This window comes from Castanea sativa, chromosome 4, assembly GCF_040712315.1.
Source record: "Castanea sativa cultivar Marrone di Chiusa Pesio chromosome 4, ASM4071231v1".
NCBI classification, from domain to species: domain Eukaryota; kingdom Viridiplantae; phylum Streptophyta; class Magnoliopsida; order Fagales; family Fagaceae; genus Castanea; species Castanea sativa.
Window position 1 is genome coordinate 38,365,942 of NC_134016.1, and position 71,595 is coordinate 38,437,536.

At 36.5% G+C, this 71,595-nt stretch overlaps 5 protein-coding genes across 14 annotated transcripts in view; 3 read left to right on the top strand and 2 right to left on the bottom strand.

Annotated features, from left to right (window-relative positions):
• LOC142632242 (uncharacterized) overlaps window positions 1-3,437 on the top strand; it is a 7,017-nt gene extending 3,580 nt beyond the window's left edge. For both annotated transcript variants that reach the window (XM_075806668.1, XM_075806669.1), the window contains one exon: window positions 2,497-3,437. In XM_075806668.1, coding sequence (XP_075662783.1) covers window positions 2,652-3,233 — 582 coding nt within the window. In that variant the 5' untranslated portion in view covers window positions 2,497-2,651 and the 3' untranslated portion in view covers window positions 3,234-3,437. The remainder of the gene's footprint in view (window positions 1-2,496) is intronic.
• Window positions 3,438-4,128: 691 nt separating this feature from the next.
• On the top strand, window positions 4,129-16,710 carry LOC142633158 (NADPH:adrenodoxin oxidoreductase, mitochondrial-like). 8 transcript variants are annotated; one of them, XM_075807426.1, is made up of 15 exons: window positions 4,129-4,478; window positions 7,203-7,318; window positions 7,855-7,989; window positions 8,131-8,235; window positions 8,759-8,872; window positions 8,999-9,052; window positions 9,219-9,335; window positions 9,956-10,065; window positions 10,146-10,219; window positions 10,974-11,035; window positions 11,307-11,505; window positions 11,756-11,816; window positions 12,788-12,855; window positions 15,607-15,752; window positions 15,908-16,710. In XM_075807426.1, the coding sequence occupies exons 3-15, from the start codon at window positions 7,873-7,875 to the stop codon at window positions 16,133-16,135; spliced, it is 1,455 nt and encodes a 484-aa protein (XP_075663541.1). In that variant the 5' UTR covers window positions 4,129-4,478; window positions 7,203-7,318; window positions 7,855-7,872; the 3' UTR covers window positions 16,136-16,710. The 8 variants fall into 8 exon arrangements, with proteins under 8 accessions (XP_075663541.1, XP_075663542.1, XP_075663548.1 ...); XM_075807427.1 differs by lacking the exon at window positions 7,203-7,318 and having other exon boundaries at window positions 4,131-4,293; window positions 4,368-4,478; XM_075807433.1 differs by lacking the exon at window positions 7,203-7,318 and having other exon boundaries at window positions 4,142-4,293; window positions 4,382-4,478.
• A 1,097-nt stretch (window positions 16,711-17,807) lies between these two features.
• Window positions 17,808-21,413, top strand: LOC142630211 (uncharacterized). The gene is made up of 6 exons (XM_075804177.1): window positions 17,808-18,092; window positions 18,195-18,321; window positions 19,225-19,582; window positions 20,273-20,747; window positions 20,841-20,896; window positions 21,114-21,413. The coding sequence occupies exons 1-6, from the start codon at window positions 18,035-18,037 to the stop codon at window positions 21,156-21,158; spliced, it is 1,119 nt and encodes a 372-aa protein (XP_075660292.1). The 5' UTR covers window positions 17,808-18,034; the 3' UTR covers window positions 21,159-21,413.
• Window positions 21,414-26,311: 4,898 nt separating this feature from the next.
• On the bottom strand, window positions 26,312-31,090 carry LOC142630628 (ubiquitin-conjugating enzyme E2 2-like). The gene is made up of 6 exons (XM_075804652.1): window positions 30,808-31,090; window positions 29,950-30,083; window positions 29,787-29,812; window positions 28,628-28,717; window positions 28,450-28,538; window positions 26,312-26,693 (listed from the first exon to the last, which is right to left on the bottom strand). The coding sequence occupies exons 2-6, from the start codon at window positions 30,072-30,074 to the stop codon at window positions 26,565-26,567; spliced, it is 459 nt and encodes a 152-aa protein (XP_075660767.1). The 5' UTR covers window positions 30,075-30,083; window positions 30,808-31,090; the 3' UTR covers window positions 26,312-26,564.
• Window positions 31,091-40,613: 9,523 nt separating this feature from the next.
• Window positions 40,614-45,542, bottom strand: LOC142633171 (WRKY transcription factor 72A-like). Of its 2 annotated transcripts, none has more exons than XM_075807448.1 (5): window positions 45,346-45,542; window positions 43,911-43,979; window positions 42,825-43,331; window positions 42,071-42,184; window positions 40,614-41,804 (listed from the first exon to the last, which is right to left on the bottom strand). In XM_075807448.1, exons 1-5 carry the CDS (start codon window positions 45,457-45,459, stop codon window positions 40,863-40,865), a joined length of 1,746 nt encoding a protein of 581 aa, XP_075663563.1. In that variant the 5' UTR covers window positions 45,460-45,542; the 3' UTR covers window positions 40,614-40,862. The 2 variants fall into 2 exon arrangements, with proteins under 2 accessions (XP_075663563.1, XP_075663564.1); XM_075807449.1 differs by having other exon boundaries at window positions 43,911-43,976; window positions 45,346-45,539.
• Between the last annotated feature and the right edge of the window lie 26,053 nt (window positions 45,543-71,595).

Genomic DNA, 71,595 nt, shown 5'->3' on the forward strand with positions numbered 1-71,595 from the left:
CCTCCAACAATCCATAAACCCACCAATTGCAATTCTGAAATATCCAACCCACCGCCATTGTTTTGCATCCACCACCGTACAAATCACCAAAAATCAAACCCATCCACCATAGCAGATCCACCAACACCTTCAACATCACAGCAAATTCTTTTACATATATATAATGAAAATAAAAATAAAAAGAAACACCAGAAAAAATTACCCCACAAAATCCACAACTCCAAGCCCAAAAAGCACACCTTAACCCAATTAAAACTCAAATCACAACTGAAATCGAAGCCCTCTGCTATCTTTGCCATCATCGAGTGAAGAAAAAGAAGAAAAGAAACCAGAGTGAAGAAAAAAAAGAAAAAAAAAGAGAAGAAGATGAAAGAACCCAGCCGTGAAGAAGAAAAAAAAAAGATTAGAAAAAGAGAAGCAGCTGAAAGAACCCAGCTTGAAGAAGAAAAGAAAGAAAGAAAGAAAAGAGAAAAGAGGAGACGGAGAGAAGAAATATCAGTCCGGTGGAGAGAAAATGTGAAGAAGAAAAAGATGTTTGAGCACATGTGGTCTTGAGTGTTTGACCGTGGGTCCCATAAAGTTACAATATTTACCATGTGGTCTTACTACCATCTTCTTGTTGGCCATAAGGAGCAAATTTTCCCTTGGAAAAGCATTTGGAAGCAGAAGATCCCCTCTAGAGTAGCTTTCCTTGTTTGGACCGCGGCTTTGGGAAAATGTCTGACTGTAGACAATTTAAGAAAAAGAAAGATTTGCATCCTGGATTGGTGTTATATGTGCAAGTGCAATTGTGAAAGTGTTGACCATCTCTTTCTTCACTGCCCGGTTGCCATGGAATTGTGGGACATGGTCTTCGGTTTATTTGGAGTTTACTGGGTTATGCCAAGGTCTGTTGTGGGGCTTTTGGCTTGCTGGCAAGGTCGTTTTGGTCGTCATCGTAATGGAGATATTTGGAAGGCCGTTCCTCATTGCTTGTTGTGGTGTATTTGGAAGGAGAGAAATAGTAGATGTTTTGAAGACATCGAGAGTTCCATGCCTGTTCTTAAGTCTCTTTTTTTCCGAACCTTACTTGATTGGTTCTCCGTGTGGAGAAACCTTCCTTTTCTTTCTATTTTGGATTTCCTTGTTTTTTGTAATGTTCGTCTTTGATTTGTTCTCCCTTGTATACTTCCTGTGTACTTGGGTGACTCTCTTTTTTCAATAAATTTCTTTATTACTTATCAAAAAAAAAAAACTCAGTTTTCAACTTTTGAAAACACCAATTTGGTGTTTTCGGTTTTCATCACTCTCACTCAAATATTTTTGAGTTTGAGTGATGAAAACAACATTAGGAATCAAGCCTAACAAAACTAATTGTCTGGGTCCCACATTTTTTGATAACTCAGTTTTGAGTTTTGGATCATATTACTCAAAACTCCTCTAAACCAAACAAGCCCTTAATATCTCATGTCCCTAAAGTCATGACCGGGTTTGGGGGCATGACACATCACTAAAAGTATATTTGGCTGCTCACTTGAGTCACCATATAGTGAGTTGGAGGAACTTTCCTCTAAATTGGAGGGGAAAAGTTTGTCCATCCATATATAAATATATTTATTTATATTTATATTTTATACATACATATAAATTTATATATACATCTATATATACATCTATGTGTGTTATTATGTTAGTGATCATAAAATTGGGTAATGGGTGGGTTGGGGGGGAGGGGGGGGGGGTGTAATGGGCCTTTATTATTAAATTAAATGGATAAATGTATATCTGACCCATTTATGGCCTAATCCAAAGCCTGCACGATAACTCATTTGCCACCCTTAATAGTCACTGGAATCGTTTGAGGGTTTTTTAGAATGAAATTTTGTGTGCTTATAAAAATATGTTTGTGCTAGTTAGTCATTATAGAAAGATTAACTTACTAGTCATTCTATGAAGGTTAACTGATGTTAATTCTTTAAATCTAGTTATATAGGGTACAAGAGAGCAAGGGAGTCGAGATCATGAACAATAGATTACCTCATTCACTATGGTTTTATTGAATAAATTTTTATCCATATTAAAATTAATAATAATGTTCCTCACTTTCTAGTGTTTGTAAATTGGTGAACTTAATTGTCATTGCCTTTGTAATTTCTTTTTTACTTTGTTGTGTTGATAAATTGGTGGACTTGATTATCACTGTCCTTGTAATTTATTTTACTTTGTTGTGTTTGTAAATTATTCAACTAGTAAATTCTTGTTTGTCATTAAGATATGCAAAATATAGCTTATGCAATGCAGTTGATGTTAGGTGAGCATGATATTCAGGCCTGGTGTTAATGGTTTTCATCGACTATATTATTGCCTAGGAGTCATTCTTTCATATGATGAAACATATTAATAGCCAATGTAGCATCTATCTATTGTTTAATACCCACATATTTTGATTGCCTTTCCAAGAAATGGAAGGACATGCTTTCTCTTTTGCTGTAGTTGATATTATTTTTTCCTTTGCAGCCAAGAGTTCTCAGCAGACTCCATGCAGTTTGAATTGTCATAAAGGAAAGGGTTTCATTTGCATCCAACGCTGCAACTACTTGGTTAAAGTATATAACTTCTTTTTGACCGTATGTATTACATGTGTCGTTGTTTTCACTGAGTATTCAAAAGCCATGAAGCTTATCACGCTTGCTAGATTCACTCGTGTCCGTCCCACTCTCCCTGAAATAACTGGCCCTTTGCAGTTTCGTTGCTTCCAGCCTGATTTTGTTCCTAGAGATCCCAAGGCCAAGCCAAAAAGGTACAAATATCCGCCATTCTATGATCCATATGGTCCGAGATCCCCACCATCTGATAAAATCATTAATCTTGCTGAACGAATTGCGGCACTACCCACTGAAGAACGCAGACAAATTGGTCCTACTCTCGCTGACAGGCTAAGGCATCCAAAGCTGCAGCCAATTTCTGTAGAAGGTATCGATCTGGGTCCACAGGGAGGGGCTGCTGGATCTACAAAGGCTGAGGAGAAGAAGGTAGAGAAAACAGCATTTGATGTGAAATTGGAGAAGTTTGATGCATCTGCGAAAATCAAGGTGATCAAAGAAGTAAGATCTTTTACTAGTTTGGGGTTGAAAGAGGCTAAAGAACTGGTTGAGAAGGTTCCTGTTTTGGTTAAACAAGGGGTCACCAAGGAGGAGGCAAATGAAATAGTAGAGAAAATAAAGGCTGCTGGAGGAGTTGCGATTATGGAATAAAACTCCCAATTTGCTTGATTCTGCTTTAATGGGCTTTACGATTTTGCAGTGTATCCATTGTTCAACAATATGAATTTTGTAATGTGGATGGATAGTCATCACAAGAGATATTGAAGAGCAGTTAGAGTTGAACTTATTATGCTCATGCTTGATTTGAATCGAGTTTACAGTTGATATTGCAAGATTAGTTACTTATGATGACTATTGTTACATGTTTCAAATGTTACTGCTTGATTGAACCATGGGTTGTTTTGTTGGATTTACACACAAAAATGAACCAACACAAAAGGTCTCTTCTACAGCAAGATACCTCAAAAATGCAATCCTTTGATAATCCCAGAATTACATGGGAGTTGTTCTGCATGTATACTATGATATTCAAGGTGTTTCCTTTTTCTTATCTGCAATGTTCTTTTTCTCATGTAAATCAATTAGGGTATGTTTGGCAACTGCTCCCCCCTCTCCACAGTTTAGCAAACTAACTTTTAATCCAGAAAGACATAAATTTGAGTTTTAGGAAGATCAATTGATAAAGTCTTTTTTTGAATTTCTATTGTAAAAATAAAAAAAGGTAAGACATAAATCATATATTGTACTATACTGAGGTTGAGAGAATTTATTGACAATCTCAATGTTTTGTTAATTGTGATAATTTTAATTGATTTTATTAATGCACGCTCTTAAGGCACATGTTAGTAAATTATTCTAAGAAATTCTTTTACGAAAAAATGATTTACCTTTTTGACAACTTTTTCAAAAAATGTATTTTGAAATAAATAATTAAGGGTTTGTTTGGTTTCCCTATCACTAAGTTTCTTAACTCAATCTCGAATCCACTTTCACTGAAAAACTCCAAAAACTCCTGCTTGGTTTAAAAACCCAATCACACGTCTTGTCTTTCTAACTCAACTTCTTGCCAACAGACACTACACAGTGGTGAAACTGTTTCCTACCCGCGTTCTATACTTTTCTTTTTTTTCCTCTCCCTCATTTTCTCCCATCAGAAAACCACTTTCTTCTTCCCTCGCCTCCCACATCAACGCACGCACGCGCACAACAGGTTCTCTTCTTCTGTTTGATCTTCTTTCTTTTTTCAATTCCAGTTTCGTACCCATTTAACACATCTGTTTCTAGAGAACCCATTTTAGTTACACCTCGCCCTCCGCTGACTTGAGATCGTGGTCAGGGGCCAAATCAGTTGAGCTCAAATATTTGTCGCTGACACAATCTGATCCACCGTTGAAGGTAATTTTCTCCGCTGCCTCAATATTGCCATATAGGTATGCTTGTTTGTACAAAAATTCCCGAACGTAGATTTATTGCCATATACCTTATTTGTTGAGTCTCTTTGCAAGTGGGTCATTTTAGGAATTAGCAAGTTTGTCATTTTTAGGAATTGTGTATATGGATTCTCTGGTTTGTCCCGTGGAGGTAATATATGTGTATTAACATTTAGCAAGTTCGATTCTCACAGATAATTAACGATGAAGTATGATATAGATTCCTGCGCAAGAGAACATACTTGTAATACTCCTATACACTTAAGAGGGCACTGGCCATAGCACCAAAATCGTAGTATATGCACATTGATACTTCTAGTATATGCACATTTATACAGTTATGCAGACCCAAATTCCAAAGAGCATTGATTGTAGGCACTTACCAACAGTTTGTCATCACTTTCACGATCCTTTTTTTTTGTCTTTAGACTTGAAGTCAATAATACCCTTACGAAGTTCCTCATATGCGGTAAACTGAATATCACCATGACAATATCGCTACTGTATTTGTTCCTTACTCCTGCTCACTTTTAAGCTGTTATGCAGCCAGCTTGGTATGATTAGAAAAAAATCTCTTTAAGTAATCTTGTTTTGGTGATGTATATAGGGTCAGGTTCCTACCAATGTCGGAATCAAATAATTATTACTCCAGTACTAGTGGGCATTTGTGTGACTTAGACCATTGGGCAATTTGATATAAACAAATGGCAATTTGAGTTCATCAATTAAACTAATGGGTCACATAAATTCAAGACTCAAAAGGTCTGTACTCTACTAATTTCTTACATGCAATTTCATTTGTATCTCAATCACCTGTGTCCCATTTTTTGCCATTGTTCTGATTTTCTGAGTTCTGCTAACAATATTGGGACTAAAGTATTCATTACCCACAAATCACACCACAAGAAAGAAAGAAAGACCCACTTCAATAAAACAGAAATAATAAAAAGAAAGACCCAGGTGCAGATCAATAAAATAGAAATTATAAAAAGAAAGAAAGATCGAAGATGAGTCCTTGGAGAAAAACCCACTTCAACACACTCACCAATACCCATGGGCAAAAATCAATAAAACAGAAATCATACCACAATACCCAAATCATACAATGGTCATAGACAATGGAGTGGGAGATAGAGATATATACTGCACCTAGGAGAAGATCACAGAAATGACTACTTCGGTTTTTGCAACGATGATAGAGCTCTAACTCATTATTCCAATTCCGATTCAGATGCAGAGAAATCTGCTGGGTTTGGTGCTTCGGTTTAGATCAATGGAGGCTGAGATTTGATGCAGTAGATGAAATTTGAGACAAGACGGAGAGAGGGAAGTGAGAAAGAGGGAAAATTTTGGCTGAAATATTTTGAGGGAAGTGAGAAATGTTGAAGCCCAAATTTGCAACGGTAATATCACATGAGTTCTGAACTAATTTGATACCATAGGTTATGGGCCCCACAAACGCCTTATATTTACGTTGTTGCCTCTGAGAATCTATTCTCAGTTTTTGAAAACACCCGATTCCTGTTTTCGGTTTCCATCACTCTAACTCAAATTTTTGAGTTTTGAGTGATGGAAACAAATGTTTAAAACCAAGCCAAACACACATTTTTTTGTGGGACCCACACGTTTTGAAAACCCATTTTTGAAACTGAGTGATATAATCCAAAATCACACTGATCCAAGCAGGCTCTAATATTGCCTTTAGAGTATACATTAATATGTTTTTTTTGCTGAATAGGGTATACATTAATCATCTATTTAATTTTGTTATGGATGATAATATGAGCTCCAATCCAACCTAACCTAAGCTTGAAAAAGGTATAAGATCCAACACCACAAGTCCATTCCGAAATGTAAGATTTAGGACCCGTTTGGTACATGTGTTTAAAAACTGAAAATTGTTGTTTGAAAACATTTGTGGAAATACATGTGGGTGAAAAAGTGTGTAAAAATGCCTAAAATGCTATTTAAAAACTGAAAATGGTTGTTTAAAAACAACCACCAAACACCCCCTTAGTTTACCAATAAAAAAAAGAAATGTAAGATTTATATGGGCTTGAGTGCAAATCCGTACCCATTAACCCAGCCCTTTCAATACAAAAGAGGCTGTAGAGAGAACCCATGTCATATTGATATAGGGGTTGTCTTGTGTGGGCCGCACATTTAGCATACAAATATGGTCCAACCCATTCCATTCACACGACGACGAGACAAAACAAAAACTTAAAAAAGGCACTCACCCTCAGTCGGCATCAGTTAAGTTAAAAGGTACTTTGAACTTTCTTAGTATGTACAAAAATATTTGATATGGATTGCTTAGTTTTGATTTAGGTATGTAGCCAAGACTTGGTTTTGATTAAGGTTTAAAGTTTTTAATTGGCTTGAGAGAGAGAGAGAGAGAGAGAGAGTTAGAAAGATGAGAAAAAGATTGGAGGATGATTCTGAAAAAGGTTGCCTGCCATGTGTTTGATGAAATTTCTCTTAGACAATAGGTGGTACATAAATAATCCTTTGATTCAATTCTTTCTTTTTTTTCCCATATTGATATAAAATAGTTGGCCTTTTGTTGGATTCACAAGGGTTGTCATCGATTTCTTGGCTTGGTTGGTTTTATTGGTTTGTTTGTTGTTCAATTCTAAGATTCCAACATAATCAAACAAAGCAATACGTGGCACTGTTATGAAACTAGGAAATATTGGCACACCTTTGGGGTTTGCAAGTTGGAACACCGCTGCAGAATGCGATTTTGGGTGTAGGTCCATTTCTTGAAGACAGTGCATGGGGTTATCTTAATTCATTGTGAAGGTCAGAACCTTAAGTTCATGAATTGCGCTTCATAATTTGCCAAAAACAAAATTTATTTTTAACATTGCCCTGGAACTCATTCAAGACTGATTATAATTTATAATGCAGTTTCCCTTTATTCTGATGATCCATTATCAATCACATGACCATATATCAATGGCTATGGAACTGGATGAATTGATAATGAATGCGTCTTTCTAATTGTTTTTAGGATAAGATTTTGATACCATTTTTCGATATTTGGCTGTGTTATGATTGGACAAATCGTTCTAATAGCTGGTGCATGTTAACAATTAATTGATGGGCTTTCTACAACATGTGAGAGTTAGTCATGGTATTATTAGAGGGGAAAAAATAAATTTAAAAGTGTGGATTACACATAAAATCAAATAAAATACAATAAATCTGTCTGTCCCACTGCCTCCTGCATCAACTTCTCAGAGTAATAGTCTAATAGTTTTTATCCTGTTTCTTTTATCTTCCTCCATATACGCAACATTTAGAATTGAAAACCTAAACTCAATACCTTCATAAAGCTCAAATTCTCAACGAAAATGGCGATCTTCCAAGCAAGGACCTGGCTTTGCAGAAGTTTTTCAACCCTCTCTTCCCATCCATTGCGCGTTTGTGTTGTTGGAAGTGGACCCGCTGGATTCTACACCGCTGAAAAGGTAAATCTCTCTCTCTCTCTCTCTCTCACAAAAATATATGCTTGTATGTATGTAGGTAGGTTTGGTTGCTAAGAAAGTAAAGGAATGCATAATTAATTACGAGCTTCTTTATTTTTCTGTGTTTGAATTGCATGTGAATAGATGCTGAAGGCACATCAAGAAGCGGAAGTTGATATCATCGATAGATTGCCAACGCCATTTGGACTAGTACGGTCTGGTGTAGCACCTGATCATCCTGAAACAAAGGTGAAAGTATTTCAAGTTTTGCTTCTTCATGATTTTGTAGTGATTATAATTGGATAACATGTCATGTGGATTATTTATTGCATTCTCAATGAATGCACAAGTAAGGTTACATTAATACTCTATTAAATGATATTTTTTTTGAACTTATCATTTTTTTTAATTAATACTTTTCAAAAACTATTGTCAAATTGTGCATAAATATTAAGACAATTTGAAAAGCACACAAGACAACAATCAATTTGTGCCTGCAAACTAATAAATTATTTGACAGGTTTTTTTTTTTTTTTTTGTCTTTTTGAAAATTTTGCATCACAGCTCATAATTGATTATTTATTATTACTCCTTAACTTGTACAAATAGGACACTCGTAACAAGACCCTTCTCGATATAGTCATGTGGGTCACAATCTGTATGTCTTAGAGATGATTCCAAGTTCTATTGAGGTGTTTAATCAAATTATTCTAATGTTTGTTATTAAATACTTTTTTTAATTGAGCTTAGTTTACCAGAAAACTTGCAACAGATTGTCATCAACCAGTTTTCTCGGGTTGCACGCCATGACCGGTGCTCATTTTTTGGAAATGTGACCCTTGGGTCTTCAGTTTCCCTTTTGGAGCTTCGTGAGTTGTACCATGTGGTGAGAATGCTAGCACTACGTTGCTTTACTGTGCAGGAATTTTTTTTTTAATTATTTATCTTTTTTGTGGTAAATATGGTTCTGAATGTTAAATTTGTTTGACTAACAGTTTAACAATTTGATCAGGTTGTTCTTGCCTATGGTGCTGAAAGTGACAGAGAGCTTGGTATTCCAGGAGAAGTATGTTTAATAAGAACTAGAGTATGCTTGGTTGTTGTTTCTTTAGTTTGTCAGTGCTCAGTAGGACAGCTATCCTTGAAAATATCTCATGCAGAATCTTGGGTTTGGATGAAACATGGAAGACTGGAGTTTGCTTACTGTTTTTTATGTAATAAACTTTTTCTAGGATCTGGTTGGCATTCATTCAGCCAGAGAATTTGTTTGGTGGTATAATGGGCACCCAGATTGCAAAAACCTAGATCCCGACTTGAAGAACACTGATACAGCTGTCATTCTTGGCCAGGTAAGTTCATGTTTTATTGATTGTAAGGGAGCAACGTATTTTATAGATCATTGTCCAAATATTCCTTTTTATAACACAATAAATAATCACATTTAGGGACAAGGAGGAATTAGTTAAAGTGTGGTTACAAGTTACAACAACAACAATAGCAACCAAGCTTGAATCCCAAAAAAATTTTGGGACTGGAGTGTGGTTAAGTTGCAATAATGTCATTTTGATCTGTATTCTGTAATTGAACTGAAAGTATTATCCTAGATGAGCTCTAGCTCAATTGGCACCTCCTCTTGTTGAAAGTGCTAGGTGGAGGGTTGAGTTTGTGGATTTTAGATTTATTGGGTGTGTTTAACTTAACAATAAAAAACACCCTAAATGGTGTGAACTTGCTTATTTTGTTTAATATGACCTATACCAAATACTTTGGATTAAAGTCTGTTTAGTTAAGTAGAGTAATGATATGTGAATCTGAAAACAGATACGTAGAAACTGTGCTCTAAGATTGATGTGCGAGAGAGCAATAAAACATAGATGGAAAAGCATATGACATTAACATGAGATTCCAAAAGTATGAGGTTGTAAATTAAAGATATTTGTTGATAAAAAAAATTTCTCTCGACTTTCAGGGTAATGTAGCTCTTGACATAGCACGTATCCTTTTACGACCAGCAACAGAATTGGCAACAACTGATATCGCAAGTCATGCTTTGGCTGCTTTAGAGGAGAGCTCTGTCAGGTCTTTCTTGTCTTGCCATTATGTAGCAGCTTGATAAACTTATGACTTGTGTTGTGCTTTTAAGTTAATAAATAATGCAGGAAGGTGTATTTGGTTGGAAGGCGTGGACCAGTCCAAGCAGCTTGTACTGCCAAAGAGCTACGCGAAGTTCTTGGTAATTCTTGAATTTACTTGTTTTGGCACAATGTTAACCTATATTTATTTCCCTTTTCTATATTACAGTGCATTTATTTTTTGGTGTAACACTAAGATAAATTATCTCATGGAGAGTTTATTCGCGCCAAAAGTTTAAAAGTAAAAGAAAACCATATGCAGTACATCTGAGTTTATTGACAGGCTTTGTCAGCTGCTTTAATTCAGAAGTTTCTTATATACTAGTTTTTTTATCATTCATAGATAGTGACCTGATCAGTTTAAATCAAGTTCCACTGTTCGGTTTTTATCCACTTTTTTTATCATTGTCCTCTAAGTAAGGACTAGAGAATAACGGATTGATTTAAATCTATCTTTTCCTCTCTCTCTCTCTCTCAACCATACCATGCTCATAATCATCTAAAACCATGTGCCCCATTTAATCGGGTATATGTATGTAATATCTTTATTGAAGTTGCCTAGAACCTTGTAACTTAGTGGCATTGCCTAGTCTCCTTTATAAGGATAACTAGGGTTCAAAATCTCCCCTCCCCCACTTGAATAATGATTTGATTAAAGTTTTACCATGTTCAATTCAGTATAACTGTTTGTGCAGTGTGTAAATTTTCGAGTGTTCAGCCTTTTGTTGCATCTAAAAATTATATGACATCATCATGCGATGAGTAACAATTGCTCCTGATTAGTTGCAATTTGATGTTATTGGAAGTGCTCCATTAAAATGTGAAGTTAATAGAATAACTGGCATCTTATTGCAGGTATTAAAGATCTTTGTATTCATTTACAGGAGGCTGATCTTCTTAAAACCCCAAAAGATGAGGTATATCTCTACTTTCAGTTATTTCTTTATGCTATTTTACAAAATTGAGTGGGGTATATTTGTTACAAAAAGAATAAATAAATAATAGCATGACAACAATAGCAATTGTTTGTGATGTTAAGGTCCTTTTTACTACCATTGACAATATTAAATGCCCTTGTTTTAGTGACTCTTATTTATTATTATTATTTATTTATTTTCATTTCATTTTTAATACTTGGTCCTTTCTGTTGTTTTTATATATATCTTGTGGTGCTGCCATTTGGCAAAGGAAGAGATAAAGAACAATCGAATTCAAAGGAGGGTTTATGAGTTGCTCTCTAAGGCAGCCACCACAGGACCTTCCCATCCAAGATCTGGTCAACGTGAACTCCACTTTGTTTTCTTCCGGAAACCTGATAGGTTTCTAGAGTCGGATGAAAAAAGGGGCCATGTTTCTGGCATGCACTTTGAGAAGACAGTTCTTAAAGGTATTTAGCATTCTTGTGTCCTACAACGCATTGTGGCCGCAATAATTGTGTCTATTTAGCACATTGAACAAACTTTTTTAGATTCATCATCATTAAAGCAACTGGTTATGTTCCATTTTTCAGAATTACAAGATGACTTGTGAAAATGTCATGGAAAATAGGATCCTTTCCAAAACTACACAATCATTATGTGTCTATGGTTTGTCCAAGTGTGCATAATTACATGGAATTTATTCAATATTATTTGTAGATGTTGGTGATGGAAAACGTATTGCAGTTGGAACTGGAAAATTTGAAGACCTTGAATGCAGGTAATTTCTGCTAGAAGCTTTGAATCTTCATATAGTTCACATAATATGCTATTAATAATTCTACTAATACTCACTTGAGGTTTAATTGTAAATATTACAACTTTTATAAATAAAAATCTATATAATTCCAGATCATGCTGTGCCATGTCACGGTTAGAAACAGTGTTGTTAAAAGCGCGCTTAAACACAAAGCGCAGAGCCCTTGGGGCTTTTTCCCTCTAAAGCAAAGCGCCCTCACAAAAGTGCACTTTTTTTAGCTTTTTGTAAAATTTTAAAAAAAAAATCCTAATTTGATTTTTAGCCATTAGATCTAAATATGATTGATATAAGCCATTGATTTAATATATAAAAACTAATAGTGTGGTGTGCTACCATACACCTAAGCGGCTAAGCTTATCTCTTTAGAAATTTTTGAACTTTTAACCACAACCACACAAACAAACACTAATCAGACACTCACAAAGATAATATTACTTAATATTCTAGTACTTTTTAGCCTTTGCCTTCTTGGTTCTACATTTCTATTTTGATTCAACTATGTTTTGTAATCATGGCCATCAAATATCATGGTTGCACATATTTTGTAAAGCACAATAGAATTATATAATTGTTATATAAATTATATAAAATGTTTTATTATAATTTATATGATTAATTGATCACTTGATTGTTGAATTGATCATTAATAATTTTTTTTAATTTATCAAATTTTTTTTTTTAAATGTGCGCTTCACATCAATCAGGCGCGCACTTGCGCTTTGCGCTTAAGTGCACTTAACGCTTTTAACAACACTGGTTAGAAAGGCAAACCACTTAAATTACTAGAAGATGAATGAATTCCTTTATTCTTGGTGATGATCAGTGAAATTAACATAAAGAATAAACAAACTAAACTGTGCCTACTATATCTTCTGACCAAGTCATTGAAATAAGGTACTAACTCTATTACAATGTGCCCTCTCTGTATGTAGGATGGTGCTAAAGAGCATTGGTTACAAATCAGTTCCAGTTGATGGTTTACCCTTTGATCATCAGAAAGGTAAAACAAAAGGGTGGATGCACCAAGTTGGTCTTCTCATTCTTCTCTATTCTCATTGCTTGCAATTTGTATTTTCTTTAGGAAAACTATGTAAATTGTTGAGAATTTACATGAATTCCCAGATCTGTGAGATGCAAAAACGGAAAGAAAAATAACACACACACAAAGGCAATCACACAACACAAGAAATTATATGGTTTCACAATTTTCCTACGTTCATGGAGTGTAGTGATTTTACTATTTTTGGGGAAATTATACAAAAAGTGTGGCAATATAGTTTTCTCTCTTAAACAACACGACCATTATCAACACTTATCTAAAACAACGACATTTATATCCCACACAACAAATTCACAATGGGCTATAAAAGCGGCCAAAAAGCCAAAGTGTTCATGGACTGAACCTCAGAAAAACCTCATTAAAAACCGTAATACTTTTATATTAGGTTGGGTCATAATTCGGATCAAACACAAACTAGGCTCCATTCAGTCCAATCATAAATGTCATATGTTAAGTGCAGTGTTTGCCAAACTCGCTCTTAATTTTTTTCCCAAAATATGCTTGATAAAAAATTTAATTAAAACATGTATGTAAAATCTTAGGGGGAGACTATCTTTTATCTCCAAAAAAAAAAAAATCTTAGGGGGAGAGGAAGGTGGGGGATTCAAAACTTGAGTACCTAATAATATTTTTGATAGGTGAGTACCTGATAATTACTTTGGATTTATTCATTAAATTCAATTTTTATTATGCCAAAAAAATTTTCCTACTGAATGTGTGTGGCCAATCCAAACCCTTCCTTGGATCGATAATTTACGAGTTAGTACATATTTTTGTGGAGTTTTTGTTGACTTTTTCACCAGGTTTTTTTTTTTTTTTCCCTGTAAACATATTGAACTTTATGAACCTTAAAAAATATAATATGAATAGAACCTCAATAAGACTAAAATACTTATATTACAAAACAAAAACAAAAAAGTCTTGTAGACTAAGAAGCACGGGCACAAATACAACACGACATGAGTAACGCTGCAAGTCTTGTAAAATTAGGACACAACATGGCGGGGATACGAAAATTAATTAATTAATATATCTTTAGGTCTTGGGTTTGGGTTTTTCACAATGTTTTTCCATTTTTGATTTCTTACAAACTGTTATTTCTCCTTCTTGATTTGTTTGTAATTGTTTCAAGTACAATTTGTTCACTATGGTGAACACAATGTGAACAAATTGTACTTGAAACAGTTACAAACAAATCAAGAAGGAGGAATAACAGTTTTTTGATAGGAAAAAAAAAAGTACAATTTGTTCACTATGGTGAACACAATGTACTTTTTCAATCAAGCTTTTATTACCTATCAATATATATATATGTGTGTGTGTGTGTGTGTGTGTGTATGTATGTATGTATATATCTTTAGGTTTAGGTATATTTTGTATTAGCAGAGGTGGTTGGTGCTCTGGAATTGTTAAAGGACCTTACAGGGTGGATTTGTGAAAAAACATCAGAAATGGTTGGACTAGATTTGCTTCATATACACACTTTGAGGTGGGTGATGGCAAGTGTAAATAGCAATGAAATTTTCAGTTGCAAGTTCCTTGAGTTATTCGGATTTGCTAGAGATACAAGGCCTTGATTTTGGATTATACGGAGTGGGTTAATGGTCAGCAACATTGGAAGCTAGTGTTTATCAGAAAGGCTCAAGATTGGAAGAGAGAATCCTTGGCACATTTCTTTGATGATTAATATGCACTAGGTCACCTCCACAGGAGGTGATAAGTTGGTGTGTGGCTTCCATCACCAACAAAAGGATTCCAGGTTAAAAGGTTTTATAGAGAGAGCTCCAAGTAAGAAATGTAAGTTCCACCGATTTTCCCTAGAAATGTATTTGGAAAACTAGAAACCCACCTCAGGTCACATTCTTTATTTGGACTGTGGCTTTAGGGAAAATGTTTTTTGATAAGTAGATTTAGGGAAAATCTTGACAACAGATAATTTACGAAAGAGGGGCATTCTCATAATTCTTTCTAATTATGGACTGGTGTTGTATGTGTAAGGCTAATGGAGAATCAATGAACCTTCTCCTTTTACAGTGTTCTATTGCTAGAGATTTGTGGAGATTATTTACTTTGCCTAGTTGGACTCAACTGGGAAATGCCCAATTCTGTTCTTGCTATGCTGGAGATTGGAGGAGTGAGGTGCTGCTCCTATATGTCTCAGGTGGTGCATTTGGAAAGAGAGGAATCATTCGAATTTTTGAAGGAAATGAACTATCATTGCCAAATCTTAAGTTCCTATTTCTAAAGACTCTATGAGTAGTGTCTCACGTCCTTTACTTTCTTTATGAATTCTTTTTTTGGATTTTGTAGATACTTTACTTATTAGCTAACAAGTTTTCGTCCTTTATATATTTCTTTCTATGTTTCTTGACTTCTTTCCTTGTTTTAGTGTTGTATACTTCCTGTATACAAGCTTTGAGTTTTAATAAAATTCTATTGCTTATCAAAATATATATCTTTAAGTATATTTTATTTAAGTTTTAAAATAAATAACAACTATCAAAATCTTTAAACACGTCTAAAGTCAAAGGAATTTACCAAAAAAAAAAAAAAAGAGCTTTCCAACATGCATTCAGAAGTGTCTCTGGACACACCAGAGAAAGTGTATGTGCCTCTTAGCTTGTAGGTCACCTGCTGCACAACTTCACAAATGAATTTATATGCTAATCCATGCAATGACTTTGTATTCAGGTGTGGTTCCCAACATCAGAGGTCGAGTTCTACATGATACTTCAGGAGATCCAACTCTGCTTGAGGAGGGATTGTATGTATGTGGATGGTTGAAAAGAGGACCAACTGGGATAATTGCTACAAACCTCTATTGTGCCGAGGAAACTGTAAGTGATCTATTGTGTTACATAGAATGAAAGTACAACTTTTTATTTACTTATCAAAGAAAAAAAAAAAAAGGTACAGCCTTTTATGAGAATTTAAATTTTGTCTATCATATATCTTTTTAGAGGTCTGCTAATCTGGCCTATTCATATGGTAGGTTGTGAGTATATCTGAAGATCTTAATCTATCGGCATCAAAAGCCAGCTTGCCCAAGCCAGGCAGAGAGGGTCTACTCCATTTATTAGATAACCGGAAAGTCAAATTCGTGCAGTTCAGTGCCTGGGAAAAGATAGACTCTACAGAAACTAGGCTTGGTAGTCTTAAAAACAAACCCAGGGATAAATTAACTACGTGGGAGGAGCTACTCAAAGTTGCCAGGGAATAAATCAACACCCTTATCGTAGGGATTTTTTTTTATAAATTTTATCTTGCTTTAATATTTCCCCCCCCCCCCCCCCCCCTTTCTTTTGTATCACAGAAAATAGAATAAAGAAAAAATTATAGAGAAGAATTCATTATTTTTCCTGTTGGAATGCCCTGTTGAGCATCATGTTTGAGCCATGAATTCTTTTGGGCCAAAAAAATTATAGAGGGATTCATTCTTTTTACCTTCTCATTTTGTTGCTGACTTAGGAAGTTCTGCTGTTGGTTAAACTGACCTATCATTTGCATGTCAACTACCAGCTCATTTCCATTGTATGCACTGAAATGCTGGAGCAGCATAACATACACAATCTAGAGAGTAGTTAGAAACTTAGAATTACATGATATCATGTTGAAATAATAGAGAAAATAAAGGCTGCTGGAGGAGTTGCGATTATGGAATAAAACTCCCAGGTTGCTTGATTCTGCTTTAATGGGCCTTACGATTTTTCTGTGTATCCATTGTTCAAACATATGAATTTTGTAATGTGGATAAATAGTCATCACAAGAGATATTGAAGAGCAGTTAGAGTTGAACTTATTACGGACCGTGCTTGATTTGAATTGAGTTTACAGTTGATATTGCAAGATTAGTTACTTATGTTGACTATTTTTACATGTTTCAAATGTTACTGCCTGATTGAACCATAGCTTGTTTTGTTGGATGTACGCACAAAAATTAACTAACACAAAATAATCCCATAATTAAGGACTTTTTTCTGCATGCATACTATGACATTCAAAGTGTTTCATTATTCTTATCTGCATTATTTTTAACTTCTTATTCAAATCAGTTAGTGTATGTTTGGCAACGGTAAGTTAGCTCAACGGTATGTTTAAATTCACTTAACACAATAAGACATAAATATGGGTTTAAGTTAGCTCAATTGGTAAAATATTTTATTTAAACTTTTAAGATCCAACACAACCATTCCATTTGCATTCAACTTCCAAAATGTAAGATTTTTAATCTGTACCCATTATTAGCCCAGCCCTTCCAAAAACAGAAGAGGCTGTGGAGAGAGAACCCATGTGGGGGTTGTCTTTGTGTGGGTCCAAAGGGCCCACATTTTTAGCAAACAAATTGTCCAACCCATGCACACGGCGAAGACAAAACAAAACTTTCAAAAAGTCTCATGAGAAAAAAGTAAAATCCAACCCAATTCATTGACGAAAGAAACAAAAAGCAATCCTATTCCTATTCTTATTCCTATCATCTCCCAACCGTAAAAGCAGTTTCTAACGGCACCTGATTCGAAATTTGAAATTTCGAAACCAAAGAGAGCGTCTATCCCATGTGGGTCCCATCCCCCCCAGCGCCAGCCAGCGATAGCCGTTCAACTTTCAACCCCCCAAAAAAAAAAATCATCATCATCCCATTCCCACCGCTCTCTTTATTCCCCAAATTCCAAACTCCCACATTTAGCATCACAAGCCTACTCTCTCTTTTTTCCCTCCACGTGTCGCCACTAAGTAAGAAAGAAAGATATCGTATAAAGTGTCAGCCAATGAGAGCGAGTAATATACATATTTCACACTCGCGAGGATTTGTATGAGTTTTTTTTTTATTTTACTTTGAGTTTCCCGCCCAATTGGCAAAGACAATAAAAAAAAACATAAAAAAAAAAACAGCCAATGGCTCTATACTCTGTAGCTATAGGAAGTGGTTTTTTTTAAAGGATATATATATAAAATCCACTCTGTCAGAAGATTTATTCCTTAAAACTTGATTTTGAGTGTAGTGTGTGTAGTTACTCCCAGTTTTCTCCGAAACAATCCCTTGTTTTTTGCTGTGTCACCAAAAATAGAAGAAACAAAGAAAATCTGAAAAAACAGACACACACCCCCAATAGCCATAGCCATGGAAGACCCAGTCAAGGAACAACAGACCCAGACTCAGACTCAGACTCCACTTCCTGGTACATCTCTCTCTCTCTCTCTCTCTCTGCCTTTTGTTTTTGCAGTTTTTTATTTTTTTTTATTATAGTTTTTTTGGGTACTGAGGTTGTGGTTTTGGGAAGACATTGTAGGATCGGGGAAACCGAAGCTTCAGCGTTACCCATTGCGTTCAGGGACTAAACTCAAGGAAGAAAAGCCACCGGCCCCTGAATTATCAAACCCTTCTTCTACTTCTGTTTCTAAGCCACGGTACAATTTACTTACTTACTATTACTCTTTTTCTTCATTTTTTTTTTTTTTTGCTGTTGTTTGTTATTGGGTTTTTTTTATATGACTTATTAGAATATTTGTTAAACTTTGGAACTTTTTGCGAGATAAGATTAATATGGCAATTTTGCTTGTATGGTTGTTAAAGGAGGAAATTTTTCAAGTGGTAGATCACTGAAGTATTTGATAGGGCAAAGTGGAACAGAGACGGCTTAATGTTGAAGAACAATTATTTATACCATGGTTTATAAATATATTCTTTCATAAGTATAAGGTTTAAAATTTCCGAGTTTTATAGATTAGGGTTAGATATAAAGGAGTGAACTTTAATGTATATTAGTGAGGGTTTCATATATCTTTGCAGTAAATAAGTGTAGGGTCAATGAGTAATGAAATCTCATTCTGTCTCTATTGGTTCTGCTTACAGTAAAAAGATGCATATATGATCTAATTGACATTTTATAAAGAAAGCTAAAGTGTCTCTAATGGTTTTTTTGGTATCATAAGGTGTCGGTGGGTAATTGAAAGTAGTTTGTTGTGAGACTTGAGTTAAGGCCCTTAAAATGCTTTTGAATAATTCTAGCATGAAAGTTACTGCGGTAGAGAACCCTGGAAGGAATTGTGCAATTCGTAAAGAAGTATATAATTGTTGGAATTATGGTTAAATGATGAAATTCATTATATTCTAACAATTATAGTTTATGAGACAATCAGTAATTTATTATGGTATCAAAACAGGGATCTTGAATATGCACTATCGATAACCATGATAACTTTTAAATTCAGATTGGTGTTTCATGCAATGTGTTTTACTATGTGATTCTCTCATTCTCAAATAATATCTTGGAGTGGCAACTGGCTGATTTTCTCATTTATTTTTTTTAGGGTGAGACCTACATCAAGTGTAAGTAAAAGTGTAAGTGTTCTTGATCTTTCTGGCAAGGACAAGTCTGCAAAGCCACCCAGGAGGCTGTCTATTCCTGCCAAGTCTATTGTCAGTCCAGCGCCAAAACCGTCTGGCAACATCACTCCAATTTCGGAGGCTAGACAGAGGAGGTCTGTTGCTAGTCAGGGGAAAAATGATACACCTGTTTCCGATGTTTCCAGAACAACAAGCCGAAAGAAATTCAATGTTTTGTCCTCAGCATCATATTGGCTCTCACAGATTAAGCTCTCTGAATCTGCTGCTAAGCACTCAATTTCACTTGGCTTTTTTAAATTAGCGTTTGAGGCAGGATGTGAGGTATTATTACAATTCATGTATTTTTCAAATTCTTCATTGATTCTTCTTACTTCTGCAATTGCACAATCAAATACAGGATTTAGCCGACTCTTTGCAGAAACTTCTTACAAAAACTAGTCTTCTATTTTGTGTTGAAACAAAAACCTAGCTAGTTAATAACCCATAATATTATAACTAAGAGGAATGTAGAAGCAATGGTTGGCAGCTATTTTCTGTGTCAAAAGGTAGGTGGAAACTTGGACCTGGACTGGTACAATTCTGAAAGGGAGATGATTTCTCAATTCAGATCTCAGTGGATAGAATTTGAACAAAATGCATGATTGCTACAATATTCTCTCTCTCTCTCTCTCTCTCTCTCTCTCTCTCTCTCTACCTTTTAATTGTGAAGAGTTTAGGCATGTGTTTACTCATAAACATGAACACTTATATTCATTAAAATTTATCATCTATACAAGGCAAAGGGGTAAAAGCATTAAGGTCAAGCACATACTCTTTTCCTCCTTACCTAAGGGGGGTTGATTTGCATGTCCTTGCTGTTTATATACTCAGTTTTGCATGCCCACATGTGTTTTCATTGAACACAAGGACTAACAAATGAACTTAAATTTACTTTCTTTCTTGAATTTATGCAAGACTTGATTTTGACCAGTTTCTGACTTTTAATTTTTCCTTAAAAATAATATCAAGCAGCCTCTTCAGCGAATGCGAGATGAGCTCAAGTCCTACACTCAGCGACATGACATCAGTGGACTTGGGGAACCTGTGAAGGAATTATTTGAAAGGTATAACATATCAGAAAACACCGAGCAGGTGCAGGTCTCTGAAACCTTTTCTCAGGTGCCTGAAGAGGGAACTCGATCATCTGATGATGACGTCCACAGCTCTTCTTCTACTGGGGGAAGTAGGAAGTTGAAGCCCAGGTCTTTGAATGCTGATGCTGATCAAACTTCTCCAGTCACTGAATCTGCCAAGAAGAGAACTATTCAGAAGAACAATTCTGCAATCAGGACTAGGGGATCTTTGAATAAGAACTCAGCAAATTCAAAACTTGTTTCAGAGACCGGGGGTCGTAAGTCGCTAAAGAAACCTGAGAAGCCAAGTAAGCTGGATTCTAATAGAGAAAAGGGCAAGACCAAGCAGGGAAAGAAATCTGCTGCTGAAGCAGGTAAAGCATAGTTAGATATTTGGCATTTTGTCTCTTAAATCAGCTAATATGGCTCGGGTAACTTAATAGAATTTGATTCACTGTCACTTGCAGTTCCAGTCAGCACTTTGCCTGCCGAGGATGTGCTCCAAGAGAACAAAGAAAATATGGTATAGCAATTTAATCAACATTCATTTGGGTTTGTTCTAATATTTTTTTTTTCCCTGTGCACTAATCTATTTACATTTTCTGCTAGTGAATATTGTGCATATTATGAATGGTCAATGCTTTACTGTAAACAAGCATTTTAATATGTCAGAATGCTCTAGCTTTTTTGGTTTGTTTTATGGTTTCTATTAATTTCTTCCCATTCCTCTTCTCTTGTAGGATGCTCCCCCAATGGAAGAGATCAACTTGTCTGAAGTAGTGTAGACATTCTGCAACAAAGCTGCTGGATCTTTTCATTGTCATCTCTTGGGTTTGTCTTCAGTGTTTTTAAGTGGGGGCTTTTCCTTTGTATAGAAAGGGTTTAAGGTGGAAGTGTTTCAGTCTGGTGTGGAGGATGATATTATATTTCTTTTATTGGTGGTTTAATCTTGGATTGTTTGTGTAGTACTATCTTTGGATTGAAACCAAAGTGTATTTTGACTCCTTAAATTTATTTAATATTGGTCCAATATTATGTAATTTTTGCAGCCATAAATTTTGGTTGACATGCTCAGTAAAAAGAAAAAAAACAATACAAAACATATTGGTTGTTATAAACCATCTGGTATCATTTCAAACGGATTCTATATTTCTATGTAGAATGGCGATAAATGTTGTATTCTGTGGCATATCTTGACGTAATTGTCTTCAAGATATGGGACTTTTTAGTGTTTAATAAATCTTAATACTTGAGATTATCATTCGATTTGAGAAGCATTTCGTTCTGTTATCATGCATTCCCTGCTTGCATAAAGTCTCCAACAGTCCAACCCACAACTAAATTTCCCCTAAAAGAAAGAAAAGAAATATATATATATATATATATATATATATGGGAATAATTTATATTTTAAAGCATGGTTTCAAATGAAAGGTCACGTTTTTTGGAAAGTTCAAATTGGAAAGAAAAAAAATAATTCAATTCAACAACAGTTGCTCGTGTAAAAAATAGAAAAGTAAAAATAAACTTACGGTTGCTCGTGTAAAAATAGAAAAGTAAAAATAAACAAACGATCCCATTCAGGAAAGAAAATCGCATTTGGATTATGTTAAAATGCTGACAACCAATTGTCCATACCTCTAAATATATATATTTTTGAACAAAACTTATGTATAGTACCTTGTTTTTAGATTCTCTTTCTTAAGGTTCTGTTATGTGGCGACTTAACTTAAAAAATACACTTCTATTCATGAGAAAAAAACCACATGACAAAATCTTAAGAGCGGAACCTAAGGATTTTGCCATGTGACTACTAAACTTTAAAAATACGCTTCCATTCATGAGAAAAAAGCCACGTGACAAAATCTTAAGAGAAACCTTAGGAACAACACCTAAATATTATACTTAAATCTTGCTTTATATTTTTAAGTGCACGCTTCCATCTCCATGCCTGTTTTATTATTTTTATTATTATTATTATTATTTCTTTAGCCACGGAAATAGTTTTTCTCTTAAATCTTGAGTTTATTTTTTGTCTATTAGTGTCTCATTTACATGAGTTAATTTTATTGAGTTTGACTTACCTCAAATATTTTTTTTAACTAAACATCTCCAGTTGATTTAAATATATAATGTCAAGTAGAAGTGAGTTTTAATCTCTACTTTTTTATTTAGTTAGTGGGTGTTCGGGGGCCTTTTTTAGTTGCTCAGCCACGTGTGGCTCGTTCGTTGGAGGGATGACCTTACTAGGCCTCGGGTTCTGTTTGGGGAGTTGCGTTTGGAACTCAACATTGGGCCACATGGTCCAATGGCTACCGGCATATTTTTAAGCTTACAAAACCATTAAAGCCAAAGTTTAAGAATCATGATAATGGTCGAATAAATATACAATATGCATTTGATATGATAGCTTTGATTAGTAGTTGTAATAACAGTTGAAATAAAGTAGTATTTATTTAAAAGTAAAGTAATTATGTACTCAATGGCGTAAATTTAAAGATATAGAAGCAAGTCACTTATCTTTGTACGGTTTATAGCTCCAGCTGTGTAGCATCAGTGAGCTGATAGGATTCCAGCAGAATGCCAGCTGTAGAGGCTAGTTAAGCTTGCCCCTTTTATCATGCATTTAAATGAGTTTAAGCCTTGGCTAATAGTTGTAATAGCAGTTGGAATAAAGTAATATGTATTTAAATGTAAAGTAATCATGTACTAAATGATGTAAATTTGAAGATATGGAAGCAAAGTCACTTATCTTTGTATGGTTTGTAACCCAACTGTACAGTTTTTGTGAGTTGATAATATCCCAGCAGAGTAACCCCAGCGGTAGAGAGGCAGTTTGCCATGATAACTTCAAGATTGATGATGTAAATTTGAAGATAGGAAAGCAAAGTCACTTATCTTTGTATGGTTTGTAGCCCAGCTGTACAGTTTCTGTGAGTTGATAATATCCCAGCAGAGTGACCCCAGCGGTAGAGAGGTAGTTTGCCATGATAACTTCGAGATTGATGGGGAAAATGAGTGCAACTGGAGGGAAAGAGAGTAAGTTTGCCCCTCTTATCATGCACTTAGATGAGTTTTCACCTTGACAATATTCTTTTAATTGTTGTGAAGTTATGAATAATATTGCCTTCCATGAAAAGGGCTTTTGTATGGAGTATTTGTGCCTTCTAAGAGAAGGGCTTTATGTAAGATGGTTTTGTGCCTTCCACGAGAAGGGTTTTGATATGAGATCTTGGTGTCTTCTAGGAGAAGGGTTTTAGCATTAGAAGTTTATGCCTTCCTTGAGAATGGCTTTTAGTATGAGCGTTTAATATCTTTTGAGAAGTGTGGAGATGGTAAAAGATATAGATGCTTTGTAGGATATAGTATTTGTAATATGTACGACATATGGAAGAATGAGTGATATGAAACTTAAAGATAGTAAAAATATGAGATTATAACCACCGGAGAATTTGTGGAGATTGCTTTCCAAGAGGAAAGATTTTGTAAGAGAAGAGTATAAAGATGTGTTTGGGTATTTGGAGATAGAAGCAGTAAAATACGTGTATTTTGTAAATATAGAGAGTGAGAGAATAAGTATAAGAGAGGTAATAGGGCTGTAGTGTGTTTAGTAATGTTGCTAAGATTTATTGCTGGGATCTTCTGCTAGAGGATGTATGAAGGCTTATGAATGGCATTTATGAGGTAAGGGCTAAAAAGTTTAGTTCCTAATTTAGAAATTAAAAAACTCAAAAGCTCAAAACTTCATTAAGAACTTTAAGAAGATCATTAGAGGGATAAAGAAATTTTATGAGAGAGTTGTTCTTCTCCCTTTGTGTCCCCCCCTTGAGGTGTTGATCAAGGGTTCTATTTAGCTGAGTTTAAGGGGGCATTTTAGTAAATAATCTCAACCAAAATCTGTCCCAATTAGCAATGAATGTTCAAAGAATCCATCCTAAGATTTGGCCAAAAATAGTATGTTTAGGTTTAAGGTATTTTTGCTGTTTTGGGTAAGAGCTGTTGGGGAAAGAGCAGCAGAAAATGAAGGTATTTTGGCAAGAAAAATATAGTTACTTTAGTTGGTTTTGGTTTTAGCCAAATGTGAAAAATCAGTAATGCTAAAGCTGCTGGGTTAGCTGTTACATCTGTTCTGAAAAAGCTGTCATAGCTATTAGGAAAAGCTGTGACAGTTATCATGAGACAGTTGTCGCAAGACAGCTATTGCTTTAGGCAGAAGTAGATGAGGTCAACCAGGTGATTTCAGACTACTGGAGAGGACATTCAACATTTATTTTATGAATTTGGCTAAAAATGGTAAGATCTCTTTCAAGGGTATCTTGCTATTTTGGGTATAGCAGCTGTCTGATAGGATTTCAGCATTAAATGACTGGTGTATCACTTCTAGCCAGGTGTCAAGTGCTGAATACACTACTGGGCTTCTGTTGAAAATGTTTCCTTTTTCGGGTGTTTCTGTTTTTGGTGCAAGGATCCATTACAAAGCATTTCTAGTAAGCAATAGAAGGATTGGTTGAAAGTTAATGAAATTTAAGAGATCTAGTTAAGATCTCATTATGTTGTGACATAATCTTGGTGAGCAAAAGGAGTATTTAATTCTTTGCTTTGACAGCTGGCAGAGAAATATTTGGTTTGATTGTGGTAGACAGCAGCTGGATATTAGAGATATCATGAATATTTTGTATATAGTTGAAGATTAAAGATAGCCAATCAAATTAAGCCATGTATTTGAGTTGAATTTTAGTTGAAAGTAGTAATAAGATTTATATAGAATAATATGATGAAGTTTCTAAATTTGTATAGGAACAGCTGGGGATTGAATGAATAATTATTTGTTCAGCATTTAGATGGCTGGGAATATTGAGTATTTGTCATATGATGAATATTAAGTTTTAGAAAAAGAGTAATGAGAAATTTTATCATTTTCAGTACTATGTGATAAGAGATGTTTATCATATGTTACCCGTTACACACAGACTCGTCAGAGTTTAGAGAGTTGAAGAAGACACGTCAAGCAACATGTTTCTTTTATCAACTTTAAATCTCTGGAACTTTACTGAATATATCTCTTGATCCTTCAAACCACGACTCTCAAAGTTTCCCCAAAAAAACTCATGAGCTTGGATTATAAGTCGAAGAAGAGATGACGTATCTCGGGTTTTGCTATCGTTTGAAGTTAATATAGGCTATTGTTAAAGAAGCCACATTCCATGAATATGAGAGAGGTAATATAGGTCATGAGCTTTGATTCATTGTATGAACCTGATCCATATGTTGGCGGTGATGATATCATGGGTTATGATTCCAATTGATGAAAAGAAAATATAGACCATAAATCTGCCTTTTGAAATAAGGATCTCACGAGTCATGTGAGCCCAATTCATATAGTTGAATAAAATATGAGCTTATTTTGGGCTTTAAATAGATTTACTCAAAGAATCAATAATATGTTAATGTAACATGGGTTGCCAATGAAGTAGTGTCATGTGAGGCAAAAAAAAAAGTCCTCAATAGTGGGTAATATGGCAATTTTTCATTATAAAAATTAAAAAATTAAAAAAATTAAAAAGTACTGAAGATAAACTAAACACAATTTTTTTTTATTAAGTGTTTACATGAGTTAATTGTCTCATTATTTTATTGCTTTTGACCAAAATGAGAAGTTACTCACCCAGCCAAAATTTTAGAGACAAGAAACTGATTCTGATTCTCAAAAAATATAAATAAATAAGAAATCCTGATTCTATTTTTCGAACCCCACAGACGTGAAATTCACTTATGTCAGTGAGGAAAAAAAATGCTAATTAATCTTAGAAAAGTCTATGCCCCAACAACTATTCACTTGCTAAGCTGCTCTAATTTATCTACTTATTTATTTATTTAAATGACTACCCACGCGTCAGAATTTCACGTATCTATAATGAAATCAGCCAGCAACTACAACTTTTATGTTGAATCAAATTCATAACAATTCAATGTAATGTGACAAGTAAATTCTATTTTACATGAGGATCAACAACACGCAATGCAGCAATTCATATTCAAATAAAACATTTGCTAAGTTTGTGATAGGATGACATGTGACATACAAGACAAAAGTTGATAAGTTTGCACAATGTTTTCTTAGAGAGCAATGTCATTTTAAACATGCCATCAAACGGACCCATGAGTGCCCCGACTAGCGCCCGATTATGGAGTTAGTCTGCTGTCCAGCTCTGCTCCACAATTTCCCTCACTCTTCGGTTGTACTCACGTTTGTTCTCGCTAAACATCCGAGCAGCTTCTGAATTTGCAGGAGAGTTGGGGTTGGGGTCACACAGCAGCGACTGCAATGAGATTATGAAAGCCTTTAAAGTTCTATCATATTGTTGGGGCTAATAACTCAATAGTTCTCTATAAAATGTTTGTGTTAGCAGCTTCATCAGATGATTTCTAATTACCATTTTAATATTTCAACTGGAATTGCCTACTCATTTTAAATTTTAAATGACATTGTTCCTCAACTACCGCCCCAGGCCCCCACCCCATCCTAACCCCCCCCACCCCCAAAAAAAAAAAAAAAGACTTTGAAATGTATGCATTGCATGACAGCAGGCATAGATTGTGATTAGTGGGGTCTAAAATTCAATGTCATATCCATCATTGCTGCTTGCATTTATTACATGGTCCCAGCAATGCTATATTTCTAACAATGGGGTCGTAATTGTAAATATGGTCACAAATGGAGGAACATGTCCTTCATAGAGGCCCCTTCCAATATATGACTCCTATTCTGAAACTGAATGCTTGCCCCTCCTACCCATGTCTTTCAAATTTGAAGCAACTCCCAAAGGTAATGACACATAAGAGGGCAATGGCTAGCAGGCTAACTTGAATGACTCATGTATCAGTCCTACAACTATTTTACTTTTAAACATTGAATTACTTCAACTTTTTACCTCTAGAGTGCCCAGAGTTTAACTGAAGTACTAATTTAAATCTTACACAGTCAAGCATTCTGTTAAGGTACTGCTTTTTTTTTTCTTTTTTTTTTTAATATGGGATGGGGGGGGGAGGGGGAGATGGTCAGAAAAACACTAACAAAATTGTGAAGGTATATATATACACTGATGACAGGTCAGATTTAAATCTTCCTGAACAAAAATGGGTGAGGTGAGAAAAGAATCTAAAAAACTCTATACATGGGCCTGATGAATGCTGTACCGTGACATTGGTCAACCAAAAAAACAGAAAAATATGTGAAAAAAGCCCATAGTTGTCAAGATATCAACAAAACACCATATTTAAGAAGGATCAACAAACCCTTTAAATGCAAAAAAATTTATATCATCAGTAATATATATATACACACACACTTAATAAAGCCCCTTTACTTCACTTTTTGATAATGCTCCACATGGAAGAAGGATAAACGAAATGGTGATCAGGTTGAAATGTCAGAATACATATTAATTGCACAGATGGACATGCAATAAATGCACAAAGCACATGGTATGGAATACTTTTCACTTGAAAATAAAGTCAATAGAGGAATTTTATAAGAAAAAAGGTCAGTTGAGGAAGGCAGCAGCAATTGTGTGGAGTGAGGAACAATCCCAGTGCTGATCCTAAAACAGAAGGGTCTCAGGAGAGGTGATTTGCAAATGGTTCTAAACTTCAAGTCTTCAACAAATTACAATGTACCTATGCATGTTTTATAAGCATGCCCGTGTCCACATACATTGAAACAGAAAGAAACCTACCAGTCTTGCTCACTCAACAATGGCATAGAAGCTAACTACTGAATGGCATCTTTTAAAATTAAACCAAACTTCATGATTTATGTATGAAGTGCATCTGCTTTGCTTATCAATAAGCTTAGAGTCAGATTTCATAAATCATTTCACAACTACCAAGATGGAAAGTCATGAATGGTAGACGATAAAGTGGTCTCAATGGTGAGCCCAAATGAGAACCAATAAAAATCTGCAGCTCAACTATTGTGAAATGTTGTGCCTATAGCATTACTCTTTTGCTTATTAATAAAAAAAATATCAAATGGGAAGCAATACTACAACCACAATATTAAACATTATACCATACCTGGATAGATGTGAGTATAGCTGCCACATCATATATAGGACTCCACTGGTTTTGTAAAATGTCCAAACAAATACTTCCATCGGCATAGACTGGCCAAATTTTCAAAAGAAAAAATTGAAGTCAGAAACCCTAACTTACGTAAGATATAATATGTAAGACAGTTCCTTATCCAACTTACTATTTGGATGAAACATTCGAGAAACAAATCGCACTGTAGGTGGTTTGTTTGGGTAGTCCTCTGTGAACTGCAGAGTCAACTTGAACGTGCCTGAATAACTCAAACGAAAATTCTTTTATGTAGATTTAGATGGCTTTAAGATAATTTTAACAGAAATCAGCATAGCTCCCGCTTTCACAGAGGGAGGAGGACAGATACACACTAACCAAAATAACCCTCCCCTACCTCCCCCCAAAAAAAGGGAAAACCAACCAGCAGATTATTCTTGTTCTATATTAAACAGATGGATAATACAAATGATTCAAGAACTGAAAGCAACTGGCCTACAATTAAATTATCTACAATGATCTAGCTAACAAGCAATAAAAATTTAGTAATATTCCATTCAACTTTATATGTGCACTTATCTGCACTCTATTTTTAGCATCCAATATACAGGGATGGCACTAGCAACACAAGAATGTTGGTCAAGTGATACTTTTATTTTTTTGGTCATATGAACATATTGCCACATAATTATGCACTCTATTTTTAGCATCAAATATACAGCGATATGGCTCAAGCAACACAAGAATGTCGGTCAAGTGATACTTTTATTTTTTGGTCATATGACCATATTGCCACATAATTATGCAACTGTGCACCTCACGAATTGGAAAAACTAGCACTCACATACTGCTGTTCATGCGTCATATATACTTAAAAATAATTATTCCAAAATCCATTAGATTAGAATCCATATATATGCAATACAATCAATTATAGATAAAATTCAAATTATCAAAAAAAAAATTATAGATAAAATTCCATAAACAATGAAATTAGCACATGACTTACTAAAAAGAACCATCATTAATTTAAAATCAGACTACAGACACACAAACATATAGCATATGCTGCTCAGTGACAGGCTATATATATTTAAGGGCATTTAGCATTCTCCCAAATATGAATTATTCGAATGTGTAAAACATTGGCTGAATAATATGGATTATAGTGAAAAGTAGTAATTATTTAAACTGTACATCAGCAGTGTAGATTTCCACAGGATGTTGAAACATTTAGGAAATGTATCAAATAAAATAACACAGATGTAACCCATTTCACAAATGTACTGTAATCTTTTCAACAAAAAACTTCGGTGCAAGGATTTACTCACCTCCATCCCACGGTGTATCATCAGGACTGCAATCCAAACCAGACAAGAAACCAGAAATGGTTTATCCAACCGTACTTAAACATACTTGAAAAATGAAAAGAAATAGTTAAACAACTTAGGAAGAGCACAGGAAGAGATTTTATGCACATTATCCCCAGCTTACCCAAAAATTACAGCATTCCAAAGCATTATATTGTTATCTTGGGGTGCCCCGCTGATTCCTGCAGGTGGGTCTTGTTGCAATCTCTTAAAATCTCTCATCAGCCTCTTCCTAGATGGAGTCGACATCGTTAACACCTAAAATCCCACCAAGCAGAGAAACAATAAACAAACAAAACCCAGTTTAGAATAAGTCACCCAAACAATAAAAAATTAGCCGCATTTACAAAAATGACTCAGGTAGATGACTATGAAAACTACACAACAGTGCATCTCAATTTGACAGCAACGCAAAAGAGTAATACAGTAAGGCTTTCGTTAATGGGTGCTGAAGTGCAAAAATTAATTTAAAAAAAAATACCCACGTGAGTTCCTTAAAAAGGCTTATCGATTTCAATGAAAATCTTAACCTTAACCAATGCATTTCTTCAGCACTCAGCTAACCGGATCCATACAGTAATTACATTTACATACAAAAATTTTCCCAGTCACAAAATTCCCAATTTGACCATGACAATAGAATTGAAATTAAGCTGCACAAACAAGAAACCCAGTACAAAACCACGATTTGATTGTACAAAAGAAGCTCCAAAATCGGATTTTTCGGCTGGATTCATGAAAATTCTTTACTATTAACCCTATTAATTAAATATATTTAAAAAATTCAACAAAAAAAATAATATAACCCTACTACTACTCAGGCAAATTAGGGTTTTTTTTTTTTGAAAAATTACGTTCAATAAACACAAAAATTAGATCATTTTGTGTGTTTCTTTCTCTCTATAATCATCGTATACTAAAGCAAGCAAATGAAAAACGAGTACATGAGAAATTATATGCGAAAGAAATTGAAAAGTCAGACCTGGAAATCGAATGGAAAGAGAAGCTTGGAGAAACTAAAAAAAGCTAGGGTTTGCGATCCGTGTGTGGAGGAGAAAGAGCATGCAGTAGTGGGAAATCGTTAGGATTTTTCGTAACTCGATCAGATCGAATCGAAGCCACAAAAGAAAGAAACAAAGGAAGAAAGAGAGAGAGAATCTAAGAAAGAGAGAGAGAGATTTGTTAGAGGAAAGAAATTAGAGATGTTATTGGGGTTGTCCCCACTTGGCAACTCTCTCTTTTTTTTCTTTTGTTTATTTATGGCCGACGTATTTATCAATCTATACTTTATTTATTAGTAATAATTATTTTATGGAAAATGTTAATAGATGTTTTTAAGGAAATAATTATCAATTTATTTAAAGAAAATTTTTATCAAAAACAAAAAAATAATTAATTTTTTGATAATTTTTTATTTTTCATAAAAATTAAGTTAAAATTTTCATAAAATAAATTATTAACTATTACTCTTAGGGCACCGGTTAGAATAGCCCTTAATTTATCCTACCTTTTTAAATATAGATGCATCGAAAATACGGCACATTTGGGCAGTGTGCTTGTGTTTGTGCTTGTGTTTGTGCTTGTGTGTGTCTCACTATTACCCACTTACGTGCTGTTCTATTCATGATAATGACATTTACAATAGATTTTTTTTTTTTCATATATTATTATATTGTTAAGTGTATTGCATCATTTTGGCATACATCCAAAAAGTTTATTCTAAAGTTATAAATGAATTTGACTAAATGGATTATTAAAAATTTATGATTTTTATTTTATTTTATTTTGAATTCGAACCAAAGTTTAGATATTAAAAAAAAACTATATTATATGTCCAATTTTAGGTTTTTTTTTTTTTTTTGTTCGAAGGAGAGCTTGTGACAAATTATTAAATTAACTTATTCTTTTTTTATAAATAATAAATACCACAGCCAAGAACTTTGGATCTCATCTAGCACATTTAGGTGTTTCCAATAAAGATGTTTAAAATTCAAATTTAGCCCTAAGATGCTGATGTTCTATTTTCTTTGCTAGGGTTACAGCCTCATTTAAAGAATATAGAGTTTGTAAGAATACCTGATCTCGGATGGACACTCGTAGCCCATGTACAAATCTAGATATTCGTTGATCTTCAGTCTCTTCTAGATCATTGCGATTTGCAACCGGTCAAACTCCTCCATGTACTCATTAATTGTCCGGATACTCTGCCTACAATCGTAGTACTGTCTAAACAACACTTGCTAGTAATTTGGCTATAAGAACCGTTCTGCCATTAGCCCCTTCATCCTCCTCCATGATTATATCTTAAGCTTCCTCTCACGGGTACAATTTAACTGAACACAATTCCACTAGGCAGATGCTCCACCCTTCAATTTGTATGCCATTAAACACAACTGCTTGTCATTTGAAGTATTCATATAATCGAAAAACTTCTTAACCTCACTAACCCAATCTAGATACTCTTCAATGGAGACATTACCATTAAAGGATGGTTATCCTACCTTCATACGATAGTCCCTCTACTTCTTATAATCTCAACCATTGTCCTCGCAAGACCACAACGATTCTCAAGGACTCCTTCTGCATACTCTTCATACTCACACTTCTCATCGTTATAGTCTTGCTGCCTATTTCGATTGGGACCGTGATAAGGAGGGCCACGCACTTGGTTATCACATCGCTCTTCATCATTACAATTAGGGTTTTGGGCAAGAAGGGCAACGACTGCTTCCTAAATCCCACGCAATTCTTGTTGGGTCTGTTCACAAAACTATTGATTGTTTTCACAAAATTGTTGAGTCTTTTCATGAAATTGTTGAGTCTTTTCACGAAACTCATAGAACTTAGTCCTAATAAGGACTGGGTTGTTGACATTGTCATTGCTGTTGTTGTTATGGTGGTCACTATCTCGCTCGTTAGCCATCAGACCAAAGTATGTCAAGACTCTAATACCAACTGATGTCGCAAAAGCCTAAAAGAAAGAGAGAAAGAGAATCTAAGAGAGAGAGAGAGAGAGAGAGAGAAATTTGTTAGAAGAAAGAAAATAGAGATGTGATGTTCTATTCATGATAATGACATTTACAACAGATTTTTTTTCCATATATTATTATTAAATTGTTGAGTGTATTGCTTCATTTTGGCATACATTGAAAAAGTTTATTCCAAAGTTATAATTGAATTTGACTGAATGGATTATTAAAAAATTAAGCCAAAAAAAGTGTTAAAATTTATGATTTTTATTTTGAATACAAACCAAAGTTTAGTTTATATAAAAAAAAAAACTAAATTATATGTCCAATTTTAGTTTTTTGTTTTTTTGTTTGAATGAGAGCTTATTGCAAATTATTAAATTAACTTATTCTTTCCTATAAATAATAAATACCACGGCCATGAACCTTGGATCTCATTTAGCACATTTAGGTGTTTCCAATAAAAATGTTTAAAATTCAAATTTTTTCATTATAACTATTGAATTTAATTATATATATATATTAAATACCATGAATAAAAAATTTTACTCCTTCAAATAGCTATGTTAATTGTTAATAATTAAATTATAATTGAAATTATATTATTTTAGTTGATTAGTTAGAGTGATATTCGTTTATAAACATATATGTAAGGACACGATTTGCTCTCAAAACCCAAATGAAGGGTCAATGGTCCAAAGAGCCCAAAACAATGAATTTGTTAGAGAATGTGCTTAAAGATGAACTTTCAATGATTTAAGTGGATAATAGTTATAGTAGGTTAAAACAAACAGTTTTAAGTAAGAAAAGCTCTTCTCGGCCAAGTTCGAGAATGGTTTATTCTTATATATTTCTCTTAAACTTATACAAAATTACAGTTCTTGAGTTTACAGTGATTTTTTCTTAGATTTTCTGATCATCCCCTCTGTAATGGGGTTTTTCTCCTTTATATTCTCCTACCTTCCTTCATCTCAACCCTCCACGTGTAGATCAGATTGCTAGTTTTGATACTTGTCCCATCAACACCTTCTTGAAGTCTTTGTGGGTAGCTATAAGGCTGAATGTTACTGTTTAGGTATCACCTCCATATTAATGTGGCCAAGGGGTTAGCTACAGAGCATTCAATGCGGTGGTGGTGGTAGCAGCTTTCTTTTCAGATATTTCTCAAATCTCTTTTGTCTTATCCCTATTTGATATTTATCCTTGCCAACACGATTGTCTGTTGCCTTGTTCTTGATAAAGGGTATGACCTTTGACCCCTACTCTGTTTAGCCAAGAAGGTACTTTTCTTCGGACAACATTTCCAACTCCTTATGACTAGACTTCTTTCATGGTCCATTAACCTATATACCTTCATTAGTATTTACCTATCCTCGAGCTATCTGATATCCTCGGGCACAGCCCACTGCACAATACCTCTATCTGGGCCCTCCATCCCTACAATATAAATATTATTTTTTTTATCAACCTTGTATATTAAGAATTATATATAATTTATAATACAAAATGGGTTATTTATGTATTTTACACATACCTATATATTAAATTAATGCTCATATTTGTGAGTCGTTCATGAACACATTATTACAGTTGAACTTGGATCATTTAACAATTGAGCTTAATTTGAACTTTAGTTTGGTTCGATTTCCATATAAAGGAACATAAATGATTTTTTTTTTCCAAGTCAAGCCCGACATTCATTTGTAGCCCTAGTTTCTTCATTCCAAACTCTCTCATCTCTATACTAATTGCTAATACCAACTTGTCTAGCTCAAGTGCAGCCCTATCGGTAAAAGTATATGGATGCATGGCATCAGGGCCGGCCCTAGGCTTAGGCCAATTAGGCCATTGCCTAGGGCCCCCCTTACTAGAGAAGGCCCCAAATTTGGGGGCAAATTTTATTTATTTATTTTTTATATATAAATATTTTTGAGAGATATTAAAACATTTTAGTTTACAATTTTTTTTCACTATTAAGAAGGCTCAAAGAATTGAGTAATGCTAGAGATATAGATAAAACAAATTTAAATAAACAGGTCTTACAAATAGACGTGTTACTAATCACAAGTAATTCAAATAGGAAAATGTTAAAAATACTATAAATTTTATTTATTTAATTATTTTTATACAAGATAAAAATTCTACTCTAACCTAATTTAAGTGTATGTGTGTGAAACTCTCTTCTAGAAACTTAAATCTCGGCCATTGCCTCCCACACTCCACAAGTAGGTGGTCTTCATAACTTTTATAATATGATGTAATAATGAATATGATAAGTAGATTTCAACAAACTATTGAATGCATTTTTGAATAAATATTTGTGATTGGTGATATATCTTTATAATTCTCATATTGTAAATTTTATAATATTTCTAGTACTTTTGTTAGCTTCATGTCATTGATCACATTCATTACAACACTAATTTATAGTAAAATTCGTTATAATTTTAGCATTTTCTAAATAAAAAAATCATATTAAAAATTAAAAAGAATGGATTTAAAAAAAATTATTATATAAAATGCTAGTTAAATATTATTTAAGTGATAACATAAAGGCTCCATTTAAAGATTTCGCCTTAAACCTCCGAAATGCTTAGGCCGGCCCTGTATGGTATGTTGAGCATGAGCGGAAGAAATAAATTAGATGCATAACTTTGTCAATTAAGTGCCCTGCCGAAGATAAACATTTCTCTGATTTTCGACCATCCAAGAAGTATCAATGTTCGACCTGTATAATGTCTCGAATCCATACAATGAAAAGCGCTGAACTTCAACAAATCGATTTGTATCTTTCCTGTCAATAAGTCAATGACTCAATGTGCACAACAAAGCTGCTATATAGCCTATAGGCTGCCCTGCGCGGTCTTGGATAATGATGCCAATTAACAAATCGATTTGTTGCATTTTTTTTTTTTCACTTTTTAATTGCTTGCCATCCACACGCTATCTATTAGTAGCCATAAGCCAAGCAATCCCAAAAGTGCTTGGGCGATGGTCTCTAGTTCTTGATGGTAGATAGGGTAAATTAATTAAGGTCATCATAGAGGATGTGCTTACATGTGAGGATCTGGTTTCTAGGATGAATATCGAGGCTTGCTCTCCATGCAAACGTTTTAATCTTGGGCAGAGAATATGCTCAGGTACAAATCAATGTCCAACGTTGTATCTAGATTATCAAAGTAGGATCTCCATAAAACTTCCATAACCCCAAGGTTAACCACGACCTTAAGGCCCAAAATGCAAACCCCATATTTTGTCGCATTGTTGGTACTATCTTAACTATATGTTAAAGCAACCACACCAGTCTATGGATAGTCTTGCAAAATACAAAAAAAAATAGCTCTTTTTACACATTTTGACCAAAAAAACACCCACATCAGTGGATGTAAAATTGTGCAAAATTGTATATAAAATATTCAAGAGCTATAGTAGCCGTGCATATATACACGATTACTATAGCTCTTCTATACATTATTTTAATAATTTCTAATTTCGCTCCTTTTTTTCTATCTCTTCTCCATTTACAAAACCAATGCCCTCATCATCTGCTTCTTCCTCTGATACACACACTCCCACAAACAAAATCAAAAATCAACCACAAAATCAACCACAAACACCACAAAACCAAACACACCCACACACGGACACCCCAACGGATACAGAGAGAGTGGACCGGCACTTGTGGCGGATCGGTGTGCTTGGATCGGAGTTTCAGATCGGCGTGCTTGGATCGGCGTCCTTCTCGCTGTGCTTGGGTCAGAGTTCTTCTCATCGTGCTTGGATCGGAGTTTCAGATGTAAATTTCATATCGGCGTTTGGATGGAAATTTTAGATCGGCGTTTGAATTTCAGATGGAAATTTCAGCTTGAACAGAGTTTCAGATCGGGGCCGAGAGAGAGGAGATTTCAGAGAAGAAAAGATGGAAATTTCAGCTTGAACGGTGTTGTGAATTTCAGATGGAAATTTCAAAGAAGACTCTAGAATAAAGTCTTGTGAGTGGAGAGAGAGGGTTTGAGATAAAATAATAAAAAAAAAGTGAGCAAATGATTATTTAAATAAAACAGACGATAGAATAGATAAACTGATGTGAGTGATTTATAAAAGTGGGTGTGTAAAATAGAAAAAGTAAGTTTTTAGTGTAAAATAGAAGAAAAATTTACACTAATTGATGTGGTTGCTCTTACTCCATTGAAATACATTTTCCATATGATGTTTTCCATTATTAATGTATATCCTGAATACAAATCTGTAGTCCCAAAAATTTTGATGGCAACAAGGAAGTCATTGTTAATCTTTCCTTAATGACGCGATATTCTCTACACCGCCATTGTTAATGATTAAATCACAGATCCTCTTATTGATGGTGCAACATGCTCAGAAGATTTGATTTCGCTGATCACTGTAATCCACCCTTGGTATGAGCAACAACCTCTGAATCACTAAAGACCTCCCTAATGGCACGCCTTCCTCATCTTCTTGGACCTCATTGGGATCATAAACATATGGATCAACATCATTATACTCTTCTTCACCCTCCTGTTCATCCTCTGCCTCGCCCTTTTTTGCTACTACTAGATTCATGTGGCTCTCTTAGGGCAAGTACTAGACTGCTACCTTAGTCCTCCACACTTGTAGCACTTATTCCCAGATGGCTTTGCATAGGGATTGGTGTTTCCTTTCAGCTATATTGTGGATCCTGCTACCGCCACCTTGGATTGGTTGACACCACTATTCTTCCTAACCACGAGTTGTGATCGTGGTGTAAACATAGGCTATTTCCTTTATTGGATGTGGAACTGGATGACTCTAAAATGCATTTGGAAAACTTTGAACTTGCCATGAAATGCTGATATTCTATTTTCTTTGCTAGGGTTACATCCTCATTTAAGGAATACAGAGTTTGTAAGGATACCCGATCTCGGATGGATAACCGTAGTGTACAAATTTGGATATTTGTTGATCTTCAGTTTCTTTCAGATCATTGTGATTTGCTAACCGGTCAAACTCCTCCATGTACTCATTAACTATCCGGTACTCTGCCTACAATCCTGGTACTGTCTGAACAACACTTGTTGGTAATTTGGAGACAAAAACTGTTTTGTCATTAGCCTCTTCATCCTCTTCCATGATCATATCTAAAGCTCTTTCTCACATGTACGGTTTAACTGAACATGATCCCACCAGGCAGATGCTCCACCCTTCAATTTGTATGCCACTAAACACACCTGCTTGTCATCTAGAGTATCCATATAATCGAAAAACTTCTCAACCTCATTGACCAAATCCAGATGCTCTTCAATGGAGACATTACCCTTAAAGGATGGTAATTCTACCTCCATACAATATAATCCCTTTATTCCTAATAATCTCTACCATTATCTCTCATAGGACCACGGTGATACCCAATGACTCCTTCTGCATACTCTTCGTCCTCACTGTTCTCATCGTTATAGTCTTGCTGCCTGTTCTAATTGAGGCCACGATGGGGAGGGCCACGCGCTCAGTTATCACGTTGCTCTTTGTCATCACAATTAGGGTTTCAGGCAAGAAGCGCAACAAGTGCTTCCCAAATCCTACACAGTTCTTGTTGGGTCAATTCACGAACTATTGATTGTTTTCATGAAATTGTTGAGTCTCTTCACAAAACTCGTAGAACTCAATCCTAGTGAGGATTGGATTGTTGAGGTTGTCATAACTGTCGTTGTTGCGGTGGTCACCGTCTCGCCCATTAGCCATTAGATCAGGGTTTTGTCAAGGATCTGATACCAACTAATGTCGCGGAAGCCTGAAGAAAGCACACACGATACTCTTTTTGATGGAAAGAAACTAAACTATTAGTTTATGGGTAGTAAACTCGAATCCACAAAGGGTTCCTTGAATCAACAAAGTGATAAACTTTAATCCACTAAAGAAAAGTTTGAGAAAAACTCTACAATTTTATTGATAATAATCTCTCTTGCCATTGACAGCTACAAAACATATAAATACTGAGAAAATAAAACCTTAAGATGATTAGGAAACATCTGAAACCCTAATTCGCACTAATTATATGATTAGGTGACAAAATACCAAAATTAACCAAAAATTGCAAAATTAAGTTAAATGCAAAATCATAAACTACTAACCTTAAGGGTCGTCTTAAAACAAGTGGAAATTTGTCTGATTTTTTAGTAAAAAGTTATTAAGAAAACAAAAATTACTGTAAACAGCAAAATTGCAGTTTTCGGGGCCTAAACGGAGTAATTTGCCAATTAAAGGGGGAACCTCATGGCAAAGCTACAATTATTGCTCAAAAGGCTGTTTTGCTTCAGCTTGCCAAATTTCATGCAATTCTGACTTCGAGACTCATGATTTCTACTAATGCATTTTTACCTTGTGCAATCATTTCAAACATGCACGAGAGTCCAGAAATGCCATGATGGTCTATTCTACATCACAAGATGACAATTTTAGCCATTAAATCTTAATTGGATTCTAGTCCCAACAACCCTTGTAGGGTCACCATGGTGAGAACCATAACTTGGTACCAAAAATGTATGGATATCCCTCTTGGTACCAATATATATAATGCATCATAATGCATCCTACAAAATATTACATCTCACTATGTACATCATAATGCATTTTGTACATTTTACTTTATATATTTCATTATGTAATGTGGTATATCATTCCACCATGCAATATTCCACTGGTTCACATTTTCTATATATCAAACAAAAAGACAAAAAACAATACATCATATCATGCAAGTAAAAATACGAAGTTCAGTAAATGTAGTGCATCCGAGGCTTTTCCAATATTATAAATATTGAGTTATGCTTTGAAAATAGTTACAACTCAATTATAGATCGAGCAAATAAGTGACCTTACTTCGGGTCCTAGTTACAACATGACAAAAGGAAAATTATATGAAAAGATTAGTAATCAAGAACCTTTGACCTTTTGAATGCGAAGTTGCAAAAAAAAAAAAAATAATAAATAACTACATTTTTTTCACCCTCAAACTTGAATCTTTGACCAGTCACAAAATAGGGTGTACAGTATTGCAAGGCCAGCAATACTTTTCCACTTCTGATTTGAAGGGAGAAAGTGATTAGGTGGTTCATCCATCATCATCATCTCTCATTGAAATCCAAGGATTTACAAGTTGAAGAAACTTAAGTGGTCGTTATCTCTTAAATTACGATGAGTGAAAATCTGCGTACGCTAGAATTGGGACTAGATAAGATGGAAGATCAAGACAAACCCTATTAAGTTGCACTAGAAAACAATGTGGAAAGCATATATGCTATAAAGTTTCTGTCACACGTTCAAGCTGAAAAAGAGCTGTCAAAGATGTCAAGTGGACGAAAAGATCAACAAAAAATCCAAATAATATCAATGAGTTGAAGTCTCAATTGTCATCTTCTTCACGGGTAAACCATATAAAAATGCTTATTAATTAATATGTTACATTGTTACTCAACTAGAGCTATTTAACATTATCATGAGGTCTTAGAATGTCATATACATGTAACATATTCCTGTCAACGGCGTTACTTGCTTAATCTCCAAAGACACTTCAAGGAACCCCTTCTAATTGGTGTATGAACTGTATTAACAATAAATAAATAAATATATATATATATATAACAATGTTGAATAAACCATTATAGTAAGTAGGGTTTAGTAGATGTTCTATTTCACATTTGGACAAATGAACAGTCATTTTTCCTTTGGATATGAATATAAGAAATATATATACAGTGTTGTTGTCGTGAACGCAATTGCAATGAGATAAAGAGTAAAACCATATGTTAGGTCAAACAAAGAATAATTTTCCAATCTTTATGTGAGGTAAGCTTTATCCACAATCTGTAAAATATGTATTCACATGCTTGCTGAATCGTCATAATATAGTTCCCAAAACATACATATCTGTTAGGAAAATAAGGAAAAAACTTATTCAAATTCTCTTGCTTGCTGTTACCATCCATCTTCATGCACAAATTTCTTTATCATACATCATTACAGGCCAATTAAGACAAAATAAACAACATTCTAATTGAGTATAATTCAAAACCCATTAATTTGTATGGTCTCTATGGTCACTAGGAGATGCAGATCCACTCTTGGAAGTAGATAACGGCAATGAAGGTGGTAGAAACATCAAACTTCCGGGCTGTGAATTTGTCGTTGATTGCGTTTCGTTTAAGAAGCTTGAGGCACATCCGTTCCCTTTAGGTGGAGATGCCGGGAAGGTAGTAGAAGGCGCTTGAAATAGCTCACTACCCCATCGTGATTTCTGGCCAAAATTATTATCTCCTCCACCATGATTTCCTAGGGCACCACCACTTGTAGCAGTACCTCCAGTGCCCATGATTGAAGAGAGTGCAGCTACTAAAGCAGATTGGAAACTTGGGTCAGCTGTGATTGCTTTGGTTGCAGCAGCAATGGCACTATTATCTTGTTGAGAGTGTTGAGGAGGAGTTGGGTTGGTCTTTTGCATGTAGGACTGATATATATTGTTTTCTATTTGTCTTCCAATAGGCAAGTTTCCAATTTGGTTCCTATTGTAGTAGGGTTGAGTACTGCCATAACTATGGAACCCATTGGCCCAAGACACTGCATTAGACTCAGAAGAACTAAAGTTGAGACTTGTGGAAGAATATCTTGGAGGGTAGTTTGAAGAAAGCCTATTAAAATGAGTTGAAGAAGAACAGGATGGAGCAGAAGTGAGATCAAGAGTGATTGTTGGGCATGAAGGTACAGATGATGAGAAAGACGAATTATTGGGTAAGTAGAATTGCTTTGATTTTATATCATCTGATAGATAATAGTTTAAGCCACTGGTGGCTAATGAGTTATGGCCAGGTAATTGGGAGCTTGATGATGAGCCGGACAAAAGCATTGAAGCCGCGGCTGAAGTGGTGGAAGCCATAGCAGTGGCTGACATAGGAAGTGGATGGTTGTGTGTTCCTTCGTAGGTGGTGATCAAGATGGTCATATCTTGGGCACATCTTTGCACCTGAAATTTCACACAAGCTAATTGTTAAAGGGAGTGCTAAATTTTTAAAAATAATTATCAATGTAATGGCTTTTGAAGTCTATTAATAAGATGAAATAAAATTGTTTATAGTTGTTAGATTAAATGTAATATTTCTTAACTTAAAATTTTAAAAAATTGTGAATTTAATCATTTAATTTAACACTAAAAGTTCTTTAATTATAGTTGGAATGAATTAGTAATAATGTATGTACTAATTTAAATGGTGATAACAATTTATGACGTACCTGTTTTCTTACTGGGCATGATGGTGCAATTGTGCATCGATAATATGCTCGAGGGCATGGGTTTCCTTTTGCAATCTTTTGTCCGTATTTCCTCCATTGGCATCCATCATTCATCTATATATTAAATTAAAAAAAATATGTAATTCAATCTCAATGGATAATATAGATATAGCTTTTAATACCAATCACCTCTCCCAGACTTCATATAAGTCAATTATTATTATTATTATTATTATTATTATTATTATTATAGAATTTCAAGTGATAACATTTGTTCCATGATAATTATTCTTTATTATTAGACCAAGACATCAATTGATTTATGATGTAGCCAGGTTTGAACTCCATATCTCTTATTCGATAAGAGTTCTCAGTTGAGTTAATTAAAATCCATTATATAAGTTGAGACTTTTTATCTTGGCTATTACCTATTTTTTACATTAATGTATCAATACAACTTAGCTTAAAGCATTACTGCTTAAGACTCAAAACTTAATGTATAAAATGTTGGGATAAAATTCTCTCCCATTAAATTCTTCAATTCTCTCCAATTTTAATTTAGATGTGGCATTTTTTAAAAATCAAATAAATTTCATATGTCTTACTTCTGACTAAAAATGGAAGAGAATTGAAGGTTTCAATGTTTTAAATTTCACATCTTTTACATCTAAATAAAAATTAGAGAGAAGTTTAAAATCAATGGGAGAGGATCTTTTTCCAAAAATGTCCATGAGGTGCATGATTAGATACTTACAGTTGGGGTATCACATCTGGCCCTCACACAAACCCTAGCTTTCTTTACAGGGTTTTGTTGTGGAGCTTCATCATCTCCACTTCTCTTGGGAGCTTTACTGGGTGCCCAAGTCTCTCCAGCTTCTTCCTTTACTTCTTCAGAACTATTAACGGAACTTTGATTTTCTATTGGTTTAGACAATTCCAATTTGCAGTCCAGTCCAAGACTTAGGCCTTCCTTAGTTTCCTCAGCTTCTTTCCATTGGGTAGAGACCACATTAATCTTTTCTTCCTTTTTTGTATCACTTAAAGTTCTTCCAAGCCTAAGGGAAACAAACTCGGGTTCTTCAATTTCTTGATGATTGTTAGTTGTATCCACAGATTTTCTCCCTTCTTGTTGAACAATGTCATGGAATTTCATTTGAAGGGTCTGGTAATCCTTCATCATTCGATCTAAATACTTCTTTAGCCTTTGATTTTCTTCCCTCATCTCACCCATTTCTGCTCTAGCAGATTGAAGCTGATCATCCTACATACATCCACATATATAATTAGAAGCTGATCATTTATTATCAATCATATTATCATGGACGAATTTTTATATTTTGTAAACCGGCATACATTACATCCCTTTCACATGAGGATAGATCCCACAAGTGTGAAACTCACCCCATGTAAGAAAGATGTTATATATCCTTCTTACACCCACTTCTCATGGAGAGAGAAAAAAACTATAAAATTTGTTATTAAACTTTAAAGATACTGGAATGCTATATAGGATTTGATTAGGCTTCACTTGCATGACATAAGATTTGAAATGAAAGTCTATTTTTTGTGAGGATCCTAGCTATGTGAAACATATTTAAACACCAAAGCCAAACTGATACACAAATTGAAGTAAACCCAATTGAATCATTTTAATATGCATGTTACATATGGAAGACTAAACTATATCACTTGCATTGTTACTTTGAGTTAGCATGCAATGCCAAACACAAATTATAACATGTGTTTATAACATGTGTTTATAATTTTTGAGTATATGTGTACACATTCATATATTCATCAATGTATGTGTGTGTGTATAAGATGATGAATTTTAATTAACCTGTTCCTTTCGGCTCGTAGAAGATGTTGAGTCAGGTTCCTTCAAGGATCCTCCCATGGGTGGCACCTGCTGAATCATCATAGTTAGAACAAACCCATACGAAGCAATTATACATGTAGGTGAATTAGAATACATATAATTGAAATCATAGGCATACATCTACACAGAGATATGTAAATGATAAGTAGTCCAACTACTGATAAGATTTAACACATGATGATCAGCGTATCTATGGCAGGATAATAGTTGAGGAAAAACCAGTACAAATTTGTGGTCGTGTGGAGGAAATTAAGTTCGAAAAGTAATTTTGTGTCGCACATCGTCATGGTCAAATTCTTACTAATCAAAAGTTTAGACTACGCATAAACCGTTAAAAAGACAGAAAGTTTTTTTTTTTTTTTTTTTAATTTTTTTTTTGAGAAGAACAGTAAGTCAATTAGGGTGACTAATTGGCAAGATATAATTGTGGCGGTTCCAACCATCATTTTCTTTTCAGTCCCACGAAAACCATCTATAGAAGTTGACTGATGGTTTGTCTCTCTTGATTAGAGATATAGGACCGATCATGCATTGATGATTCAAGGAATTTATTTTTTTGCGAAACAAGCAAATTGTTATTTGAAATTATATCACTCTTTTCTTTTCTTTTCTTTTCTTTTTTTTTTCTAAGAAACACAAATTCAACCTTTACTTCCGATAATATTGGAATAATAAGCTAAAGGGTAAAAAGTTGATTTATGCTTGATTTTATAGAAAACTTCTGTATTCCTGCTTGCTTCAGCTACCCTCTTGTTTATAGGTGTAGCTAGCTTCATATGATTTTCATGGCATGCATGGTCTTCTATTTCCAATTTGAATTACATTAAAACGAGCCCATCAAAAATATTAATCGATTTTTTATTTTTACAAGAAGTTATCACGGGTTGGAGTATGCATGAGAGGATTTCATGAAAGTAACAATCATGACCTTTAAACTGTCAATTTTCACAAATATAAGAAATCAAAAAGCTCATGATCAACATAAAATATAAAAGACTAGATATATGAATTAACTGAGTATTATTTCACCCATAAAGTAGTAGTTGCTGATTCTTTAGAAAAATCTTGATACCATAAAAGAACTCAGGAGTTTTTTCTTAAAGATTAAGGTTTAAACACAGATTTGAACTTGTTTGGGAGATCATACTATGTATAAGGTTCATGAACAATTGTATAAGAGAATAATTTTCCCTTTGCAGACCAAAGTGATGGCTTTCAACTTTGAAAAATCTTACTAATATTGGATTGAAAAAATTAGAGAGAAAAAAAAAAACACACACACAGAGATAGAAAATTTCAAATAGATTCTCATAAGTGTTTGAGCCAAAAATATCTAAAATCAAATCGATAATTAGATATTCCAGAAAACATGAAAAGAAGAAGAAGAAGGCTTCACCTTGATTACAATACTCTCTTCTTTACATCCTTCTTCATGAGCACTAGATTCATTTCTTTTCTCCTCGTTAACTCCACCTCCAGGACTAGATCTCTCCTTATTAGCAGCCTCCATGTATAGCTCTTTATCCTCTTATGTTTTTTCTTCAAACTTGATTCTCTGGGTCTCAAATTGCTCCTCTTCTTTTATAGACAGCACGAAGTATTTGACTCCGTTTAGAAAGAAAAGGCAAAAATGTTCAAACTCACAGCTTTACAATCCAACAAAGACACAAAAGGTCAACAGCCCAATCCAATTGCATTTTAATAACATTCGTACTTATATTTATATACATTAGTTTATGTATTCTTAACCAAATATGGAAGAATTCAACTTCAACGTTTGAGATAACATGTCAGAGAGAGAGAGCTCTTTAAGCCGCAATGCTCGGACCCCACGTAATACCGCTATCATCGTTGAAGTTTCGTACATTACAAAAGTCACATGGGAATTGGTTCTCGGTCAAAGTTTTGCTACCAACGTGTTGCCACCGGTGGCCTGAGTTTTTCTCAGGTGGGGTAGGGTATGGTTTTTATAGGAAGAAAGATTTAGGTCAAGTAAATTAATTACCAAAGAAGACAAAAGATGATTAAGGTCAAGCATGGCCCATGGGGTTTAGAAATGGTTGCTCCTTTGTCCATGCATTCAACTTTAGTAACGTACCATCAGAGGGTCAATTGGAGTGAGAATCCCGTGTGCTACTCTTAGGCCTTAGCTTTTGGACCCTATATCACTCATTCAATTGGCAATTGTTACTCATGCTCAAAATAATTGATTGTACAAAAAATGTCAATTCCATTCCGTTGTGGCTGGAACAATGGGTTTAACTCATGCTCAAAATAATTGATTGTACAAAAAATGTCAATTCCATTCCGTTGTGGCTGGAACAATGGGTTTAACTTTAACCTCTGATCATGACTCATTTTGTCTTAACAAGTAATTTCGTACAAATTCAAGGCTCGTATACTGTGTACGTAGTTGGGATAATCTGGGTGTAAAGTTATTTTTAAATTAATGAATGATGGAGGGAAGCTCTCATGGGAGGTCGGAAATTTAGGATCCATACACACGAAGAGCACGACACCATCATTGGAGTGGTGATAATCGATGAGCACTCCAAAGATTAAGTCAGTAAAATAGTAGAAAATGAGTGAGTAAATTTTTTGTTCAGGGATGCATAACTCCAAAGGTGTATTGGTATGGGGGCATTTATATCCTTCATTTGCATGTGCTGGATTGGTAGAAACCATCGTAACCTCACTTTACTACTTTCGGCAAATGTGACACGCATATGCCTGTTTCATTGGTTTGGACGCCCTTCCTAAATGGTTGAGATTCCTGCTAAAAGAAAAGTGCAAACATCTTGTTAATTAAGTGTGTGGTTAAGGGTAATAAATGTGATATTAACTAATTTGATTTTTTGATCTGCTTTCTAGGCCACTCTTGACAGGTCGTGGAGAACGAAATGCCATCCTAAGGTAAAGTTACCACCTTTTCCCTAGGGTTATGTGACACTTGCTCATATATTGGTTTGTAGGTTTATTGTATGTTTGGTTTATATTGCCTCTTGTTTTGTTGTTCGGATTGAGCTTGGAATTTGATGAAAAAAAAAATTAAGCTTGGAATTTGGATTTCCCAAAAAAAAAAAAAAAAAAAAAAAAAACCTCTTGAATTGGAATTGTACGGACCTCCTTGTTTATGCAGTGAAATGTTAAGAATTTGTATTATTTGAGAAAATAAACATCACTTTATATGCCTAAAGTCAAAAGATATACAAATCAATTTAAGAAAAATATAACAATATATAATAACAATTAAAAGAAAATTTTACTTGTCTTAGATAACAAATGCAATAAAGTATCTAACTCTTAAATGGAAATATCATAATTTCCAAAAATGAAAAATAAAATACAATGTTTCTCTATCTAATTCTTTGAGTACATAAAAATAATAATAATAACAACAATAACAACAACAATAATAATAAATGTTTATTTTTGGAAAATAAAGAGGACTTATATTAGAGAAATTTTTTTATACAAATTTAAAAAAAAAAAAAAAAATATATATATATATATATATATATAGAGAGAGAGAGAGAGAGAGAGAGTGAGAGAGGGGGGGGGGGGTGGAAGGATGTCATTGCCTCTAGTCCTCTACAACAACTTTAGAAACTTTCAAATGTGGGATGAGTTTTAGTTCAAAATTTTAAATCTAATAAGTTTGAGAAGGTTTTTGCATTTTACACTTTTGGGTATTAGACTCTAATCATATTATGCAGATATCATAGAGTTTGACATCATTAGTACTCTTTAAATAGATATCATATATATTATATTAATTGAAAGAATGTATGCAAAAAAACATAGTTATTTCCCTCTTCTTTAATACTAACTTAAGTATCAAAGGGTCCATTATCCGTTATTAACAACTTACTTTAAACTATTTTCTCCTACATCCCTTTTCTTCAGCAAGGCAACTCCTTTGACAACCAAGAATGTAATCAAAACCCTCCTTGGGATGCAAGAGATCAAGTTCTACAAGAAGTATTTGGGGCTGCCATCTTTGGTTGGAAAGGGAAAGTGAGCAAGTTTCAATTATATCAAAGAAAGAGTTTGGAGAAAATTATAAGGGTGGAAAAGAAAGTTACTTTCACAGGCGAGGAGAGAAGTACTCTTTAAATCTGTGATTCAAGCTATTCCATCCTTTGCAATGGGCTGTTTCAAATTGCCGATTGGGTTGTGTTATGAGATTGAAGCCATGGTTAAAAAATTTTGGTAGGAACAATGTGGGGATAAAAGAAAAATACATTGGATCCGATGGGAGGAGTTAACAAAATCCAAATTGGTAGGTGGAATGGGTTTCAACGACTTAATCCTATTCAACGATGCTCTACTTGCCAAGCAAACCTAGCGGCTTCTCAACAATACAGACTCTCTCTTCCTTAGAGTCTTCAAAGTAAATTTCTTTCCAAATTGCTCCATTTTAGATGCAAAGGAGTCAAATCAGGTTCATATGCTTGGAAAAGCATTCTCAAAGGGCGTGATGTGATTCTTGAAGGTGCTTGTTGGAGGGTCGGTGATGGAAAGTCCATCAAAATATGGCAAGATTGTTGGTTACCTATAAAACACCCAACAAAAATTGCATCCCCTATTCTGGATTCAATGGAAGAAGCAACAGTGGATTGCTTGATTAACTAGGATAATAGAACTTGGAACCATGAAATGATAAATGAGATTTTTGCTCCACAAGAGGTGGACTCAATAAAAAAAAAAATTACCTTATCAAAAATTGCTGCTCCAGATTCTATTTTTTGGCCACAGGTTGAGAATGGATAGTATTCTTGTAAGTCCGGGTACCATTTTTTTAAGGAACAAGAAAGAAGATCCTCCCCTTCAGTTCCACCCAACCCTGCACAATCTCTTTGGAAAAAAAATATGGGCTCTTCATGTTCCAAATAAGGTGAAACACTTCACCTAACATGCTTGCAAAGATTCACTGCCAACAAAAAGCAATTTGGTTCATCGAGTGGTGCTTTCAGACCATCATTGTGATAGGTGTATGACAACAGAAGAAACTATGCTGCATGCAATATGGTCTTGCTCAAAATTGGATGGGGTGTGGATTGCAGCAAAGTGGGATTTTTAGTCTGTGTTGGATGTCCAAAGTTTTGGAGATGTTAACGTACACTCATATGTGGGCTTGGCCCATCTAGATCACTTACTTGTAGATTGTAGAGCACACATTGTACTACTTGTACTGCACTCATATTTACTTGTACTGCACTCATATGCCTCCTATATAAAGGCACTCATGTATATTATTTTAGTGAGAAATATAATACTATTGAATTCAGTATTTCTATCAGGAGAGTTGCTGGCTTGGATTTTTGAGAATGGCAAAAAGGCTGCACTTTTTTCAATGACAGCATGGTGTATATGACAGCAACGGAACCAGGTGCGTAACCAGCAACCTCATCATTCCATTGATCATTTGCCTCGGGTTACTGCAGAATGGCTTGCCGAGTTCAATGCTGCCCATCCAATAACTCAGACACGAACTACACAATCCAGACTCATACAATGGAAACGTCCCCCACCCTTTTACATTAAAATTAATTATGATGGGGCTTTATCCTCAAGCTCAAATTGTTCAAGTATAGGCATTGTGATTAGAGATCATGAAGGGCTAGTTATTGCATCACTTGCTCAAAATCTAAATCAAGCATATAAACTAGTGGAGATTGAAGCCATGGTAGCAACCCGAGCCATTGAGTTTGCTGTAGAAATTGGTGTGGACAAAGTTATGATTGAAGGGGATTCAAGTGTTGTTACAGAGGCCTTGAGGTCTAAAAAGGCTGGTTTGGCATCATATGATTTACTCATTCAAGATGCAAAATTAGTAAAGGGGAATTTCTCTGAATTATCCTATTCTCATACAAAGAGAGAGAGTAATAAAGTTGCACACGGCTTGGCGAGATTAGCTCTTAATTAGCTTGTCAAATACTGTTATATGGATGGGGGATATTTCACCATCAATTTTTAATTTTGTTCAAATTGATTTAATCACTTTATCGGAATAATTAAGTTGACTTCCTTCACAAAAAAAAAAAAAAAAAAGCCAGATTGTATAACCACAATCAAAAACTATTAACAATATATTCTATTATGAATTTTAGATGTATTTATCTAAATAGTAAAAATTTAAACCGCCGATATGGTTAAAAATCCCATCAATTAAATAATTTCTGTAAGGACACAATTTGTACCTAAGCCTAAAATAGGGAAGGAATAGGCCCAAAAAGCCTAATACAATGAATTTGTAGAGAGTGAGTTTGAAATCTAGGTTTTAACGAATTTGTATACCAATTATAATGGGCCAAGATCACAATAGATACAAGTTTATATAAGGTAAATCGTCCTCGGACTCAATCCGAGGAGGCTAGCTCTTCTTTATATGTCTCCCTCACTTAATAACATATTACAAATATTGTTCCTCAATCCACAATGTTTTTTCCTCTTCTTCTCGATCCTCCTATCCTGAGTGTCTCCTCTCCTTTTTTATACTATCCTTCCTCCTCTCTCTAGCTTCCACTTATAGATCAAATTGTTGGTTTGGATACTTGTCTCATCAGCACCTTCCTGAAACCTTTGGAAGTAGCTGTAAGGCTGAACACTGATACTCAAGCATCACTTCCTCATCAATGTGGCCAGAGAGTTAGCTGCAGTGCATTCAATATAGTGATAGCAGCTTTCTCTTAGATATTTTATAGTATTTCCTTGTCTTGTATTCTCACGAGGTATATCCTTATCTACAAGATCTCCTAGAATGTTGTTTTTGGGTGGCAGACCGCACCTTCTGACCTCGACTTTGCTCAGCTGAGGAAGTATTCCTTCTCGGACCACCTTCTCTGATGATCTTGATCAGACATTTACCTCTTTACTTACCAACACGAATTCTCGAGAAGATATTTTCCCTTCCTCAGACTATTTAACGTCTTCGGATTGGGTCTCTGGCCCAATAGATACATAGATATGTACTCCTGGGCCTATCACCCCCACAATTTCTTTTTCAATTTTTAAAATTAATTAAAGTATTTTAATTTTAAGACTTCTAATAATATTTCAAATTCTTCGTCCAAACATAAACACAATATGGAGCCAATAATGCCCTTGTAAATCTTTATAAACATACCTTTATGGCTGTAATAATAGAATTGTAATAATAGTAACTTCGGTAGTAATAATAATTTATTATCATAAGTAGTAATAACCAAGGATGTCCAAATCAATAATTACAGTCAGATAAAGAACTCGATTGAATTTATTTATTTATATATATTATCAATAATATTGTCACATCTTCGAGTTAGGTGTTGACAACAAATTCTGAAGTTGAAAAATACGAAGTAATCAATGATGTATCATATATATAGCACACGATTTAAAGTAAAGGAACGAAATTATATAAGAAGTTATATTGAAAATTATTTAAGTACATATATTGTTTTTGATTGACCAAATGAAGTAAAGTCATTGCTATTTTCCAATCCAGGTAGGGATCAGCATTCAAATATTGACAAAGAAATTCACTGAAAGACGTTTCTCCATGAAAGGGATAAGAGAACATGCAGAAAAGTACAAAGCCGACACAATTGTGCTTTGAAACTTCACGAGCATATTATCATTAGTTCTTTTCAAAGTAAAAACATTAATTTCCCGTGGCTTTTAGATAAAGCCTTCGGGGAAAAAATACACGTGTTTGAAAGTTTAAAATATAATGACAACTTGCATTTGAAAAAAAAAAAATGTATAGATTAAAGAGAACTTCATTTGCAGATCATCTGAAAGTTGCCCATTGCAATGCTTTTAGGAGAGAGTTGATTAATGAACCCCAAATACTCACATTAATATCATATTAGACTATAGTATTATTATTTAGGGTTTTTTTTTTCTTTTCTTATTATAAGAAGTAGTATTATTATTTTATAGTTATTATGTGCATATTGAAACCCTCGTAGTTGTCAAATGCCTTGTAGCTGAATTGATGTCTTCTCATGCACAAAGTGCTTGAGGGTTTAGGGGGAAAGAGTTCGAATTGCGGGGTTAGCAACATATTGTAATTATTTCTAAAGAAAAAAAAACCCTCATAGTTAATAAAGTATCATTTCGATTTCCACACTCTAATAACAACTAAAGAATTAAATAATGAGTAATTTATATTATTTAAAAATTAAATATAATTCAATAATTACAATTAAAAATGAGGTTTAAATAATGGACGTTTCAGTTGCAAATAACTAGTGTCAATTGAGCTAATGGCTCTTGACAATTCTGCTTTGAAACTTCACGAGCATATTATCACTAGTTCTTTTCAAAGCAAAAACATTAATTTCCCGTGGCTTTTAGATAAAGCCTTGGGAGAAAAAATAGACGTGTTTGAAAGTTTAAGATATAATGACAACTTGCTTTTAAAAAAAAAATGTAAAGATTAAAGAGAACTTCATTTGCAGATCATCTGAAAGTTGCCCATTGCAATGCTTTTAGGAGAGAGTTGATTAATGAACCCCAAATACTCACATTAATATCATATTAATTAGACTATAGTATTATTACTTAGGGTTTTTTTTTTTTTTTTCTTATTATAAGAAGTAGTATTATTATTGTATAGTTATTATGTGCATATCGAAACCCTCGTAGACGAAGTTGCCAAAAGCTTTGTAGCTAAATTGACACATCTTCATGTACAAAGTGCTTGAGGGTCTTGGGAGGAAAGGGTTCGAATTGCGGGATTAACAGCATATTGTAAGTATCTCTTAAAAAAAAAACCCTCATAGTTAATAAAGTATCATTTCGATTTCCACACTCTAATAACAACTAAAGAATTAAATAATGAGTAATTTATATTTATTTAAAAATTAAATATAATTCAATAATTACAATTAAAAATGAGGTTTAAATCATAGACGTTTCAGTTGCAAATAACTAGTGTCAATTGAGCTAATGTCTCTTGACAAGTAATTTATAATCTATATAAAACCAAAATAGTAATTAAACCTTCTATTAAAAACTTGACATATCATATTTTCTATAATTAGTATAATAGAATATATATAATCCAAATACAAATATAATCATGTCAAAAAAAATGTGAGAATATATAGTTCTATATATACAAACACATTCATAATAAATTCCAATTAGTAACTGCCATAGTTGTTCAAATACATATTGCGCATAATTGTATTGGAAGAACGGTGAAACTGATTTTACAAGAGGAGGATTCTAAAGTCTAAACCATATTCAAGATACTTTGGGGCTAAAATTCTCCTGTTAAAATGATTTTTAATTTTAACATAATTTTTCCAATGCCAAACACTTTATATGTTTGATTTTTAACTTTTTGACGTTTGTTTCACTTTAGATACAATATTTTCAAAATTATTTAAAAAATGATCATGAATTCTTAGGTTAATTCACATTTCTTGGTATATTTCTAACGGAGACATGCAAGATTCAAATCTCCTATTTTTCCACTTAAAACTTGTCAAACAAATATTTCAAAAATGTCATTATCTAATTTAATTGGTAGAAAATATTGGTGTGACAAATAAAATTTATGAAACCAAGATTACTGTAATAATGTGGAGCCTATAATTTTCTTTTTTCTTTTTTTTTAGAAAAGTTAAAGCTTGTAACTTTTTTTTTTAAAGAAAGTTTCAACCTATGACGTCTATTCATAATAATAACTTTTTATCACCCGAACAAGACACTAATTAATTTTTATTTTTGTGTAAATGGGAATTAAATAGTAGATTTCTTATACAACCATCAGAAACTTTACCATTTTAAAGACCATTTTAATTAAAAGGGTGTAATGACCAATTTGTATTTAACCTCTTCTTTTGTCTAAACATTTAACATTCATCATGGGTCTAGACTGTCCACTTTTTTTTCTTTTCTTTTTTTGTAAAAATAGACAGTCCACTTGATTGAAAAAACATAACTGACTTATCAGTACTAGCAATTCGGAATGTAGAAAGATAAGAAGAATTAAAACAATTATGAAAGAGTCCAGATCGATCTAACCAAATTCACGGTGAACGAGTCAGCAGGGTCTCCATATATATACAGAAATTTTCTTCCAGTGACGGAGCCAACAGGTGAGCTTTCAATTTTCAGCGTTTTTGTCAAATATGAAAGTCTGAGAACCACTTGGCGAATGAGGTACTCATCATCATAAGATTATTTCTGACCTAATATTCTTCTTATACAATTTTTTTTTTTTTTTTAAGATTCTATTTTACATATATTGGACTCCCTCTTAGGGGAGTTTATAAATTAATATATAGTTGTACATATTGACCTTGTATGCATTCATTAAATACACCAACCTTTGAAGTTATCTGGGAATATTTTCATGCATGTACGTATGACACATTTACATATTTGTATGTACCTACATATTCATTGTTAAGATGGAACCAATCAACCATTCCTACAAATCTAAAATAATCTATATATTTAAAAAGAAAAATGTACCCAGTCCAAACCCATTTAAATCCATTTTCAACCCAGTTTCCCAAAACATATTCAAGCGTATATTTTCATACAAAATTGTCATATTCTAAAAAATTGGTTGTGCACCCTTTTTACTGAATTTTCATAATGGCTAAATTTTGTAGCTTAGGCCATGTTTATTTCAACTTAAAACATTTATTTGAAATATGTTTGCTCATTTTCAAACAAAACTCCCCTCTCTCTCTCTCTCTCTCTCTCTCTCATGTGAATCTAAAATCCTTTCTCTCTTAAGAGAATAGAAACACTAGAAAACATGAATTTTGAATCTTAAAAATGACAAAAATATCATGAAACCTCCAACATGATGAAAAACTACTTTTCACATCTTCAAGATGACCAAAATACTCTTAAAACCTCTCGTGTGACTAAAATAACCTTAAACCCTTTTAAGTGACGAAAACACCCCTTAGAAACCCAAAACAGTATATATATATATATATATATATATATATATATATATATATATATATATATATTTATATAGGAACCTCCCCACCCCACCTCCCCAAAAAAAAAAACCTTCCAAATGATAGAAATAAACCCTTTTAATTACCTAACTGACCAAAACATGTATGTACCAAACCTCTAAACGCCTCCTAGAACCTTTAAAATGACCGAAGTACCTTGCAATCCTATTAAATGTAGGGTTGTAAGCAAACTCAGCCTTGAAAATTCAAGCTTGTTCACTTAATTTTATTTAATTTGAACTCAAGTAGAACTCAAGTTTATCACTAAACCAGATTACATGTTTAAACTTTGTTCTTTTTTTTTTGCAAACTTGTTCACGAGCTAATTGATTAATTAATTTATTTTCCTATATATAGTAAAAGCATGACTAAAATTTTTTATTCGTTCATTAAACAATTTTACACAGTCCATTCTCAAGTCTATTTAAGTATATTTTTAGACCAATATATATTAAAAATATAAAAATTATATATGTGAGGACAAAAGGTCCAAGGCACGTTTTTGGGTCTTGGGCCTGATCTGAGGGTATTAACTTGTCAGAGGAAGGTTTGATGGTAGTAACAAAACCGGACTTAAAAGGCCACAAGTGAACTATTGCGAAAGAGGCTGATGGAAGTAGTCCGAGGAGGGACATCGCCTCAGCTAGATAAAGTGAAAATCATATGATACGCCATGATGTTTAGAAGAAGATTCTAGTAGGTTTGGTGGATGAAGATGTGTTCCACAAGGGCACAGAGGGGAAGAACGAATGAGAAATATCTTAGAGAAAGCTATTACCACCGTATTAAAGACTCTGCACCTACCTCTCTGACCGCATTAATGAGAAAATGACATCTAAACAGTAGCGATCAACCTTACAGCTATTGTTTGAAGACTTCAAGAGAGTGGTGGATGGGACAAGTATCTTGATTGGGGATCTGATCCATACGTGGAGGATGGAGGGAAGAAAGAGGATGATATAAAAGGAAAAGAAAGGCATTCAAGGAGGGGGATCGGAAAAGAAAGAGAGAAACACTGTACACACCACCCTCAATTGTAATCTATCTTTAGAACAAGGAAAAGCAATACAAACCCTCCTCGGCATACGTCCGAGGAGAAATCTGTAACGTAAACAGTTTGTTGCATGTGAATTGAAGATTTAGCCCATCATTTTTGTTATCCAACATCCATAGAACTTAGGATTCAAGCCCACTCTCTACAAATTTCATTGTATTGGGTTTTTTAGGCCTGTTGCCTTCATACTGTTGGGTTCGGGTGTAAATTGTGACCTTACAATTGGCGCCGTCTGTGGGAAATCTTGTGTTTTAGGAATTGGACATTATGGCAAGCTCAAGTCCACACCATGCAAAGTCTATAGGGTCCCAGCATGAAGATCACTTCCTGCATCTTCAGTAGGAAAGAGATCGAGAGGTGCATGTGCATACAGGACACACCGGCAAAAGTCGTTCACGAGGGGGAAGCAGAATTCCTCATGAGGAAAATACTAAGGCCATGCAGAAGGAGATTGACCACCTGAAGAAGAAGCTGCGTCGTGAAAGACGAAGGCGTACTCCCTCTTTTTCTGACCCTTCTTCTGAAGATTCTCGGGGTAGCAGTTATAAGCTCAGGTCACGAACTCCTCCTAGTGAGTCTTTCTCTTATAAGGAGAACTATCTTTATGGTCATAAGGACAAGAAGTCTTCCTCCGGGGGCTTGGAAAATGATGGTATGAGTAGGGCGTTGCACTAGATTTCTAAGTCACCTTTCACACGTAGGGTGGATAAGGGGAAGCTTCCACGGCGCTTTGCCTAACCAAATTTCACCATTTATAACAGCCGAACAGATCCTGTAGAGCATGTGAGTCATTTCAATCAAAGAATGACAATACACTCTAAAAATAAAACTTTAATGTGCAAAGTCTTCCCTTCTAGCTTGGGACCTGTTGCGATGAGGTGGTTTAATGACCTGAGGGCAGGTTCTATTGATTCCTTCATGGAACTCACTAGGGCATTTGGGTCTTGCTTCATCACCTGCAGTAGGATTCCTTGGCCTCTAGATTCATTACTGTCGATGGCCATGAAGGAAGGGGAAACCCTGAAAACATACCCTGACAGGTACTGGGAGATGTTCAATGAGATCGATGGTGATTTTGACAATGTGGCAATAAGGACTTTCAAAGTTGGCCTCCCTACTAAGCACGACTTGAGGAAATCTCTGACTAAAAAGCCTGTAAAGAGTGTATGTCAGCTCATGGATCGCATTAATGAGTACAAACGGGTTGAGGAATATTAACAGCAAGGTAAGGGAAAGGCAAAGGTTATCCCTCAAGAGAGAAGGGATTTCAAGTCGGACAGATATAACAATAACAGGCCTCGAAGAGATTTTGCTAGGCAATCTAGTCCTACCACTCCTCAAGTGGTTAATACTGTATTTTGAGAACCAATGCATCAGTTGTTGGAAAAAATCCAAAATGAATCATACTTCAAATGGTCTAACAAAATGGTCAGGGATCCCATGAGGCGTAATCAAAATCTCCTTTGCCTCTATCATCGAGAGAGGGATCATACCACTGAGGATTGTAGGACTCTGTGGAATCATTTGGAGCAGTTGGTTAAGGAAGGAAGGTTAAAGCAGTTTCTATATTAGCCCAATGGGCAAGGAGGTCATTCAGGCTCAGTAAATCAAGGTAACAATGCTTTAAGGCCTCCTTTGGGTACGATCAATGTTATTTTTACTGCCCCGGGTAGGACTGGTTCTCGTCCTTCTAGGGTGATGTCTGTGGCACGAACCCTTGCCGATGAGTCTAGCTCTAAGTCGAAAAGGATTAAGGGGAATGCCCCACCTATTTTGGGTTTTTTCGGAAGAAGACAAGATCGAAACTATCCAACCCCATAATGATGCTTTGGTGGTTACACTGAAAATAGGGGGTTACGACAAAAAGAGAGTGATGGTTGACCAAGGTAGTGGGGCAGATATTATGTACCCTGATTTGTTCAAGGGGCTAAACTTAAGACTTGAGGATCTTATGGCGTATGACTCGCCACTGATAAGTTTTGAGGGGAAGGCTGTCATACCAAAGGGACAAATTAGGTTGCCTGTGTAATCCGGCTTAGAAGTGGTGGAGATGGATTTCATTGTGGTTGATGCCTATTCTCCCTACACGGCCATTGTGGCAAGACCATAGTTACATGCTTTGTGGGCCGTATCCTCAACTCTACATCTCAAAGTCAAGTTCCCATTTGGGGATCAAGTCGAAGAGCTAATTGGGAGTCAATCTGTAGCTAGACAGTGTATGGCGTTGCAATTCTGCATCATCCTGGACCAGAGTCCTCAGCCTTAGCTAAGGGGGGCTCATAGCAATTAATATCACTAGTTGTGCCTAGGGCAGCAGCGGGGGAAGATCATGCGTTTGAAGAATTAGAAAAAGTTCTTGTAAATGATGATCCTGAGAAGTTCTTTCAGGTGGGAGTTTAGTTGTCGCCTCAGGAGAAGGCGGAACTGGTTATGTTCTTGAAGAGAAATGTGGATGTATTTGCGTGGAATGCTTATGAGGCCTCGAGGGTTGATCCGAGTTTCATTTACCATCATTTGAATGTCAATCCGGCTGTGGTGCCGAGGAAGCAACCACCTCGGCGCTCATCTAGAGAGCATTCCGAGGCTCTCAAGGAAAACAAAAACACAGGATAAAACGACGGTAGTAAAATTATGATAAGAAAAAGCTATCTTGAAGTTAGGAAAAAAGTTGAGAGAGAATCCTAGGTTGCTTATGTCTTGGTTTTCGATGGAAGGTCTTCTGTGGACTTTGTTTCAGCTTCCTTTGTTTTGTCCTCCTCCCTTTTTTGCTTGGGCCCAGTCTCTTTGGATTTAGGAGCCACTTCTTTAATGATGAGGGGAGCATTTGAAGGTTTGGTCTCAAACGGGGTCTTAATTTGTTTTCCTTTGTCCTTCACCCCTAGTGGAGGGCTACCCTGTCCAGCTTTCTCGCTCAGATTCTTCTCAATCTTCTCACCTTGCTCTGCCGTTTGATTAGCGCTTGTATGCTTTAGGAGGTAGGATAGGTTCTTGGACTGGGGATGGTTGTGTAAGAGGCACTGTCTCGGAGGCAGTTGAAGGAGGTGGAAGGGCTTCAATCGCACGGATGTTTAGGGGGAGCCACATGTTTTCGATCTTCCTCCACTCTGAGGTAGCAGGGACCCCTGCCACATTAAGGGCTTTTGCCCATACTTTTTGACAGTAATTCCTACATACTTCAGCTAGCTTTTCGGCCAATCGCATCTCCGTTTCCTCAACCCCCTTGTTGAAAGAGGCAAGTGATGCAGCATCCACATGGCTTGAGTCGCTTCCTTGGCTTGAGCTAACTCACCCTTCAAGCACAAAATGTCTTGTTGGGCAGTGGCTAGCTCTTGTCCTTTGTCGGGAAGCTATTTGCATTGCTCCTCTGCCTGTGTCTCGGCTGTCTTAAGTCTAGCATCTGCGCTTCTCCTCTTTTTTCCCTCTTCCACCAATTTGTTGGCCAGCTTTTGTTTCTCCTGCTCGGCCAATCCAAGGGCTTTCTCAGTCTCGATCCTAATACTGGCTTCAGCCTTAGCCTCATTTCGAGCATCTTTTACCCACTTTTCAGCCACAAAAACCTCTTGGATAGCCTGCGCAAAAGTGATGAACAAGTTCATTGTGACGAGAATAATACAAAAGTGTGTGTATGATTGAAAGGATAGAAAGAAAATCAAATGCAATAACAAAATAAATGAATTAGCAATTAATGTTGTTAATAGTAGCACATACCAAAGTTAGGTCCCTTTTCAGGGACAGGAAAAGATCCAGTTGCCTTATCCCCTTCAGGGCATCCATGTCCTTAGGCAGCAAGATGGGCTGTTCCAAAGCCTCGACCAGGTAATGGGCATGCCCTTTTTGGAATTCCCTTATGGAGGTATGGCAGGGAATAAGAGCCCTTATCCAATTCCAAAGGAGGTGACCAATAAGACGAATTTTGGTGAACCTCGGCCAATTCATGGCTATCCCTGCTCTCCATGGAGAAAGCTCGAGTTTGGCTCTTTGCCGCCTTTTGCTGCTTCTGCTTTTTCTTCTGGGCTAACTCCTTTTCTTCAACCTCGTCCGCTCTTTTCTTCTTTTTGAAGTTGGGTATAGGAACAAGGGAGCCTAAAGGAGGGGGAGGGGTGGGAGATTGGCAGGAGGTTAAGATCCCGAAGCGCCCTTCACGTTGGCTTGCTTACCCCTCTTGGCAAGAAGATCCTTCAAACTTGTCCCTGATTGTTGAGACATTTCTTCTTCTTCCTCCTCAGAGCTACTGTCTACACGTGCAACTATGAAACTTTTGATACCAGAGCTCTCGGTGGATTCGTTTTCTTCGTCTGAGAGGTTGACAACATGGCCCTCTGAAGGTTTCTCTGCTTCCTCAAGTCGGAGTTGGTTTATTTCCTCCTCAAGGGACAAGCGAGAAGATGTGGATTCTTCTCGGATTGCTGCTGCTTTAGATTGCACAGGCGAAGGGACTGCTGTTATTGAACGTACGTATAGAATGACAGAGGGATCATCTGGCAGATCACGTGAGGCGAGAAACCCCGTTTTTGAGACGTTTATCCTTTTACGTCTCCTATCACCCGCAACAATTGCGTTGCTGATATCTTGGAAGGTAGTCGATAGCGGTTCGTACCCAAAGATAAGATGGCCTGCCCTCACCTGCTCATCTTCACTCATGAATACCTCGGATCTCAAAACTCTTTTGAAGTCCACGATGCTGGGTAAGCTCAGAAGAGGCAATACGTGTTGTTTATCTGTAAAGACATCCAAGAAGCCAAACATGGTTAGAACAACAATAGATTTGAAATAAGGAGAAAGTAAAATGCAATGTGAATCTAAGTGATAAGATTAGAAGAACTAAACTCCAAGCCAAGGGACCTAAACCCTATGGAATCACACCTAGTTTTCCCTATTTGACTGGACAATAAGGACCGTCATACCACTTCCCGGAGGCGATTAAGTAGTCGTCCTTCATGCCTTTGTTAAATTTGGGAAGACATGATATGAGTCTAATGATGTTAAACCAAGACTTGAGGTAATACCCTACGACTTTAAGTTTATGACACTCATACATATAGACAACATTGTGCTATATGAGATTCAAACCCATTTGCTCATTGAAAGCGTCGACACAACCTAAGATTCTAAACATGTTAGGTGTACATTGGTCTGGGCATAATCTATGGTTACACAAATATTCACTGGTTACGTTCTTCATGGGAAGTGTCATTCCGCCCTCTAAAAATGCGATTATGGGAATGACAACTTCTCTTTCTTCCCTATCGTCAGCTATGGCTTCTAGAGGGGAGTACCTCAAACCCACTTCCAGAGGAATGTGATATTTGGCTCAGAAACCCTCCATACTGGCGTCAATATCTACTAAACATTTGAATTTACCCATTTGGTTAGAGTAAAGATGAAGGTTTAGAAAGAAAATGGGGTACAATTAATGGCCGAGGACTATAGCCGAGGAAAAAAAGAACTTAAAAGTGTAAAAACTTACGAGAGAAGGAGTAGACGACTCTTCAAGAACTTCTTGGGAGTAGAAAAGATGAGGAACTCTTTAGAGCTGGTCGATTTCCAAAGTAGATAGAAAAATTGCAACTTCCCAGGTGTTTTTTATGAGAGGCAGAACCGAATGGTAGTTATCCCGCTCAAAATTCAAAGGAAGAATCCAGACCGTTAGATTTACATCTCATCGTTGGATGTGGGTGACAATGCGTCGCTTGGAGCAATTAATAGGAGCGTTGTGGACTTCGAGGCGTCAGAAGCAGTTTTTAAAGAAGGAAATGACGTTCTCACGTGTAGTAGTTTAAGAAATGTGCGAAGGTTGGCGCGTGGGGTCAAAACCTCAATTTTCTCCTCAGAGGAAGAGAAAAATGAAGTTTTGAGGGGCTATTGTGAGGACAAAAGGTCCAGGGCACATTTTTGGGCCTTGGGTCTAATCTGAGGGTATTAACTTGTCAGAGGAAGGTTTAATTGTAGTAACAACACCTGACTTAAAAGCCCATAAGTGAACTGTTGCGAAAGAGGCTGATGGAAGTAGTCCGAGGAGGGACATCGCCTTGGCTAGATGAAGTGAAGATCATATGATACACCATGATGTTTCGAAGGAGATTCTAGTAGGTCTGGTGGATGAAGATGTGTTCCACAAGGGCACGGAGGGGAAGAACGAATGAGAAATATCTTAGAGAAAGCTGCTACCACCGCATTAAAGACTCTGCACCTACCTCTCTGGTCGCATTAATGAGGAAATAACATCTGAACAGTGGCAATCAACCTTACAGCTATTGTTTGAAGATTTCAAGAGAGTGGTGGATGGGACAAGTATCTTGTTCAGGGATCTGATTCATACATGGAGGATGGAGGGAAGAAGGAGGATGATATAAAAGGAAAAAAAAGGCATTCAAGGAGGGGGGTCGAAAAAGAAAGAGAGAAACACTGTACACACCACCCTCAATTGTAATATATCTTTAGAATAAGGAAAAGCAATACAAATCGTCCTCGGCATACGTCCGAGGAGAAGTTCTGTTACGTAAACAGTTCGTTGCATGTGAATTGGGGATCTAGCCCATCATTTTTGTTATCCAACATTCATAGAACCTAGGTTTTAAGCATACTCTCTACAAATTTCATTGTATTGGGGTTTTTGGGCATGTTCCCTTCATACTGTTGGGTTCAGGTGCGAATTGTGACCTTACAATATATATATATATATATATATATATATATATATATATATATATATATAGAGAGAGAGAGAGAGAGAGAGAGAGAGAGAGAGAGAGAGAGAGTTAAATTGATCCTCATGTTCATAAACTTATTCATGAACACATTATTATACTTAAGCTTAGTTTATTTAATAATCGAGTCTAAACTTGGGCTTGAGCTTAGCTTGTTGGCTAAACAATGGAATATAAACAAGCCTTTTCCCAAGTCAAACTCGAATTATCTATAAACAATTTGGTTTATTTACAACTCTAATCAAATAACAAAGATATTCATACAATATTCAAAATGACCAAAATACCTTCAAAACATTCAAAATGACCAAAAATATCTCCCAGCTAATAAAATGACAACAATATATTCAAAAGCTCTAATATGACTATAATACCAACAAAATGACAAAATTACTCTCATGACTATCGAAATGGTTTGATTGTGATATGCCTTAAAATTTTGAGAATCACCTCCACACTCTTAAAAAGTTAAAAATAATTGTAAGGACCAAAAGCTCATAAAATCAATCTTCGAAACGTTATTATTGCTCTATTCACTTAAGAGTCCTCATACAATACATTTGGTAGAGAGGGTTCAACAACCAAAAGCCCCCCCTCGTAATCTCTTGATTCCTATTTATACTATTCTTTGCTTTCATCGTAGCCTTACACCTTGCAATCTGCGGTCCTTTTCCCGTGACACTTGTCCGTCGGCAATGGAACAAGATTCCACTTTGCATCCCTGTATGCTTGTGTCATGTCCACATTAATGCGACGGATAGAGGAGATGCTTGCTAATTAATGCGGAGAATGGTTGTTGCCCGGCATTTAATGCAACTTTGCAACCTTCCAAATCAGCCTATTACAACCAGATATTTGTAACATGCCCTTATTTAGTTATCGTCCACGCCACCTCATCTTCGGGCACACTGGAGAGACCTCGTCTTTCATTCTAAATGTTGGCCTTCCTTTCTTCGGGTCTTCGGGTTCGTGTCCTCGGGTCCTCACGGCCACTTTAATACTTGAGTTATGAATCATGTATTCATAACTAAGTTTTAACTTCTTATACACGCTTCTTACCCATTTTTTGCTTTCACACGTACATACGTCTCTTCATCGCCCCATGATCCGCATCCGGCGCCTCGTATCCCACGTCGAGGCATTTATGGTGCCCTCGACGCTTCTTCTCCCGCGCACGTTCTACGGTTGGATGAGAAATGTACGGTTCGTATTCTGCTCTTAATTATGAGCGGGAAAGTTACCGCTCTTATTATTTCTTTTTACCCCATTACCTCCACTTCCCCCACCCCTTTATAAAAGCAACTTTTTACGCCGGATAAAGCTCATTTTGCCATTTCGAAGGATTGAAAGAAAAGTGAGCTCCCAGGGACCATCCTTAAGCGATCTTCAGAGGTGTGTTCATTTTCCTTTCCTTTTGTCTCTCCTTGCTTACTTTTCTCCTCTTGCAGCGGGGGTTAATGGGTAGATACGCTAAGTTAGTGAATACGGATGAGGCGAAGGCCGCTTTTAAGGACCGATATCGGATCCCCAATGACGTAGATATTACGTATTGTGAGATAGAAGATATTCCACCGGTGTCTCGCCAACGAATCCGTTTTGATTCCGATGATTGCATTTATTGAGGGGGGTATGGAAATTCCTATGGGTAGAGTAACTAGGGATTTTCTAATAAACTATAGACTTACCCCTTCGCAATGCTCCCCAAATGTCCTTAGGATTTTAGGATGCGCGGATGCCCTTAATCGAAAACTGGGAACCAACTTGACTTGGCAGATGTAAATTGGGTATATAACCGCCAAAAAGGGATAGGACTAAATACTATATGAAGTGTAGAATCCCTTCGTTAGGCCGATTTCCTGTTTACCGATTCAAGCAAAGGGATGGATGAAGATTATCTCGTCGTCTCGGGCAATTGGCATGACGGATTGCATTGCCCTACCCGAGAAGCGGGTACTGTGTGGTTCCCGAGGACTAACCTAGCACTTAGGACTAACCATATTCTTTTCTGTGCTTTACACCACACTACGTATTTGTTTAAATGACTTCATTTTTATTGCGTACGATTACCATAATCGCCCCCCGAATCTCGTCCGCCGTGAACCGTGCCGACTTGAACGGGATTCTTCGATCGGAGATATTCGTTCATAGGGACGGACGCCTCCGAGCAGCCCACCTCATCCTCGGATACAACCCTCTACTAAACGCTTCCAAAGCCCGAAGAACGTGATAAGAGCAAGAGATTTAAGGCTAGCTTAAATTGACGTTGCCGCCCCGGGATTTTTATCGGCCGTACCTCCCCGTGCAGAATTCGGGACGCACAACTCCCTCGCTTCACTCGCGCCCAACCGATCCATCCTCCTTTGGAACAAGCCGCTAATCCCGACGTCGAAGAAAGAGCCGCCACGCCCGAGCTCCCTTCTCTCGAGGTGACGGAGGAAGACTTTGAGGTGTTCTACCGCCCAACGCTCCTTCCGGTTCCCTAACCGTCCACCGTCAAATGGGTTTCCAAGAAAAGAGCCCGACCCGTTGGCCCTACTACGGGCACATACGCGGCGGCTCCTCGCGCCCGTGTCGGTTCCTCCTCGTCCCGTTACTCCAAATGCTACTCGCAGCACCCCCTGAGGCAACAGATAAAAAACGCAAAAGGGGGTCAGAGTAGTAAACATGTCATAGACATCGAAGAGGGGAAAACCTTGACCCTCTCGTTAAAGATACTGTGGCTACAAAGGCCCTTTCCAAGAAAGTTGTTTCTATCGGTTCGTCTAAGGACCCTGCGGTAGTGAGCCTACAAAGAAGGCGTTAGCCCGGCGACCCAATTTCACTCTCGCTCGGGCAGCCCATCATGGATGACGCGAACCCGAGGGACCCGAAGAAGGAAGCTCGAGCCCGGTGGCCGAGTGTCTAAAGAAGGCTCGTGCCTCCCCGAGGATATGGCGGAGTTACGATCCTTCCGTAAAAGGGAGGTTTTCTTGTCTTTGAAGCGAGACTTGGCCAAGGTATTTTTAAGCCTTTGCACAGCTTTATACATAAGTTTAACTCTTTATTATGGCTAACTCTTCGTTTGTACTTGAATACATCATAGGCGGTCCAAGCTTCATTTATGGCCGAGGAATGGGTAGATCATTCACGGATCTTGCCCGCAAAGCCGATCGAATGCCGAGGCGGCATCGAGGGCACAAAAGAAGGTTGAGTTGAATTTGAAGGAGACCTCACTCACCCGTTCGAGGTAGAAAAGGCTCACAAGAATGCCGAGTCGGCCACGAAAAGCTACGAATCTCAAGCAACCTTGCTCTCGAGGCTCAAAACAAGCCCAAAGTAGGCTCGCTCTAACCGTTTGTTGAGCTTAAGCAAACGCAAGAGAAATTGGCCGCCAAGGAGCGGGGAGCGAGTGCGCAGCAACAAGCCGCGCACGATGCAGGAATAAAAAGGCTTCGGATAGCTCGATCGCCCAACTCAAAGGGGTTGCTAGGGCGTTCGCTTGGAGGTATGGGGTCAAGCCTTGGACGCCGGGGGTAACTCGCCGATGCCGAACTTCGAGCCCCGTACAATGTTTACTACCCCACAAAGGCACTTCGGATTGCTCCCGTTCCCCCTATGCCACCAAGTGAACCAAATTCTCGAGCCTATTCACGTTCCCTGATCCTTCGATGCCGGCACGGCCTCAAAGGGCCCTTCTCCCACAAGTACATCCAGTGGAAGAAACAATCATGGGTGATGGGACGAAGAGCCAAAAAAGAAAAAGAAAGACAAAGAAACAGAAAGAGGAAGGACAAGCAACCCGTCGCATAGGTCAATCTATCATAGTTGTCTCCTTCTTTTGTTGTTGTTGCGTTTTGTTTTTTTTTTTTTTTTATACGGATGTAAGGGGGCTGTATGATTGCCCCAATTTTGTAATGAATACTTATTAAGGAATTAACATTTGGCTCTTCTCTTTTTGTTTCACATACGAGTCTTACTACAATATGCTACCATCCGATTATCACTTTACACGAATTCATAAGCTTACCTTAAAAATCATAATACTACTTTAAATTGTTCATCATACTTGTGATTTGAAGAAACACAAAAAACTTAACCTGGATACCAGAATCCCACTACTTAATCTTTTTTGACATTTGAAAGAGCAGGCATGATAATGAGCGACGAGGCTTTATGATTCATTTGTGCTAACGCTTTAGATGTTTGGGATCCTTTAGCCCGAAAAAGAACAAAAAATCAGTTTAGCACTTATGCTCTCGTAAGCGTTTTAATTCCTCTTAGACTTGTAGTCCGTGGAGCCGAACAGGCGCTAAGGTCAACTTTAACACTTATACTTTGTGCAAGTGATTAATTTCTCTTAGACTTGTGGCCCGAGGATCCGAACAAGAACTAAGGTCAGTTTAACACTTATGTTTTTTGCAAGTGATTAATTTCTCTTAGACTTGTGGCCCGAGGAGCCGAACAAGAACTAAGGTCAGTTTAACACTTATGCTTTTTGTAAGCGATTAATTTCTCTTAGACTTGTGGCCCGAGGAGCCGAACAAGAACTAAGGTCAGTTTAACACTTATGCTTTTTGCAAGTGATTAATTTCTCTTAGACTTATGGCCCGAGGAGCCGAACAAGAACTAAGGTCAGTTTAACACTTATGCTTTTTGTAAGTGATTAATTTCTCTTAGACTTGTGGCCCGAGGAGCCGAACAAGAACTAAGGTCAGTTTAACACTTATGTTTTTTGCAAGTGATTAATTTCTCTTAGACTTGTGGCCCGAGGAGCCGAACAAGAACTAAGGTCGCTTTAACACTTATGCTTTTTGTAAGCGATTAATTTCTCTTAGACTTGTGGCCCGAGGAGCCGAACAAGAACTAAGGTCACTTTAACACTTATGCTTTTTGCAGTACGGAATTGAAATGAACGAAGCTTCATATAAAAGGAAATTCTTTTCTTAATAATAATATCGTCGTAAGTTATTTACATTCCAAGGGCGAGGAATCACCCTCCCATCCGCATCCTCTAAACGATAAGCCCCTACACCGCTTACCGAGGTAATTCTATATGGCCCCTCCCGGTTAGGGACCCAACTTTCCCCGGGCAGGATTCTTTGCTACCCCCACTACCTTTCTTAGTACCAAATCTCCTGGTACCAAGGGCCTCGGTCCTAACTCCCTTGTCATACGTCTCCGGCTTCGAGCTTCTCGTTGATAGTTGCCCATCTTCACATTGGCTATTTCTCTACTTTCCTCAATTGTATTCAAACAATCATTCATCGATCATGATTGCTTGCTTCGTCATAATGGTCGGTCTCTCAGGGTGGGAAAACCCGACTCAACGGTATTATAGCTTCCATCCCATACGTCATTGAAAAGTGAGTCTCGCTTGTCGATCTTCGGGGTGTAGTGCGATAAGCCCATAGTACATGAGGTAATTCTTCTACCTTCTCCTTTAGCGTCATCCAATCGTTTCTTCAAACCTGCCAAGATGACTTTATTCGTTGTTTTCTATCTGTCCATTTCCTTGGGGATAGTACGGTGTGGAATATCCATTTCTTATTCCCATTTCTCAAGCAAGCATCGCCGGAAAACTTTACTATCAAATTGAAGACCATTATCAGATATCAAGGTGTGTGGGACCCCGAAGCGAGTTATGATATTTTTCCAGATGAATCTTTTTGCATCCACATCCCTAATGTTGGCTAATGCCTCGGCCTCCACCCATTTCGTGAAATAATCCGTGCCGACGATGAGCCATCTCCTATTACCTCGTTGCCCAAGGAAACGGCCCGACGATATCTAAACCCCACTTAGCAAAGGGCCGGGGCCGGACAACGCGATTTAAGTTACCTCCTCGGTTGATGTACATTGGGTGCAAACCTTGACATTGATCACACTTCTTGGCATACTCTTGAGAGGTTCTCTGCATTCTTGTCCACCAATACCCTTTGGTCATGGCTCTATGAGCTAATGATCTTCCTCCAAAGGTGGCTCCCACACACACCTCATGCAATTCTTCCAGAAAGGTTCCACGGCTTCGAGGATGTACGCAAAGGAGGTATGGACCCGCATAGGAACGCCTATAGAGTTTTTCTCCTCCGATAGCCGGTAACGGGGTGCGCTTCTTCGTATCGACTCGGCCATCTTTCTATCCTCGGGTAGTATCTCGTGGCCGTAAGAAAGCTATAATTGGGTCCATCCGGCTTGGGCCTACATGAATGCCGTGAACCCGTCTTTGTCCGGATGCCGGTTAAGCTAAAAGACGAAGCAAATCCTCCACCATAACCATACGCGGTAACTTCGATCCCAACGAAGTGGCTAACATTGCTAATGAATCGGCATGAGAGTTATGTCCCCTTGGGGACTTGCGTACCTTGAAAGCGTCAAACAAACCCAACACCCCTTGGACTCGTTTCGGATAACTTTTCATCCGCTCATCTTTTGCCTCAAACTCTCCATTAACTTGCCCGACCACCAATCGGGAATCACAGAACACCCTCACTACTTTTCCTCCCAAATGTTTAACCATCTGGGAGCCCACTAAGAGAGCCTCGTACTCGGCCTCATTATTAGTTGCTGGGAATCCCAACCTCAATGACTTTTCAATGACTAGTTTCTCGGGGGATATTAACACAACTCCAACCCCGCTCCCTTTCGATTTGATGCCCCATCCGTGTAGACTTCCCATGGAGTGATGTTTTCCGTTCCAATGGACATTATTGACATCACGGCATCTTCGGGATAAGCCTGACCGTCCGTGAACTCGGCCACGAAGTCGGCAAGGATTTGCCCTTTGATAGCCGTCCGGGGCATATACTTGATATCATAAGCTCCCAGCTTGGTTCCCCACTTTGCTACACGACCCGTATAATCCGATTTCCGTGTGATAGCTTGTAGAGGAAATTGAGTGAGTATCACCACGGTGTGAGCTTGGAAGTAATGAGGCAATTTCCTTGTTGCATGCACCACGGCTAGAAGCGCTTTTTCCAACGGTAAGTATCGGCCGTTCAACTTCTTGCAAGGACTTGCGACATAATATATTGGTTTCGGACCCCGTCATCATTCCGTATTAAGACAAGACTTACGGAATGATTTGTGACTAGATAAGCATATAGCACTTCTTCCTTCTCGGGCGTTGAAAGTATCGGCGGTCTAGATAGGTATTGCTTTAAATCCTCAAAGGCCAAATTGCACTCGTTAGACCACCGGAAATCTTTCCACCTGTGCAAAAGGCGATAAAATGGGCGCACCTATCCGCCGACCGCGAAATGAACCTATTCAAGGCCGCAATCATGCCGGCTAACCTCGCACCTCTTTAGGGCTCCGAGGAGGATGCAACCCTAAGACAGCCTTAATTTGGTCGGATTAACTTCAATTCCCCGATGAGTAATCATGTACCCCAAAAATTTTCCCGAGCCCACTCCGAAAGAACACTTTGATGCATTCAAACGTAATTTATACTTTCTTAACACCGAGAAGGTCTCCCGCAAATCTGTCAAATGGTCTTCTTTCTTCTTACTTTTGATTACCATATCATCGATATAAGCTTCCATGTTACGCCCTAATCGCGCATCGAACATTTCCGGTCACCATTCGTTGATAAGTGGACCCTCGCATTCTTCGACCAAAGGGCATTACTCGGTAATGGTAATTACCATTCGGGGCACGAAAAGGCTGTCTTCTCCCGATCATTCGGTGACAACGGGATTTGATGATACCCTTGGAACGCGTCCAAGAAGCTCATTCGGGTGCCCTGCGGTTGCATCCACCAATTGGTCAATTCTAGGAATAGGGAAGGGATCCTTGGGACATGCCCTATTCGTATCCGTAAAGTCAATGTGCGACTCTCCATTTTCCATTCTTCTTTTTCACTACGACGATTAGCGACCATTCGGGATAGAAGATCTCCTTGATCGCACCGGCCTTGCTTTAGCTTACCAACCTCCTCTTTACTCGCCTTGGCGTGCTCGAGAGATGCTCGGACGGCCGGCTATCTAGGCGTCGGCATGAGGTTAACATTCAAATGGTGGCAGATAACTTCCGGATTACTCGGCACATCATAAGTCGTCCATGCAAAAACATCAATGTTATCTCGCAAGAATTGAACTAACTCTTCTCTTTCCTCGTATCGGCAACTTGGATCCGACACGAAAATACTTCTCTTTATCTTCTCCAATAATTACCTTGGTTAGCTCCTCGGCAGACCCTTCATCTTCAACCGGGCCGACTTCCCCGAGCGGCCTCCTTTAATTGCTATGATGTCTCGTGAACTTCCGCCTCCAACGAACCCCGTCCATGCGAATAGTGGCGTACATTAGACATTGCCTAGCCACCGTTTGACCGCCATGTAACACTCCCACGCTTCCCCCGTAGGGTACTTCACCATCACATGTAAAGTTGATGAAACCGCCTCCATTGTACGCAACTGTGGTCTAGCCAAAATGGCCGTGTATGGAGAATATGCCATAACAACTATGAAGTTTACCCGTACCTCGAACCCTCCACTCCGCACGGGCGACCTAATCATTCCTCGTGGGATCACCTATGGTTTCCGTCAAAACCAACCAAGGGATGGTCGTATTTTTCCAAGTCTTCCTCTTTCAACTTTAACCCATTGAACAGTCCGGATACATAATCTCGGCACCACTTCCATCATCCACCAATACACGTTTCACATCATATCCCCCAATACGAACCATGACCACCAAGGCATCATCATGGGGTTGAAATGTTCCCTCTTTATCCTTATCGTAAAAACCCAAAGTAAGCGCCACCGAGGATCCGAGTCTTTTGTTTGTTTGATGATTCTCTTCCACGTCTTCGGTCCCCACATTTGTTTTGAACGGTCATAACCCGAGGAAATTTCCCAAAGTCTCCTCTTGGCCGGGTCAAGATAACGTTAATAGTGCCTAAAGATGGTTGAGGGCCCGACCCCA

Bases quoted from the DNA above. Each gene is read 5' to 3' on its own strand.
- LOC142633158 (XM_075807426.1), top strand. From the start codon at position 7,873: ATGGCGATCTTCCAAGCAAGGACCTGGCTTTGCAGAAGTTTTTCAACC. The intron at 11,817-12,787 runs GTAATTTCTGCT...CTCTGTATGTAG, and splicing joins TTTGAAGACCTTGAATGCAG to GATGGTGCTAAAGAGCATTG. The intron at 15,753-15,907 runs GTAAGTGATCTA...TTCATATGGTAG, and splicing joins TCTATTGTGCCGAGGAAACT to GTTGTGAGTATATCTGAAGA.
- LOC142630211 (XM_075804177.1), top strand. From the start codon at position 18,035: ATGGAAGACCCAGTCAAGGAACAACAGACCCAGACTCAGACTCAGACT. The intron at 18,322-19,224 runs GTACAATTTACT...TATTTTTTTTAG, and splicing joins ACTTCTGTTTCTAAGCCACG to GGTGAGACCTACATCAAGTG. The intron at 19,583-20,272 runs GTATTATTACAA...AATATCAAGCAG, and splicing joins CGTTTGAGGCAGGATGTGAG to CCTCTTCAGCGAATGCGAGA.
- LOC142630628 (XM_075804652.1), bottom strand. From the start codon at position 30,074: ATGTCGACTCCATCTAGGAAGAGGCTGATGAGAGATTTTAAGAGATTG. The intron at 28,718-29,786 runs GTGAGTAAATCC...TGAGTTATTCAG, and splicing joins TGATACACCGTGGGATGGAG to GCACGTTCAAGTTGACTCTG. The intron at 26,694-28,449 runs GTATGGTATAAT...ATCTCATTGCAG, and splicing joins CTATACTCACATCTATCCAG to TCGCTGCTGTGTGACCCCAA.
- LOC142633171 (XM_075807448.1), bottom strand. From the start codon at position 45,459: ATGGAGGCTGCTAATAAGGAGAGATCTAGTCCTGGAGGTGGAGTTAAC. The intron at 43,980-45,345 runs GTGAAGCCTTCT...ATGATGATTCAG, and splicing joins AAGAGAGTATTGTAATCAAG to CAGGTGCCACCCATGGGAGG. The intron at 43,332-43,910 runs GTTAATTAAAAT...GGATGTATGTAG, and splicing joins CTACGAGCCGAAAGGAACAG to GATGATCAGCTTCAATCTGC.